Genomic DNA, 72,089 nt, shown 5'->3' with positions numbered 1-72,089 from the left:
AAATATTACTTATTAAAGAAGGATGGAGTCATGTGTAGAAGTTCACGCAAGTGAGGAAAGTTCTCTGATCGCCATTCACTTGGGAGTGGCCAGAAACGATTCTTTTACACATGGCTCAATCAGCTCATAACTTCCGGTCTTTGACCAAGTATCCTCTGGGTAGCCTAAGAGCATCCGTTTGAAGGCGAGCTAAAGTGAGAAGACGAAACATCCCCTACATAGGGTTGTGCGCTGGGTTTGGGACCCGCCACGTAAAAAGACCCCCTATGAAAGATTACCAACTGCCTCGGATGACAGACCCGCCTTTTGATGACGACCATGGCAAACGAAAGAAGGACTACAATATTGGGGCATGCACCTGGAATGTTCGGGCCCTTAATTGGGAAGGTGCCGCTGCCCAGCTGGTTGATGTCCTCGTGAAAATAAAGGCTGACATCACCGCCGTCCAAGAAATGCGATGGACGGAACAAGGACAGAGACGAGTAGGTCCTTGTGACATTTACTACAGTGGCCAAATAAAGGAGCGCAAGTTTGGTGTTGGACTCGTGGTGGGAAAGAGACTCCGTCGCCGAGTACTATCATTCACTCCGGTGAATGAACGTCTAGCCACAATCCGCATCAAAGCGAGGTTCTTCAACATATCGCTGATTTGCGCCCACGACCCGACGGAAGAGAAGGGCGATGTGACCAAAGATGCCTTCCATGAGCGTTTGGAGCGCGCTTATGAGAACTGAACCCGCCACGATGTCAAAATCGTGATTGGCGACTTTAACGCCAGGGTGGGCAAAGAAGGTATCTTTGGCACTACGGTCGGTAAATTCAGCCTCCACGACGAAACATCCCTAAATGGGTTGAGGCTGATACATCAAGCTACCTGGCTGTCTCCGGACCGAAAATCCACCAATCAGATCGATCATGTTGTGATAGACGGAAGACACGTCTCCAGTGTTCTAGACGTGCCTACCTCGCAACGTTACGATCGACCACAACACGTGCGGGATGGGATAGATACCGAGAATTGAAGAGGGAAGCGAGACACATTTGCAGACAGAAAAAGAAAGAGACTGAAATGAGTGAGTACGAAGAGCTTGATAAGCTGGCCGACAGGGGTAATGCTCGAAAATTCTACGAAAAAATGCGGCCGTTGGAAGGACCAATATCCAATTGGCGCCACGTAGCGAAAAGAAGAAACGACTGGCGCGCTGTTGTTAACTCGGCTATAATCGCGTAAGCGGTGTCTACGCCAATTAAGAAGAAGAAGACTTATTAAAATTGCACTAATACAACCTTATATAATATTTCAGTACACATATGATTTTTATAATACAAACGTGCGAAGTTTTAATTGTAATTCTGGACATGGGGTTTTGCCGGATAGCGAGGCTGCGTTGTAGGTATAAACCATCTTTAAAGTGTCTTGTTTATTTCTAACAAAATTCTAAACTCTTAAAATATATGTTGACTTATGCAAATTATTTCTCTACTTCATTTTTCAGTTTGTACAATTTGGTAACAAAATGTTTTGCTTCACAAGAGCCTGAAATGCATTTTACTACATTCTAGGGTTCTGTTGAGCTTAATTTTTGTGAAATCGCCACATCGAATTCGTATTTCCAGTGCGTGTCATATTGAAATTTATCACGCGTTTATCATTAATGTAACAGGAAATCCATATGAAGTGGCAAATCTGTACGAACTGGATGCCAAAAAATGTAAACAAAAAGATATATGTTTCACTTGGTATTGTACATTTTGCTCGAACTTTTTAGAAATTACTCGCCCTTATCAGTGTGTTTCAGGTTAGCTAAATGTTAAATACCATTCTCTGTCTAAATTTAACAATCTCTGATATATGTATGTATGCATGGTTTTTGTCGCGAATTGGATGGATTGCTTTTCGATTTTCATAGACAAATTGTACTCGGCAGTAGATAATTCAAGCTTTATCTCACATAATCCAAATATAATTTATAAGAGAAGATGGGAAAGATAAGTGAAATCTATCTACAGGGTCCAGCACTCAAAGTGTAACCAACTTCAGACTGTTCGCGCAGCTGTCGCACAGGAATCAGCTGTTCATAAATTTGCTGAATGTCAGTTCGGAGTATTGTTCACAAGTGTACAAAAGCGTTTTGCCAAAAGTGAACGCAAAAAAAGTGATCAGCGATGGAATTCAAACGTAGTAGTGTGATTGCTTTATATTTTTCATGAGCTCAAACACCTTAATTTGAATAAAGTTTTTGTTTAGCGCACCATCACTCGTTACAATGATACTGGTACCATCGCAAAACGCCACCGAGGTGGTCATCAAAAGACTGCAACATCACGTGAGATGGTTCGGAAAGTGAAGAAGCGACTTGTGCGAAATCCATGACGAAGTGCCAATCAAATGGCTAAAGAACTGAAAACATCCGACCGCAGCATCCGACGCATATTGAAAAATGAGCTTAAGGTTAAGCCTTACAAGTTCTAAAAGGCCCATGATCTCACACCGAAGCAGCAACAAGTAAGACTTGAGAGAGCGAAGCAGTTGCTTCGCTTGGCCGAAAACGGTCAAATTCCGTACATTGCGTTTTCTGACGAAATAATTTTCTAATTGAGCAATTCGTAAGCTCTCAAAACGAAAGGGCCGACCGTTCATATGAGAATCTAAGTCATGGGTTGCTCACCAGGAGGCAGCACCCTCTGCAATTGTTTTAATCGAGCCTGGTGTCAAAGTAAATGCGACTTATTATCGGGAAAGTGTTCTGAAGGCTGCCTTGAAGCCGTGGGCAAACAAACATTTCGGTCGCAAACCATGGACATTTCAACAAGACTCAGCACCGTCTCACGAAGCGCGAGTGAACCAAGAATGACTGAAAAACAACGTTGCGAACTTCATTACGACCACACAATGGCTCTCGGATTCACCAGATGCGAATCCAATTGATTATTCTCTCTAGGCCATTTTAGAGAGCAAGGTTCGAAGTAAAAAATACTCCAGTCACCAGATGCTGAAGAAAGCCTTTGTCCGTGAGTGGACCAAAATACCGGCTAGTCACATTCGGGCAGTTTTCGATTCGTTTTTTGACCGTCTTAAGGCCATAGTTAAGGCAAAAGGTGGTCATATCGAGCAAAAGTGAATTGGTCCTGAATTTATGATTATATTCACACATTTTGTACTTTAAAATGAATAAAAATAATTTTTCAAATCGAATTTATGGCTTTTTTATAAGTGCCGGACCCTGTATGATCACGCCTACTAACTGTATCATTTAAAATAATAATTGTCATAAGAAAAATAGCTGCGTTTGTATTCCTTAGCAATATTTTATCAAAAATGTGCTGAAACCATACCATAACCACCAACATTTACACGCACGAGCACGACAAATGTACACATGTATAGTATACATATATTAAAAGTTGGTGCTTCTCTTTTCGCTATCATGTGTATACATACATACATACATAGGAATTTACATAAATGTATCTCTCCTAGGAATGTGTTATACACATTCCGGTGTATACTACATATGTACATACATTATAGATAGGCACATAAATAAGTATATCCACACATATGTGCATGCCTGTACAGATTCGAGTACGAAATTCAACACATTACTTTTGCATGATATCACTGCTTTGATGTTTAGGCAGTTTCTTGTAGCACTTTCTTCATTTTTTTTAATTGTTTTCGGGCCATTTCTACACTACATTGTATATGTATTACTATGTAATGTGACTGTATGGTAACGTTATATCATTTACAATGAAAGTTTTTTTCTCTTTAGTGCTTCCTTAGTTTTAATTAGTGACATGTATTTATGCTTTCAAAAGGATCTTGATATCGAACTTGTTAGAAAATCATCAGACCAAATTACGATCTTACTAATAATAGGTTTTTTTCGATTTTTTACATACATATGTACATTGTTTAGATAGATATGTATACGTATGTATATATAATACAATATAAGACTAAATTTGAACTTTGAGAGAGGTCTGAGTGTTGGCTGCGATGTAGATAAAAAAATGCAGTTGGCTGATTAATTAGTAGGTTTGTGGCTGACAATTGAAAAATGGTTTATACATACATACATATGTTAACTAGTCGATTGGACAGCAGGGGAGTAATTGCAAGAATAGATAAATTTTTAATACTTATACATAGATATCTGTACAAATCTGAGCAGTAAATATGTATGTATGTATATACGTATGTATGTTAATACATATATTTGTACATGCGATGGTTTAAGGTTGCTCATTGTATGTGAGAGTAATGATCTCTAGGACTTAGTGCGGGCATGTATATACAGCCACACTGGTGTCAAGATAATAAACATTGCTTCAACCAAGTGACTGTTGCGCCACGTTTTGTTTTACGCTATCCTTAAACAGTTTTAGCACAACTCACATTATTATAATCATTTGTTTAGGGTAGTCTCTTGTTTCTGCGTTGGAAATATTTTACTACTTTATTTATACTATTGGTCGGAAAATAAATAGCTCTTTCTCTTTAAATTTATATCGGTAAGAAATTTTGGTTTACGGCATATATTTTTATTTATCCTATTGCTCACTGTGGCCATTTGCCTCTATTAGTTAATAAGTCTGTAAACTCTGGCGTTGAAACTGCAACGAGCAATAGACTGACGCATCAGCGAATCCAAATACACATAATTGTATATAATATTATTTGTACCAGTCCAATAACATATAACATATAGATACACATACACACGTAAATTTAGAGTTTTATCAGCTACAACCGGTGAATTAAAATCACTACATATTTTGTATATAATATGATTAAAATAAGAAAAGAAAAGAACACAATTCCAACTTAAATAAAAAGTGTAAATTCAGATAAAGACAATGAAAAAGTTATAATCAAAATAACGAACGCGCGTTCTACTAGCCACGTTATTTCGCTTCACAAAACCTACTGCAGTAACGTTTTTGGTAGTTGGAAGTTAGCCTGCTTTTTGCTTTCATATGATGTTGGCTCCCACGAATCATGTAGAGTTCGTCTCACTTGAGCTAAGTTGTGCGGTAACAGTAACAGAGAGAGAGTTGGCTGCCAAACATAGACCGTAGCAGTAAAGACAGTCATGGCGCTCAACGCAAAGTCTAAATTTCATTCTAGAATATTGAGTAGTAAGTAGACAACGTCAGGAATGAACTTATGTTCAAATCAGTAGCTTTGAAGAACGTTTTTTATACTACAATAGCTAATAGTTTAGAACTTTCTTACTCTGCAACAACTTTGTAAAAGTAATATAGTTGTATATAGGGTTATATAAATGCATACATATATACATTCATATATAAAGTGCCATAATTAAGCACTAAATTGAGATATAGAACTTTAATTTAGCAAAGGAGATCGCAGTAGCAAGAGGCATCTACGGTCTAAAAATTTTGAAAAAATGGGTGTTGACCCCTATTTGGTTTAAGCAACATTACTCAAGGACTGAGGACAATCCCTTAAGCATCTCTACCGACATTGTAAATCGATAAGACTGGAAAATAACCGCATTCACTCCCTATATAACGGTAGTGTTAAAAATTACTGAATGTGCGATAAATCAATAGTTAAATACGGCAGAGACATATTTTACCCCAAAAGATGGTATGAGAGCGCCTAATAGAAGCCGGGTAAAAATTGGACGACGGGCGTGGCACCGTCCACTTTTAGGTGAAATCACATATCTCGGGATCCGGCAGACCGATTTCAACCAAATTTGATGCGTGACATTTCCATGTCACAGTGCATAAAATAGGCCAAATCGGATTAAAACTACGCCCACATCCCATATGTGATTCTCGTTTTTCTAACGAACTTTATTAAGTCGGTCGGTGTGTGAGTTGTATATTTTAAAATAGGTTTTCAAAAATACTTATAAGTATACTCCAAACCAATGAAATCGGCTCACCCCAAATCTGTCCCTTAAACAAGCCATATAATGATTTCCGTTTTTCCACCAGACTTTAAACCGTTCAAAATGTGATATTTTACTGAAACTAAATGGACAAGCTTTCTTAAAAATTGTATGACTTAGCGCTGTTCCGAAGAATGAGCAGCTTTTTGGGGATAAAAGGACGTGTGAAAAATTTTAAATAGATATCTTAAAAACAGAGTTACTAGTTCGCATATATGTGCACCTTATACGGTCCTCGAGGATTCCTACTGTGTGTTACATACTTCGTGGCAAACTTTATATAGCGCGTTCAGGGTATAAACATTCAAAGAAAGTTACATTTCTGTGTGGTTTAGTTTTGATCCGTGTCTGACATTATACTTTTGGGAAGTTACTTTATGATAGAGTCCACAACGCCATATCGTGTTAAACCAAATTCAGATACAGGCCTGCATGAAGAGAGATGCCTTCAAATCAGAACATAAGTTGAGCAGTGGGTGTGGCACTGCTAACTTTTAGGGCTTTGATTATGGGATATGTACCCACTTTGCCGTCGAACGCATTCTTCACATCCAGGGTAACTAGCGCGCAGTACTTTTTTGTGCCCCTCACTGAAGTATCCACGACTTCTCGTAATACGTCAATAGTGGATCTATTTCTTATAAAGCGGTATTATCTTTCTGATAATTCACCAACTTCCTGGATTGTTAACTCCAAACGGTTTTGTATTACATGTTCGTGCATTTTACCCTTTGTTTCGAGCATTCACAGGTGAAGGTTCTTCTGGTGGTTTCTTTGGTTTTGGGAGGAGAGCCAAACCTTTGATAGTTTTCTGAATATAGCTTACGTTTGAACTCAAGTCCGCTGTCTTTTTTTTATTTTCCGCAGAACATCAACAAAGGACACACCGTCTTTCTTCGTAATAATAATGGCATCTGGTTATGTTCCAATTTTTCTTTCCATAGCTTTCTTCTTTACGAGTTCACGCATAACTTGTTTAATATGCCTTTGGCCGGCCATCATGTTTTCCAATTTTAATGTTTTTGCCCAGTTTGTTATGGATGCTAACCGTATCACCATTTTGTAGCTCCTCAGATATGACCTCTTGGTTTACTTAGTTGGCAGTATCACATTGTTTATTTGGTCCAGCAGCGGCGGACTCCTCATTAGACAGCATTCTCATTATTGTGGAAATCTTCGAAAAGGATTATCCTGTGTTCGCCCAGTGCTATTTTTAAAGGCCATACCTTAGCAAAAGAAATTGTTTGGGAACATCCGTCGGTGTGATTTTTATCCCCTGGCTTTACTCACTAATTTAATTATACCTGTAGAATGATTGGAAATGCCACAACCACAAACAGGGAATAGCTGATACTTCTGTTTTCGATGGTTGGCAATGTAAAAACCAAAAGATAAACGAAGACATAAAACAGCTGATAGACCAAAATAAAACGGCGGAACATAAAATTAATTAAGTGCACGCTATTATAAGGGGAAAATTATATTTATTTATGTTTGCAAAATTGAGCGAAAAAAAGAAAACAGTACGGTATATAGGCGTTTTATACAGAAAGGTATACCATAGAAAACATTTCTCGACATTTTCATGCTGATGGCGTTGATAAGTAATAAATAGGCATATTTTTTATAAGTGCAGCCATCGATTTTTAACCGCTTTCCGTTCTTGGTACCGCGTTTTTCTTAGCTATTTTGTTATTTGCAAAATTCGCAAGCATGTAAATTAAATAACAATATGTTTTTGGTTTTATGACCGGGCCCGGACATTACGAAATGGAGACTTTATAAAATTTAATTTCTTTATTCTTTAGTTTAAAACATTTGATATTTGGTTACTCAGCCAAAGGCGCGAGCGTGGGCTATTGCTCGCAGTAAGTGCAATATGCAAAATCAGCACTTTAGCGCCAATAGAATTATTACGCCGGATGCGCGTATTGCTGTTTTGTCCTTACAAAATATTTATTCACTCAAATTACCGCCCTGATTCCTCGAATCGGATTCAGCTGTTTTACTTGTGTGAAATATTAAAATTTTAAGTTTACTGAGCAGATTCCCGGAATCTGATTTGACTTTAATTATTGAAGCTTTATTAATTTATTAAGCTTAGTACGCAGCTCTCAAGAAACGTAAAAACTTCATATAAAAAAACGCTAAAGAAACGGTCAAGATACTTTCCTGCGACAAACTTACTTGTGCTAGTACGCAGCTCTCAAGAAATCTAGTACCAATTTTTGATACTTTTTTTCAGTAAAATGTGAATATGGCAAACCTTGTTTTGCGAAGAAACATCAAATCAACAATTGTTTCTTGAAGGAAATTCGAAGTAAACGTCAAATTCATCCTAAATTAGTTAAAATCATTATTATGAAGTATATTCCATTTTGAAATGTTGTATAAAACCTACCAATCATCAACAACATTTCTTAAATCTCAATGAAAATATTTATGTTACCATATACATACACACATACATATTACGCACAAAGTTTGTTTGCTTTGTTTATTCTCTCTTGCTCTTCTAATGTAGATCATTCACAATGCGCAACCAGCTGCCAAAATTACTTGAGAAATAATGTATTTTTTTTCTTGAGCAATTACTTGAGAGCTGCGTACCAACCTTTATGTGTTAACTCCTCCGCCCTTAAATTCGAGCATCCTCGTTCGATGAAGTTAAGCAAAATTTTGGTAAATCTTTTATCCCGATTTCTGTAGCGTCATGGGTAAGGTTTGTTTCTTTATTTATTTTAAGTTTCTTTTGCTTAAGCTCACTTAGGACAATTACGAATACAGACATTACAATCAATATAGATCGTTTTTTCGGTTGTAGGGAGACTAATTATATAAATTATATTTTTGCTATTGGAAGCAATTTTAATTTCGGCAAACTTTATAGCTTCGTCTACATTTATAAATGGTTTGTTCTCAATTCTTAAAAATTCTTTTGTAATTTGAATTTCTTTGCCTGATAAAATATAGGAATTTATTATATAAGCTATGTTAATTAGTTCATCTTTTATTATTTTTAATTTATATTTAATTTGAAGTATTAAATCATTTACAACTTCTTTTTCTTCCATTAACAATTTGATATTTTATTGGTGTTTTGTATTATTTTATTATTGGTCTACAACTTTGCTTCCCCCGTTTTTTTTGTAAATTTAAGGCTTTTTGTATAAAAACGGTTACAAAAATGTTTTTCAAAATATTGGCTGTCGCTAGCTACTACTTTTGACCATCTTTCTGGCAGCATGCGTATTCATTCATCTTTCGAGCCGATCCAAGTATCAGTCCAATTTCTGACTTCTTCATAAGAACTGAAGTGCTCGTTAGCTAGACCGTGTGCCATCGACCGGAAAAAGTGGTAGTCAGATGGAGCAACGTCTGGAGAATACGGCGAGTGGGGTATGACTTTATCGTGTCTTGCCTCGTACTGTGGCCGTTTTTCTTTTAGTGCTCGGCTCAAACGCATCAATTGCGTTCGGTATCGATCCCCTGTGATGGTTTCACTTGGCTTTAGCAGCTCATAATATATCACCCCCAGCTGGTCCCACTAAATGCAGAGCTTGACCTTGACGCCGTGAATGTTCGGTTTTGCCGTTAACGTGGAGGCATGTCCAGGCTTTCCCCATGACTTTCTTCGCTTAGGATTATCGTAGTGGACCCATTTTTCGCCGCCAGTTACAATGCGATGTAAAAATCCCTTTCGGTTGTGCATTTGAAGCAGCTGTTCACATGCAAAGAAGCGCCGTTCGACACCTCTTGGTTTCAAGTCGTAAGGAACCTAGTCTCCTTGTTTCTGAATCAGCCCCATGACTTTCAGGCGTTTTGATACGGCTTGCTGTGTCACTTGCAACGATTCGGCCAATTCCTCTTGGGTTTGAAACGCATCTTGGTCGAGTAATGCTTCCAATTCAGCATCTTCGAAAATCTTCTCCCTTCCACCACCATGCCGGTCTTCGACTTCATAATCACCATTCTTAAAACTTTGAAACCATTCGCAACATGCTCTTTCACTTAGAACAGCCTCACCGTACGTATCCGAAAGCATTGGATGAACCACAGCCGCACTTTTCTTGGAATTAAAAAAGAAAAGCAAAATTTCCCGCAAATGACGAGAATTCGGCTCAAAAATTCACATTTTCAGTTGAGAATAAATTTTGGATGCAAACAGGTCTCTACAAATATTTTGTTGGGTTAGTGTTGACACAAATGTCCAAGATCGATATAAAAGATTTACTCGGTTTAATCGACCAGTGTTTGATCCTAGAGACATATATTGGAAAGCGACGGAAGCAAAGTTGGAGAATTTTTCGTTTTGTCAGTTTATTTATTACTACTTGCCTGTTGTTAATTTCTAAAACATTTTTCATCTTTTCTATCAAAATATTGTAATCGCTATGGTCAAGATTTCCTGCAACCCATTTCCAAGCTGATCCTATGAAATCTAATGATCTTTTTTTAATGTCTTTATTTATTCTGACTCTATTTAAATAATTTATGTTCTATTGTTACTAGATGGGAGGACGAGTAGTCTAGGATCCGAACATTGACAGTTATTGTTGTCAACATAGATAATGTCACAGTCAAACTAAAAATTTAAACAGAATGAGATAAATTCTATTATAGTTGTTCTTATTAACTTATTTATAGTTTCTATTTTATTTTATTTTTTATTGTTTTTTATTTTTATTATTATATTTTTTTCTAAGTCTTGTTCTTGTTTTTTTGTCTGGCTTTCTCATATTATTTATGTAAACTTTGCGTCCGAAAAAATGTTCTAGTGGTTTTTTCCAGTGTGGAGTGGATTGAAAAATTGTATTCATAAACTGCTCTATCTAGTATTTCTTCAAAATTTCTATCTACATATGTATGTTTTCGGTCTCTAAGCATCTTCGTTGTCAATAATTACAGTTTCTGTTATTCCAAATGTGAAGAGTACTTGTCTGAGCGGTTCCCGTATATCTTTTATTGATCTGGATTTAATTATTTTTGCCTGAGCGTATTTGGAATATTTATCTATGGCTGTTCTTCTTTTTGTTATTTGGCGTAGACACCGCTTACGCGATTATAGCCGAGTTAACAACAGCGTGCCAGTCGTTTCTTCTTTTCGCTACGTGGCGCCAATTGGATATTCCAAGCGAAGCCAGGTCCTTCTCCACTTGGTCCTTCCAACGGAGTGGAGGTCTTCTTCTTCCTCTGCTTCCACCGGGGGGTAAATGTTATGTCGAATACTTTCAGAGCTGGAGTGTTTTCGTCCATTTGGACAACATGACCTGGTCACCGTAGCCGCTGTCATTTAATTCGCTGAAACATATCAATGTCGTCGTATATCTCGTACAGCTCATCGTTCCTTCGAATGCAATATTCGCCGTGGCCAACGCGCAAAGGACCTTAAATCTTTCGCAAAATTTTTCTCTCGAAAACTCGTAACGTCGACTCATCGGCTGCTGTCATAGCCCAAGCCTCTGCGTCATATAACAGGACGGGAATTATGAGCGACTTATAGAGTTCGGTTTTTGTTCGTCGAGAGAGGACTTTACTTCTCAATTGCCTACTCAGTCCGAAGTAGCACCTGTTGGCAAGAGCAATCCTGCGTTGGATTTCCAGGCTGACATTGTTCGTGGTGTTAATACTGGTTCCTAAGTAGACGAAATTATCTACAACTTCAAAGTTATGACTGTCAACACTGACGTGAGAGCCAAGTCGCGAGTGCGACGACTGTTTGTTTGATGACAGGAGATATTTCGTTTTGCCCTCGTTCACTGCCACACCCATTTTCTGTGCTTCCTTATCCAGCCTGGAGAAAGCAGAACTAACGGCGCGGGTGTTGAGGCCGATGATATCAATATCATCGGCATACGCCAGCAGCTGTACACTCTTATAGAAGATGGTACCTTCTCTATTTAGTTCTGCAGCTCGAACTATTTTCTCCAGGAGCAGGTTGAAGAAGTCGCACGATAGGGAGTCGCCTTGTCTGAAACCTCGTTTGGTATCGAACGGCTCGGAGAGGTCCTTCCCGGACGGAGCTTTTGGTGTTACTCAACGTCAGTTTACACAGCCGTATTAGTTTTGCGGGGATACCAAATTCAGACATCGCGGCATAAAGACAGCTCCTTTTTGTGCTGTCGAAAGCAGCTTTGAAATCGACGAAGAGGTGGTGTGTTTCGATTCTTCTTTCACGGGTCTTTTCCAAGATTTGGCGCATGGTGAATTTCCAGGTCTGAAGCCACACTGATAAGGTCCAATCAGTTTGTTGACGGTGGGCTTTAATCTTTCACACAATACGCTCGATAGAACCTTATATGCGATGTTTAGGAGGCTTATCCCACGGTAGTTGGCGCAGATTCTGGGGTCTCCTTTTTTATGGATTGGCACATAGCACACTTAAATTCCAATCGTTGGGCATGCTTTCGTCCGACCATATTTTACAAAGAAGCTGATGCATGCTCCTTATCAGTTCTTCGCCGCCGTATTTGAATAGCTCGGCCGGGCCCCCGCCGCTTTGTTGTTCTTCAGGCGGTTAATTGTTATTCGAACTTCTTCATGGTCAGGTAATGGAACGTCTGCTCCATCGTCATCGATTGAGGAATCGGGTTCGCCTTCTCCTGGCGTTGTGCCTTTACTGCCATTCAGCAAGCTGGAGAAGTGTTCCCTCCATAATTTAAGTATGCTCTGGGCATCAGTGTCTAGATCACCTTTGGGGGTTCTACAAGAATATGCTCCGGTTTTGAAACCTTCTGTAAGCCGCCGCATTTTTTCGTAGAATTTTCGAGCATTACCCCTGTCGGCCAGCTTATCAAGCTCTTCATACTCACGCATTTCGGCCTCTTTCTTCTTCTGTCTGCAAATGCGTCTCGCTTCCCTCTTCCACTCTCGGTATCTATCCCATCCCGCACGTGTAGTGGTCGATCGTAACGTTGCGAGGTAGGCAGCCTGTTTTCTCTCCGCTGCGACACGGCACTCCTCGTCGTACCAGCTGTTCTTTTGCACTTTCCGAAAACCAATGGTTTCGGTTGCAGCTGTACGTAAGGAGTTTGAAATGCCGTCCCACAGTTCCCTTATACCGAGTTGTTGACGAAGGGCTCTCAGAGAGCAGGAGTGCAAGCCGAGTAGAAAATCGTTCGGCTGTCTGTTGTGATTGCAGCTTCTCGACGTCGAACCGTCCTTGTCTTTGTTGGCGTGCATTTTTTGCTGCACAGAGGCGGGTGCGAATCTTAGCTGCAACAAGATAGTGGTCCGAGTCGATGTTAGGACCTCGGAGCGCACGCAAATCCAAAACACTGGAGACGTGTCTTCCGTCAATCACAACATGATCGATCTGGTTGGTAGTTTTTCGATCCGGAGACAGCCAGGTAGCTTGATGAATCTTTTTATGCTGGAATCTAATACTACAGATAACCATATTTCGGGCCCCGGCGAAGTCGATCAGCCTCAACCCATTTGGGGATGTTTCGTCGTGGAGGCTGAATGTACCGACCGTAGTGCCAAAGATACCTTCTTTACCCACCCTGGCGTTGAAGTCGCCAAGCACGAGTTTGACATCGTGGCGGGGGCAGCTCTCATAAGTGCGCTCCAAGCACTCATAAAAGACATCTTTGGTCACATCGTCCTTCTCTTCCGTCGGGGCGTGGGCGCAAATCAGCGATTTGTTGTAGAAATTCGCTTTGATGCGGATTGTGGCTAGACGTTCATTCACGGAGTGAATGATAGTACTCGGCGACGGAGTCTCTCTCCCACCACGATTCCAACACCAAACTTGCGCTCCTTTATATGGCCACTGTAGTAAATGTCACAAGGACCTACTCGTCTCTTTCCTTGTCCCGTCCATCGCATTTCTTGGACGGCGGTGATGTCAGCCTTTATTTTCGCGAGGACATCAACCAGCTGGGCAGCGGCGCCTTCCCAATTAAGGGTCCGGACATTCCAGGTGCATGCCCTCAAATCGTAGTCCTTTATTTTGTTTGCCATGGTCGTCATCAAAAGGGGGGTTTCTCATCCGAGGCTGCTTTTTCTTTTTCATTGGAGTGTTTTTTTACGTAGCGGGTCCCAAACCCAGCGCACAACCCTATGTAGGGGATGTTTTGCCTTCTCACATTAGCTCGCCTTCGAACGGATGTTCTTAGGCTACCCAGAGGATACTTGGTCAAATACCGGAAGTCGTGAGCTGCTTGAGCCATGTGCAAAAAGAATCGTTTCTGGCCACTCCCAAGTGAATGGCGATCAGAGAACTTTCCTCACTTGCGTGAACTTCTACACATGACTCCATCCTTCTTTGGCTGTTAGTCTTTATTATTTCCCTGCTATAAATATGTCGATATGAAGAATTTGTCCTGGATTTTCAGGAATTGGGGTAGGTTTTATCTCGGGTTTATTTGGATGTCTTTCGTACTTTTTTCTGAACATATTCTACATTGCCTGACTATTTTGTTAATTTAAGACTGCATTTGGGGGAACTAGAATTTTTCGATGGTTTGTTTTTATACTCTTGCAACCAGTTGCTACAGAGTATTCTAGTCTTGTTCAACTAACGGTTGCACGTAAACTAATCGAGATAGATATAGGATTATATATATATATATATATACTCGTATATATATATAAATGATCAGGGTGACTAGAAAATTTGAACTGCGGAGAGCTCCCCCCCAAAAGTTTAAAGTTATTCGTTATTTCCATCATAAGTGACAATCCGCGAAGAAAAAACTTTGACTTGCAAGTACAAAGTTATAAAGTACCACAACGAATGCCCTCTAATAAGTTTAATGTGCATATCTTCTAAACCACTTAAGCTACAGCCACAGCATTTGCTGACTACAAATCTTATAGGAACTTCTACCGCCGCTATGAAAATAGATGAAAGCGGGTGAAAATTCCGTTCGCTCCCCATATAACGGTACTGTTCAAAACTACCAAAAGCGCGATAAATCAATAACTAAATGCGCTAGAGAAATAAAAATTTTCCGCCGGGATAGTATGCGAAAGCTTTATTTTAGCCGGTCCTAAAATTGGACGATGGGCGTGGCACCGCCCACTTTTTGGTGAAATCCCATATCTCGGGTCCCGACCAACCGATTTTGATAAAATTTAGTACGTGGCATTTTTTTTATATTCTTTTGTCACGTTGTGAAAGTGAGCGAAATCGGACAGTAACCACGTCTTCTTCCCATATATGTAGCATATATTTAAATTCCATTTGATTCGTTCAGTTTCCAGTATGCAAATCAGGAAGCAATTAATGTAATAGGATTAAACTTTGCACGAATAATGCCCTTAGTGTATGCTTATGAACAAAAATAGTTCAAATCCAACAAAAACTGTTCACGCCCCTAGTACTTATAATTGACTTTTGTTAGAAAATATCGGTCAATATCTGAGATATATACTTTAAATTCAGGGATAGTACTTCTCTGAAAATGGTATGTATGTATGTCAAAAATGGGTTGAATCGAACCAATACCTCCCTTAGTCCACAAATATCTAATATAAAGATAGATAAAACTTCCGGGTGACTTTGTACCGCATATATCGGCCAATATGTAAGTTAACTCAATGAAGATTAGCTAGCGTGTTTTACTCATAACAGTGTATCTTTGTGCCGAAAACTTTACTTACCCCCCATATAACTAATATCAGGATTTTCGATCTGTAACGTGTTAATTGTATGTGGTATAGGGAAAAATAGATAAAATCTGGTCGATACTACCTCAACTGCCACACTACATAATTTAATGGTTTTCGTTTTTCTAACAAGCATTAGAGGGATTCTCTTGCTCTTGCAAGATTACAGATTACAAAAATCCTATACCGAAATATACAAGGGCACGAGAGCACCCATTGCAGAATCTAGTGATATATGAACGGCTGATTCGGTCAATTTATTGTAAATGACTATTGTGCATGGCTGTTGTGAATTGGCGCACCTTCTGCATTCATTTTTTCAAAAAAATGGTAACAAATCTTTTTAATTCAAATAGAAATTATAAAATCTATTTAGAATTTAACTTTCTCAACAATTTAAGGGGGTATTCTACTCTAGAATTTTGAAAAATTTGATTTTTTTTCATATATTTAAAGTTTAGACCCTTAAGAACATATCCTCCAAAGGATTTTTAAAAATTAAAATTATTTTAAGGGCTACAGTTACTTCAGTGACGCAATACCTAGCCCGGTTCGGCCGTATCGAATTTTTTAACCGCGTTTTTCTCGAAACTACTTTTTTCCACATGGTACCGGCATTATCTCAAATTCTATACAACCGATTTACTTGAAATTTTGTGTGAACCTTCTTTGTATAATCCTCTATCGTTCCTATAAGCATCGTGTCAAAATTTTTGTTTTTAATATTTTAAAAAAATTCAGGAATTTAAAAAAAAGGTAAGAAATGATTTTTATTTTCAGGCAGTCGCCATTTAAAAAAAAAAAAATTCGTATTCCTTGAAATAGGGACTATAACAGCATCCTTACTGATTAAGAATTTCTTTTGATATTTTTTTCAGACCACCAGGAGAGTCAGGATCAATGTCACCAGGATGCGGCAATTTTTTTACACCTGTCTCTCCTCCACCCCTAATTATTTTAATTTTTAATATTTTTTTGTAAAATTTTTTTTCTGTATTCTTAAGATATCAATAAAAACACCATAAAAAAATGGATTGTAAAAATATTAATTGCCTTTTTTTTATGACACTTTAAAAATTACCTGAAGTTCATGCTTCTAGAGTAGAATACCCCCTTAACGTCAAAATATGTATTTAAGTAAAATGACAGCTAGCACAGGGTTGCAATTATTTTTTTACTTGTCATTGCACGAAAATAAACATGGGTTTTGGTCTGACATATTTTACAGCCCTTGCAAATATTTTTCTGCGTGTGTTTGTTGTTGTTGTGCCGTTGCATTAAGTGGAAAAATCTGCAACTCGTGCATAGTGCAAGGGTTTTGCAAGAGCAAGAGAATCCCCCTATTATGTGTCTGTCAGCATATAAGTTATATATAGTGCTCAACTTTTGATTGGGTGAATCTAATTTTGAAGGTATTAAAGTGTATAGGATACAATTTTTGGATTTGACCCATTATGTCTTCAGAAGTAAGTATTCCATTAGTTACAGAAGGGTTTAATTAGCGTTTTAACAGGTTATATAGGTCGTCAGTAGTATAATATGATTTAGTGATTATATGGCTATGGTATGTAGGAAACGGTATTTTGAATTCGTAAAAATTCTCTTGTCCTGTAAGTAACCACATTTGATTTTTAAACACGTTGATAAACACCTCTGCGTTTCTATTGTTAATGAGTTGAGGTCGGTGCGTCAGGATAAGCAGTCAGCTACTATGTTAGTTCCGCCTGGTTTGTATCTGATTTCGTGTTCATATTCCTTTAAGATGGTCTTCCATCTTTTAAGTTTTTAATTGTCTTTTTTGTTGCTTAATTCGTACGTTAGGGGTTGATGATGGGTAAGTATTTTAATTTTAGCTCTGTCATATAAGTAAGTAGTGACATAATGATTTAAGTGCTAAATAATCGCTAGCGTCTCCTTCTCGTTTGCTGCAAATTCTCTGTTTTGATTAATATTCTTGAAATTAAAGTGATTAGCTTTCCATCCTGTTCAAGTACTGCTCCAATGGCGTATTTCGAAGCATCTGTAGTCAATTCAAATTCTTTCTGAGAGTGGGGATAGGTTAGTGTTACTTTTTTTGAAACTAATGCACTTTTATTTTGTCGAATGCTTTTCTAGCTGCGTCGTCTAGCGTAACGATTTTCTCCTTTGATTCATTTTTCGATATTCTTCCATCTTCTCATCTAAGAACAGTTGTTAGGGGTTTTGTTAATTAGGCGTGGTCTCTTATAAATCGTCTATAGTAACCGGAGGGTCCTAAAAATGATCTTAAATCTTTTAAGGTTTTTGGCTAAGGAAAGTCGACTATTGCTTAAACTTTATTAGGGTTTGTGTTTATTCCGTCTGACGACACTAAAAGTCCTAAAAATTCTGTTTCTTATTTAAAGATTTCACACTTATCCATTTGTACTTTCATATTCGCGTCTTGTAATGTTTTGAAAATTTCAAGAATGTGTTGAGCCTGTGTTTTTTAATATTTGCTGAATTTTCCCAATATGCTTTCTAAGAATGTCGCTCGTTGTAAAGCTCGTTGAAATATTTCTGGGGTTCGTAAAACCCAACGGCTACCGTGTGAATTCGTGTTTGCCATTTTCAACTGAGAAAGCAGTCTGCTCAATGTCAGAATACCGCTTTTCAGATCTATTACTGAAAAAAAATAAATTTTGCCCAGTTTTACCAAACTTCATTTATATCAGGGAGTGGGAAACGATCGGCTATTGTGATTGAGTTAAGCTTCCTGAAATCTATTGCTAACCTGTATTTTTTAGCCGTGGATGCGTCATGTTTTTTTGGAACGATCCAACTGGGGGAATTATATAAGGAACGGAAAAACCTTATGATTCCATCGTCCAGTAATTTTTATGCTCTCGCAACAAAGTTGCTAAGGAGAGTATAATAGTTTTGTTCACATAACGGTTGTTTGTAAGTCCTAAAACTAAAAGAGTCAGATATAGGGTTATATATAACAAAGTGATCAGGGTGACGAGTAGAGTTGAAATCCGGATGTCTGTCTGTCCGTCCGTCTGTTCGTCCGTGCAAGCTGTAACTTGAGTAAAAATTGAGATATCATGATGAAACTTGGTACACGTATTTCTTGGCTCTATAAGAAGGTTAAGTTCGAAGATGGTCAAAATCGGCCCACTGCCACGCCCACAAAACGGCGAAAACCGAAAACCTATAAAGTGTCATAACTAAGCCATAAATAAAGCTATTAAAGTGAAATTTGGCACAAAGGATCGCATTAGGAAGAAACATATTTGGACGTAATTTTTTTCGAAAAGTGGGCGTGGCCCCGCCCCTACTAAGTTTTTTGTACATATCTCGAAAACTACTATAGCTATGTCAACCAAACTCTATAGAGTTGTTTCTTTCAGGTATTTCAATATACAGTTCAAAAATGGAGGAAATCGGATAATAACCACGCCCACCTCCCATACAAAGATTCATTATGAACTTTCTGAAGTAACTTGGCCAGATTATATTGTGGAAATATTGAATTGTGTTTCCCATTTTAATGAAACTATTTTAAATTTATTTGAAAAATATGTTCCGAAATGTGTTGCTACTCAAAGAAAGTTCTAATTTATGATTTTCAAGAGAGTTATGTCAATTAAAAAATAGAAAATCTCGTGCCTTTAAACTTAAAAAAAAACTGGTTAAGTTGTTGACTTACCAAAATATTCTAAATTGCGTCGACAAATTGCTGAACTTAGAAAAATATGTTATGATAATTATATAAACAAAGTAAAAAATAATATTACACGTAATCCAAACTTGTTCTATCCAACGCAGGATAACTCTTGCCAACAGGTGCTACTTCGGACTGAGTAGGCAATTGAGAAGCAAAGTCCTCTCTCGACGAACAAAAACCAAACTCTATAAGTCACTCATAATTACCGTCCTGGTGCAGAGGTCTGGACGATGACAACAACTGATGAGTTGATGTTGCGAGCTTTGCGCGTTGGCCACGGTGAATATCGCATTCGATGGAACGATGAGCTGTATGAGATATATGACGACATTGACATAGTTCAGCGAATTAAAAGGCAGAAGTTGTGTGATTGTCACTAAACATAGTAGACTTATATTTCATCGCGGACGGAAAATTAGAAATCTTGCTTTGGAGTTGACGAAACCATAGAACAAGTTTGGATTACGTATAATATTATTTTTTACTTTGTTTATATAATTATCATAACATATTTTGTTAAAATCAGCAAATTGTCGACGCAATTTAGAATATTTTGTTATGGACTTTTATTCTGTAGCAATCGAATGGACTCCGACTTGGTTGCTTCATACCCAATAATCGTGGCAGGTCACCATTGAGTCCTCTTATGAATGTGCCAAGTGCTTTTATTCTGTTGGATTCGGTAAGTAATCGGACGGACTCCTGGCTTACATCCATGCAACCTATTTTGTTTAATATTGTGAGTGAGTTTGATAAAACCCTTGGATTGACTGTCGACCCTGAATTAGTCCAGTCATTTGGTACTCTAGAGTTCCTAAATCTATTTTGTCAGCGTAATGTATCGTCAAAGACATTGAAATCGCTTTCCAATTGAGAGGGGTGTTGTCGGATTCTAAAGCTATGTCCGCATTACCAACTATCTTGCTCCTTATGACGTTTGAGACTCCAAAATATTTAGGGGTACCCTTAGTGCGCTCGTAAATTTGCAATATTCTTTCGACACTCTTTTCCCACGAACTAAACTCAGATGGTTTGCCCGAAAATTTCCTTCGAGATCTTACTACATCCGGGATTTTGTCAATTTCTAATAAACTATTTCAGTGTATTTCATCAATAACTTACACTATATGAGTGTCCATACGCGGCGTGAATATCCTCGTTGATTCCCCCCCCCCCTTTCCTTTTGTACTCGGACTCCTTCCTCGGATACTCCCACGCTGTCTGTCTGGTGTGCGGCTTGTGATTTATTTTACTTAATTTGTGAGTTTCTCGTCTCGATTGGGTTGGATTGTTTTAAATGATTGCTGCTTTCAGTTTATTTGACTAGCAATTACGCTCTCACGTTAGTGTAGTTTTGGAAGAATCTGGATTCAACTTTATATAAGAACACAATAAACGAGATCTACAAGCTTTTTTCTATGTTTGGTTCAACATACAACTGTGACGCTGCCTTTTCCAATCCTTAAATAATCCAAAATATATATAGAAACCACCTAACGGACAAACATATATGCGATTTAATGAGAATCAAAAATTATGAATATGAAATTGACATTATTAAAATAATTGAATAAACTAAAATAAACATATTTTTTTATTATGAAAACTTTTTTCGGTGTAGCTGCTTTGTTTACTTTTTGTTTCGCTACTTGCTTCGCTTCTTGTTCTTCTTAACTAGCATTTGTATAATTTTGTGCGTGTGGTAGTTTGGTCGAGACTGCTTTAATGTGTTCGCGTATTTTGATCTGCTCGGGTTTTTTTTGCTATTTATACGGTCACTTTAATGTGTTCACATATTTTGATTTGCTGGCGCCAATATTTATAAATATTTATGGTTCAAATTACCGCGCTGATTCCTAGAATCGCATTCAGCTGTTTTATTTATGTAAAATATTAAAATGTTAAATTTTTTGAGCAGAATCTGATTTGACTTTAATTATTGAAACTTTATTGATTTATTATGTGTTAACTTGTATAATACAACACATTAGGCTTACTTGAATTGTAACAAGGACGTGGAAGATCGCAGAGTTTAGGATAATAGATTTTTCTGCTGCCCTCTACTTCTTTTTTTACCATAGGAATACGAAGATATTTGTGATTTTGATTTTCTGATTTCGTTAGTATTTCAATTTACTTGCTCTACAGTATCATATTTTGCACGAAACCTAAAATGTTGTATTGGAATTATATTATTTTCATGGACGAAAGGATAAATTTTTGATTGGTGAGAATACAGCTATGTTAAGGCTTCACCGGGTTTATATATCATGATTTCCGACTTTTTCCACGAACTCGGTAGTATCTGATTTCGAGAACTGATTGTGTTCTGATCTGATCTGTGATAAGCTACAGCTCTTCTGTCACCGTTTTATGCAATTCCTTAGGGGGAGGATACAATCATATTTGAGTTGAGCAATGCATCCAGATTTACTTTCAATATAAAACTATTTAGAATTTCATCAGCCTATGAAATTAAACGATAGGGGTGGGCTTTAGTATACCATCTCACGATTTCAGGGTTAAAAGTGGCACTGTTGGATAGATGAGATTCCCGAAAACTTATAGTTTTCGAGACATTTGAAGTTGAAAACTTCATGTATTTAAAGTACGCATTATTTCGATTCAAAGTGTATTTTACATTTATATTGTTCATTTTTATATACATACTCTTGCATTTCACTAGTTCGTTTATACAAATTTATTTCACATTATAAAGTGCAAAAAGAGCATTTATTCAATATTTAACTTTTCATTGCTATTTAAAAAACGGCTGTATACTGTGCAGCGTCAGCTTATCGACATCTTTTGTAAATAACTGAAAGAAATAAAGAAAAACAGATATGTATGTGTATATGTATATGGTTATTATATACATTCTTAATCTGGGGAATCTCTTCTGCCAAACAATCCCACTTTTAACCCTGAAATTATGGGATGGTACACTAAAGTTCCCCAACGACAGTGTTGAAATTAGTAGGTTCTTATTTTGTACATAATTTACAATAATAGTTCAGGATGGAAAGAGCGCGAGCGGAATCGATTTTTGACTTTGGAATTGACTTCTAGTTTTTCGATTCTGGAAGTCAATTAATCAACCCCCATAGTCGACTTTTGTGACTTAAGTTGACATTTTATAAATTAAGCAACTCCTACACGAAATTCGTTAGATATATCAATATTTTATTAAATATTTTTTTAGTTTTTAACATATTATAAAAAGTACTTTATGATTTCATTGCATACATTTTGGTATTGGATAATAAATTTGCTTTTTTTTAATTAAAAAACAAATAATTTAAAAATAAATAACTACGAAAACCACATTTCTTCGCCGATTGATCTTAAAAATATTAGCTCATTAATGTGCTGAGGTGATAAGCGACTCCTCAACTGATTTGCGATAAGTCCTGCATGTGAAAATAATCGCTCACAGGGTACAGACGTTGCAACTATTGGCAAGTACTTTTTAGCTACATTCCATAGATACGGATATTCATATTTCATACTTTCCCACACAGTGAACGGATTAGGATTTTGTTTCCGATTGACAGCCGGGCGTGTCACATATTGTCGTAATTGTATTGGTAATCCTCCAGCCTCATCAGAATCTGCAAGATTGAAACTACAACTCACAGTGTTATCAAAATAAGACCATAAATCATCATTGTCATCGTTCGTTTTCTGAGATTCCGGACCTTGAATAGCTAATATCTCATCTTGAGGGTTAATATTTGCCACCGTTGCTGCCAATGCTAATTTTCGTTCTGTCTTGACTAGATCAGCTACACAAAAATTTATATTAAGATTAAACTAAACCATAGAAATAATCAAATAATGTTTGCATAATCAACCTACATTAGTTACCGCTCGTGCAGAATTCCGAATACTTTGAAAACCAAACTTTTTATAACGAGGATCAACCAATGGTGCACAAGCGTACAGTTTTACAGATTCAATATTGCCGTATTTTGTTTCGATGTCTTGAACCATTCTCTTTTTTAAATGTCGCCCAATTAAAGTTTCTGGCGTTAACTCTTCAATCTTCTGTAAAATATAAAATCAATTCATTCAATAAAAATTCAAAACAAGGTAATATTGCAATAGCTTTGCTAGTTTAATAATGGGAACTTACTTTTCTAAGACTTGAAATCAAAGGAATGCACTTGCTCAATGTTACACATTTCTCAAAACAAACTTCTTGAGTTATTTGCAAGAGAGGTTTTAAGATGTCACGAACTTCTACTAACGCATCGATTTCCTCACCTGTGATCATGTTAGGTGGCTTCACTTTCGAAGATTTGTCCATCTTCACTTGTAAAAGCACTTTACTGACATGATCAGCAAGCACAATGAAACGGTCAACCATTTCAAAACAGGAGTTCCATCTCGTTCGCACTTCCTGAATTAATTTCAGACGAGAATTTTCAGGCTTGTCCTTCTGTAATTTCAGAAGCTCTGTAGTCGCTCTTTCACTTTGTCGAAAGAATGTGACAATTTGTTTAACTTTTGACAATAGCTCACGCAATGACGATTGCTCAGTATGATCTGTAATTAAGTCTTCAAGATTGTCAATAGCATCATTTTCATCAGCGAGTCGGAAACTTGATTTTGAGATTCAGATGCAGGTGGAGTAATATTAGCTTCGATAAGGCGCTGATCAATATTATTTATTACATGTCCAAAAACATGAAATGTGTTTCCCATCGCCGAACTCACTTTTAATAGCTCCTTTGATGTTTGCGCCCCCATCTGAAACGAATGCTGCTATTTTACTATCATCAAGACCCCAGTCATTGCATATATTTCTTAATTTCAAGCTCAAATTTTCTATTGTTTTCCTCTCTTCCATGAGATAAGCGCCCAGCTCAACAGTCTTCATCTCAGTTTCTGTGAAGAAAGGTTAATATGTCAGTAAAGTTAGATATTTGAAGTTAAAGCTGACTGTAATGATTTTTGAAAATAAAATCAGTAACTGACCTTTCAGATAGTGAACTGTTAAGCCAAGATAGCTTTTCATTGTGTGTTGTCTGTCGCAGTTCAAGTTTTATTTTATTCGACAAATCTTGATATTTACGACTTATAGCATTAGTTATAGTTGGCTCACAGGGTATGTGATACAACGGTTGCAGTGTTTTAATAAATTTTCTGAATCCTGGTCTTTTTGTGGTACACAGAGGCTTATTATCAACAGCGATCATTCGTAAAAGAGCTGTGGTAGCTTGATCATATCTACGTCCACCAGCTAGGAAACAATGAAAATGCATGATAGAAGAAATTAATAAGATTAACGTTGTTTCCTAATTTAAGTCACTACTACCTGAAAAAGAATTAGCATTGTTTATACAACGATCCATAGGACCTTGGACCTGAGATTGTACTGTGGTATTTTCTTGAACAGATGACTTAGTTTGAGGTACCAAAGCAACCGATGGAACAGATGATTCGACAGCGACTAAAGTCTAAAAACAAACATGATTAAGTTAGTATCAATATAAAAAATTAAATTGACTGTGGAGAGGAATAGTTTATGCACAAACTTTAAAAAGTTCCTCAAAAGCACTTACTTTTTTAGGCTGAACTTCGAAATCATTGTGACTGTCATTCAATCTTTTCTGAGTTTGTTTTTCATTACTTGACGGAGGAGCAATCTTGTGAGCACATTGTAAGTGCTTCATCATTGTTGATGTGCTTTTATTAAACAAAAACTGTTTATGACATAAATCACACTTAACTTTACTGCCATTGTTAACTTTTGTGCAATAGGCCCATATCAAACTGGGAGCCATGATAAAGAATTGTTCAATACTATGTACCGTATATTAAAAAGTTAATTACATCAATTACAGGCGGCAATATAAACATTATATTGTTATAGTCCAATCAGAAAGAGGCTATTTATAAGGAACACTTCGATTGGTACTTTGTATTGTGCTTTTAAAAGTAATCTTATAGTGATTATCTTAATTCGTCAACTGTCAAAGTCATCGAGTAAAAGTTGATTTTAATCGATTCAAGACAGGCTTTCAGTTATTCATTTACACATTTCTGTTGATTTTTTTTTTTATCAGTAACACCGGCGCATTTTTGATAAAAAACATGAAAAACCTTATTAAACAATCACGGTCAGATATTATGGCACCACTGTTGTAAATTCGAATGGGCTCTATTGAGTCATGCACTGATCGTTTTAGAGTTATCGATACTCTTGATATTCGAGTCTAAACTATAATCGACAACACCCCGGAGTTGGACCGACCAAGGTTATTTTTTTGAATCAGTGCAGAAAAAAATTCGACACAAAAGAACTATGAACACCTCGGTGTTAGACCGACCAGGGTTATTTTTTTTAAATACTCATATTAAGTACGAATATCGAGAGTTTCAAGTAACGGGTGAAATTTTTTTTCTGTAAAGTACTTCTCACTTGTATCAATTCTCGTTCAGTCTCGAATATCGAGAGAAAGAAACCAGACCATATGAAGTAACTATCTTATACATATGTGCATAAACACATAAGGTTGAGTGATGGAGTCATGTGTAGAAGTTCACATAAGTGCGGAAAGTTCTCTGATTGCCATTCACTTTGGAGCGGTCAGAAACATTACTTTACATATGGCTCAAACATCTCACGACATCCGGTCTTTTACCAAGTATCCTCTGGGTAGCCAAAAATCATCCGTTCGAAGACACCGGACATTCCGAAGACATCACGGCCACGTAAAAAACACTACTAATGAAAAGTAAAAAGCAGCCTCGGAAGAGAAACCCGTTTTTGATGACGACCATGGCAAACGCACTAAGAATAACGATTTGAGGACATTCACGTGGAATGTCCGGTGTCTTATTTGCGAAGGTGCCGCTGCCCAGCTGCTTGATGTCGTCGTGAAAATAAAGGCTGACATCACCGCCGTCCAAGAAATGCGATGGACGGGCCAATCGTCGCGCATGCTTTCGTCCGATCATATTCTAAAAGAAGCTAATGAATGATCCTTATCAGTTCTTTGCCGACGTGTTTCAATAGCTCGGCCGACAATCCATTGTCGCCTCTTTGTTGTTCTTCAGACGGGTAAGTGCTATTCGAACTTATTCATGGTCGGGCGATGGAACGTTTGCTCGATCGTCATCCATTGAGGAATCGGGTTCGCCATCTAATGGGGTTATGCCTTCACTGCCATTGAGCAGCGTAGAGAAGTACAATCCTGTATATCCTCCTTAATTTTACGTTGCTCTGAGCATCAGTTTTTAGTTCACCTCTGTGGGTTCTACGAGAGTATGCCTCGGTCTTGAAACCTTCTGTAAGCCGCCGCATTTTTTCGTAGAATTTTCGAGCATTACCCCTGTCGGCCAGCTTATGAAGCTCTTCATACTCACGCATTTCGGCCTCTTTCTTTTTCTGTCTGTAAATGCGTCTCGCTTCCTTCTTCAGCTCTCGGTATCTATCCAATCTCGAACGTGGTCGATTGTAACGTTGCGAGGTAGGCAGTCTTCTTTCTCTCCGCTGCGACACGGTACTCCTCATCGTACCAACTATTCTTTTGTATTTTCCAAAAACCAATGGTTTCGTTTGCAGCTTTGAGGAAGGAGCTTGAAATGTCGTCCCATATTTCGCTTATACCGAGTCGCTGGTGAGTGCTCTCAGGAACAAAGAGCGCAGGTCGAGTAGAAAATCGTTTGGATGTCTCTAATGATTGCAACTTTTCGAGGATGAACCTTCCTTTTTTTGCTGCACTGTTGCGGGTGCATATCTTGACTACAACAAGTAGTGATCCAAGTCAATGTTAGGACCTCGGAGTGTACGCACATCTAAAACTCGTGTCTTACGTCTATGACAACATGATCGATCTGGTTTGTGGCTTTCAGATCCGGAGACAGCCAGGTAGCTTGATGTATTTTCTTGTGCTGGAATGTAGTACTACAGATAACCATATTTCGGAGTCTCTCTCCCATCACGAATCCCACACCGAATTTGCGCTCTTTTCTATGGCCACTGTAGTAAATGCCACAAGGACCAACTCTCCTCAGTCCTTGTCCCGTCCATCACATTTCTTGGACGGCAGTGATGTCAGCCTTTATTCTCACAAGGACATCAACCAGCGGGGCAGCGGCACCTTCCCAATTAAGGGACCGGACTTTCCAGGTGCATGCCCTCAATGTGCCCTATTTCGTTTGCCATGGTCGTCATCAAAATGGGGGTCTCTCATCCGAGGCAGGTTGTTATTTTTCATTGGAGGGGTTTTTTACGTGGCGGGTTTCAAACCCAGCGAACAACCCGTTGTAGAGGATGTTTCGCCTTCTCACCTTAGCTCACCTTCAAACGGATGTTCTTAGGCTACTCAGAGGATACTTCTTGGTTAAAGGCCGGAAGACGTGAGCTACTAGAGCCATACATATGTAAAAGAATCGTTTCTGGCCACTCCCAAATGAATGGCGATTAGTGAGCTTTTCTCACTTACGTAAACTTCTACACATGGATCCATTCCCCACTATAGCTTGGCTTACATATTGGTAAATTTTTCTACGCTGAGGATTTGTGCAATGCAATGGGTTTTGTCTCATTTTTTAAATTGGTTTCTCTTGCATATAATAGTATCATCTACTTCAACGTTATCGTTTTGGGATATGAAAAAATTGGTGAGTTCTAAGTAAACTCGTTTAAGGTGTTTTACACTTGAACGTATGGTAATATTATTGTAAATATTATCTTCGGTTTTTGGTAGTGAAATTACATATAAAAGAAGTGAGTTTTTAATGGCCATAAAGGGTTTTGCTCATTTGTAATATTTCAGTTTGAGAGAGAATATTTGCTAAATCTTCCTTATTTAGAATTTGAGAATGAACGATCCCTTGTTTTTCAAATTGGGTTGCCATTATAATTTTTGCAATTTCGTCTTTTACTAACCTATTACATAATGTTTGTACGAATAGTTCTTTATTTTTCTTACTTATTTCATCTACAATCGAATTATAACTTTCTCTTTCTTTTGTTATTTGTCTTGCAAAGGTATGGGTTTGTGGTATACTGTACGTTTTTGTTTTCGGTCAGTTCATGTGCTGTGGAAAGTATTCGGTACCAGTCAGTGACTTCGGGATTTCCTGCTAACCATTTCCAAGCAGGTCCTATCCAGTTGATTGATATCTTTTGAATGTTTGCGTTTTTTGTTCGCAGTTGACTTAAAAAGCTATCTATCTCGGAAAGTTTTTTTTTTTTTTATTTTATTTATTGTATCTGGTTTTTCTTAAAGCCTAACAATAAGTACTAAAATCTTAAATCTATTTAAAAACCAGACAGACTCAAGTAAGTTATTGAGGTGTTTTGGTGATACGTCGCTCTTTCATAAGCAGGCATATCTCTTCTTTTAAGTCGTGTTTAATCGCAGGAATGTACCAAGGCATTAGACAAAGGGTTTGGGTGATCTCGGAGTTTAGATATATATTTAATTCTGCTGCCTTCTACTTCTTTTTTTACCATAGGAATACCAAGGTCTTTATGGATATTTTCGTTACGCATGTACCATGGTGAACACGTGATTGTTCTAAGCATTTTTGATTGGAACCTTTGTATTAGATCAATTTTAGTTGCACAGGTCGTACCCCACAGTTGAATGCCATACATCCAAATCAGCTTTATGACCGCATTATATTAAAGCACTTTGTTGTCTAGGCTAAGTTTGGAGTTTTTATAAAAGCCAGTTTAAATTTGCAGCTCTAATCTTCATACATGGTATTTTACTAGAGATATCTATCTAGGTGAATACCAAGATATGTTACTTCGTTCGCTTGGGGTACTAAAATATTGTTTATTTTTACTGCGGTCACATCCTTGGTCTTAGCGAAAATGTAATATGCTTACACTTCTGTTCAATCACATTTATACGCCAGTTCGCTAGCCACTCTTTGACAGAACTTAAATGCTTCGCTAATATTCGTGATGCTAAAATGTGGCATTTGTTTCGGCTCACTATAGCTGTGTCATCCGCAAAAGTTGAAGTTAATACATTATTAGCTGTTGGAAGATCTGCTGTATATATGATGTATAGTGTTGGGCCTAAAACACTGCCCTGGGGTACACCAGCCCTTATCTGTCGTTCATCAGATATGAAATCTCCCACTTTTACCATAAATTTTCTATTTTTTAAGTAAGACTCCAAGGTTTTATATAATTCTAAAGGTAGAATTTTTTTAATCTTATATAAAAGACCTTCGTGCCACACCTTATCAAACGCCTGGGATACATCTAGAAATATTGCTGAACAGTACTCCCTGTGCTCAAATGCTTTCCTTATCTCGTTAGTAATTCTATTTACTTGCTCTATTGTGCCACGTTTCGCACGAAATCTGAATTGATGCATTGGTATTGTGTTATTTACGTGGAGGAAAGGAGACATCTTTGATAGTAATACTTTTTCAAATACTTTTGAAAGACAGGGTAGAAGACTGATTGGTCTGTATGAAGACGGCTGTGTTAAGTCTTTCCCAGGTTTATCTATCAGGATAATCTGCGACTTTTTCTATGAAATTGGATAGTATCCGAAACTACAGCAATAATTGGTAACTCAACTAGCATTTTTTGGGAAATTTTATCATGTCCCGGCGACTTTTTTGGATTAAGTTCTTTGATGATACCAATAATTTCAGAAGGTGAAGTCATAAGAGACTCGAGCACCTCTTTAGCTGTGTGATGTAAGATTGACAGCTTAAAGTTGTTCTTTGGCAAATTGGGTTGAAATACCTTTTCTAGGTGATTTGCAAAGCAATTAGCCTTTTCCTCGTCACTTCGGGCCCAATTTCCACCCAAGTCTCGTATAGGCATGTTGGAGTCAGTTGGTGGCTTCATGGACTTTTGGGCTTTCCAAAGGGAATTTTGCTGGTTTGAGGTTGGACACAGCTTCTTTATATACATTTCGGTGTTGAATTCTTCCTCACTTTTAAGCGCTTTTTTCAATTTACGTACAGCAGATTTTAATTGAAGCTGAGTGGAAGGGAAACGATTTATCTGTCATTCACGTCTTGCACGCCTCTTTTCATTTACAAGCATTTCTATTTCTCTATTAGAGATTTTCCTGAAACCAAGCGGCTTATAGCTTTTGTTTGGTGTTGCTAAGACAGCTGCGCTGGTTATTACATCATTGACTTCTCTTATACTTTCGTCAATATCTCTTCCTGTATTTATTTTGTACTCAATATTAATGTGGCTACTGACGTATTTTTTATATTTTAGCCAATTTATATTATACGAAGTTAGACCCACTTTTGGATTAACGAATATGGGTTGTTCACATAACTTTAATAGTACAGGAGGGTGATCAGAAGATAGATCAGTACATGTATCAGATGTTAGGCGCGATTTATCTATATTTTTGATTACAGCAAAATCAATTAAATCTGGTATTTTCTTACGATCACTAGGCTAATATGTCGGCATACCAAGAGATATTATTTCAAGGTTATTGTGCCTATTTATAACAGTTTGATGCAGCTGTCGTCCTTTCGGATTAATAAGACGTGAGCCCCAGTACGTGTGTTTTGCGTTGTAATCTCCACCTGCTAGAAATCTTTGACCTAGTGTTCCAAAAAAGTCGTTAAATTCGATTTCTGTGATTTTAAAACGAGGTGGACAGAATATAGCCGTAAGGTTTAAGTCACAACCCCGATTTTTTAGTGATATTGTTGTAGCTTGTAACTGTGGTGAAGCATGAGATTTTAGAGCATAGTGGTTTAAACGTTTTAAAGTTGATGTGAAAATAAAATACTTGATTTACTATACTCTTATACTCGTGGTATATACTACTGTATTCAAATTGAAAGGTGACTTTTTAATTTATACTTCGCGTGTTTTTCTAATCGGTTTTTTCTGTAAGTTGGTAGTACTTAGTTAGTGACATCTATGCTAAATTTCACGTCAAAATATTCATTAGTATTTGAGATACGCGTCGTTTTGTTAGGCTATAAAAGTAAATTCTTCGATTTATACTATGTCAATGAAATATCGTGCCGCAACCACCGCATTCGCCTGATTTACCTTCGTGTAACTTCTGGCTATTCACATAACCACTCCGAGAACACCGTTTTTACTCAATTTAGGATCTAAATCTAAGAAGGCTCTGATGACCATCACGACGGAGGATTTTTCCAAGTGCTATGATGACTGGAAAATTCGTTGGCATAAGTGTATTGCAGCGGAAGGGGATAACTTTGAAGGAGATGAAATTGAAAAAATACACTTTTCAATTAGTTCACAGTAGTAGTAGGTATGTCTGACGTCGTTGGAAAGCGGGCTGTCGTACTTGTAGGTGTCTACCGTTACAGTTGTCCAGTATAGTTAGAGTCTAAAGAATAGATGTCAGCCAGTTTTTGATTTATGAATCTTTCAATTATTTTTAGTAGTTATTGTGACGGTATTGTCTTTAGCGACAGTTTCTTTCTTAAAAACATCGACTCGGAGCACTACCTTGTTACAGCCAAGATTCGCTCCCGCCTCTGTGCAGCAAAAAACGCATATCAACAAACACAAGGAAGGTTCGACGTCGAAAAGTTGCAATCACAACAGAGAGCCGAGCGATTCTCTATTCGACTTGCACTCCTGCTCTCTGAAAGCACTCGTCAACAGCTCAGTATAAAGGAACTGTGGTACGGAATTTCAAACTCCTTATGTATAGCTGCAACCTTAACCATTGCTTTTCGGAAAATGCAAAAGAACAGCTGGTACGATGAGGAGTGTCGTGACGCAGCGGAGAGAAAACAGACTGCCTCGAAAATTCGACCAACAAATGCGGCAGCTTACAGAAGGTTTCAAGACCGGAGCATACTCCTGTAGAACCCCCAAAGGTGATCTAGTCCCCGATGCCCAGAGCATACTTAAATTATGGAGGGAACACTTCTCCAGCCTGCTGAATGGCAGTAAACGTACAACGCCAGGAGAAGGCGGACCCGATTCCCCAATCGATGATGATGGAGCAGATGTTCCATTGCCCGACCATGAAGAAGTTCTAATAGCAATTACCCACCTGATGAACAATAAAGCGGCGGGGGCCGATGGTTTGCCTGCCGAGCTATTCAAACACGGCAGCGAAGAAATGATAAGGAGCATGCCGGACGAAAGCATGCCCAACGATTGGAATTTAAGTATGCTCTGCCCAATGCACAAAAAGGGAGACCCCACAGTCTGCGCCAACTAACGTGAGATATGCCTTCTCAACATCTTGTATAAGGTCCTATCGACCGTATTGTGAGAAAGATGAAAGCCCACCGTCAACAAACTGATTGGACCTTATCAGTGTGGCTTTAGACCTGGCAAATCAACAACCGACCAGATGTACACCATGCGCCAAATTTAGGAAAAGCTAGTGAAAGTAGAATCGACACACACCACCTCTTCGTAGATTTCAAAGCTGCTTTCGAAAGCACGAAAAGGAGCTGCCTTTATGCCGCGATGTCTGAATTTGGTATCCCCGCAGAACGTATACGGTGTAACGCACGACGTGACCAAGTCAGCGTAGCCGCTGTCTCTTGATTCACTGAGCTATGTATGTCAATGTCATATATGTAGCTTGCACAGCTTATCGTTCCATCGAATGCGATATTCGCCGTGGCCGACGCGCAAAAGACCATAAATCTTTCGCAGAACCTTTCTCTCGAAAGCTCATAACATCGACTCATAATTTTCTTAATGTAGTATACATGCTGTAATAATGAAATGTATTTCTCTTGGATTTTAATTCCATTGATTATGTTTGGGCTTAGAACGCTTTTCAAGATTTTACTTAGGCTTTCCTTATTGTAAACTTCCCATCTAATGCAGAGTCGGTGGAACTTTGGATGAGGTTCTTCATGTATAAATTCTCCCTTTCCTTCTGTAAATATAATTTGGTGTTTGAATACGATTAATGCAGCTTCACTTTGAGTTATTCTCTTCTGCGTTATGTTGTGAATTTTCATCTGTGGATGTTAGCGTATTAACTTCTATTGGCAGCCATGATAACGCATCGTTGACTACGTTTGTTTTCCCGGTTTATAAAAGAGTTTACAATTATATTCTTGCTTATATCTTATATTATTATTCATATCCTTGCTTTCGACCTTTTTAACTTGGCATTCTTATTACTGTTGCTTAATGCAAACGTCAATGGATGGTGATCAGTAAGGATTTTTATTTCTTTAGCTCCATACAAGTAAGTATTTAATATGTCGAGGGTTCCTACTATTTCTTTCCCTATTGTGGAGTAATTCTCCTCGTCTTTGTTGAAGGATCTAGATATGTAAGTTATGGGTCTGTCTTGACCGATTATCCCTTGTGAAAGACTGCTCCAATTGAGGTATTGGAAGCCTTTGTCGTCAGAATAAAAAGTTTATTGAAGTCTGGGAATACCAGAATTTCAGAAGACGTAAGCAAATATTTTATATCATTAAATGATTTTAAGCCTTCCTCTGCTAGTGTAATCTATATCCGTTTGGATTGACTTGCTTTTATTTAAGCATTTTCACCTCTAGTTAAATTGGTAATTGACTTGACAACTTTGCAAATTCTTTTATAAATCTCCTATAATATGATGCTAAACCCAGGAAAGCTTTTAATTCCTTAGTTAGCAGGTGCAGGAATTTGTGTATTAGCGGATATTTTTTCAGGATCTGGCAAAATACCTTCTCCCGTAACGATATGACCTAAAAAGTTTAATTCTGTTCTGTAGGTTACCTTCTCCCGTAACGATATGACCTAAAAAGTTTAATTCTGTTCTAAAAAATTTAGATTTTTCCAGATTGACTTTTATATTTGGTTTATTCAAGAGAGTGAACAGCTCTTCAGTGTTTTGTAAAAGTTCTTCTTTAGATTTCCTTATTATTATAATGTCGTCGATAAGCGTTTTGAAGACATCATTGATCATTCTCTGAAAAATGGAAGGGGCATTTTTAAGACCGTAAACCTAGTAAATTCATATTTACCATTGGCTGTAGAAAAGGTTGTTTTTTCTATGTCCCTTTCCTTCATCCTGATTTGGTGGAATCCGGATGTTAGGTCTATTGTAGTAAAATACTTACAGTCGCCTAAGCAAGCGAGTGATGTTTATATCAGGTATTGAATAGGAATCAGGTATTGTTATTGCATTGAGTCGTTTAAAATCTACAATTACTCTGTACTTTTTTCTCCTGATGAACCTGGTTTTATAGGAACAATCCACAATGGGGAGTTGTGTAGAGATTCTGATATTTGTTTTTCTACTTCGCCCCGTAAGTTGGTTGGGTAAGGATATGATTTTGTATATATCGGTTCTTCACTTGTTGTTTTAATTTCTACTAATACACTTGTGTCGATTGTTCCACTGTCGGAGACTGGTCCGAAAAGTTCCGAATATTTATTTATCATTTCCTCAAGTTTATGTCCATAGGGGGTTTCTTGAGTATTATTTACTTGTTTAGAGATATTTTGTTTTAGTGGCAGTACCACATCCTTAAGGGTTATTATGTCATTTTTCCTATTTATGGTCCCAATTTCTTGAGGATATCATCACCAAGGATGCCATCAAAGTATTTTAAATTAGGTAACATTAAGGAATCAAAATTATTTGGTATACCTATACTTCCAAAAACTGGTCCACATAGTTTATGGGTTATATTTACTTCAGCTGCGGCTGAGTGAAACTTAAAAGGATACTCAATTTTTTTTGAATTTTTTGAAAGTTCTTCGGAGACAAAGTTTTTATTAGCTCTCGTATCTACAAGGAACTTGACAATATCGCCGTTTTTAAAGTTAGTTTTAAATAGGGTAGGCTAGACAGACGTCTGTCATTTTCTCGTCCTCTGTTTGGACATTAAATAGTTTTTGGGTTTTTCTAGGGATATTTTAAGAATAATTGGATGGCCTTTCCAAGGCTTATTATTCGGTCGATTCATATAGTTTGTTCTTCTTGTTCAAAATTTAACAATAGGCGTGTCACCGATCACCTTGATATTTGTGAAATCATATATGTATTTTCGGACCTACTTTATTAAACCACGCGAAATTTTTTGCGTGTGAACTTACGAAGAATACTACAGGGTCTCAGTGTACATTCTTCTGTTGGGCGAAGATTTGAAAACGCGCTTTTCTAGAGAAGTATTGGATAAATATCAACTGAATTTACTGCTTCCAGAAAAGGTATGTGATTGGAAAACCAAAGAAATGGAAAATCTTATTGACAGCATGATAGATACAAGTGGATTCAAAGGCCTTTTGAATTACGACAACGTCGTGCGACGTTTGAAGCTTAAGGTGAACTTATCACTGGCGGTGCCATTGGAGACAGAAGCAAAAGTCAACAAGTTACCGACTACGGCATTGGATACGTTGAAAAACTGCGATGTAGGACAGTAATTCATAGTTTTACTCGCATATTCTGCAATCTTCCTCTGACGTATGCGAACTCTGAATTCTCTTTTCGACATTTCGCCGCACGAAAACGTGGCTGAGGACGAACATTCTTCAATAGATTGATAGGCCGAGTGTTGCTGCACACGCGTTAAAGTCACTGCAGAAGAAGCTCTCGAAAGATTCTCAAAACTTGACCCACACCGTTTTATATTGTCAATTTTTTCTATTCAATACACGAACTGACTACAGTATTAAACATTGCAATGAAGCATGTAACCCGGATGTCCACGATTTATAATGTGTTTTTTCAATTTCCATCGAATGCGATATTTGCCGTGGCCAACGCTCAAAGGAGCATAAGTCTTTCGCAGAACTTTTCTCTCCAAAACTCGCAACGTCGACTCATCAGATGTTGTCATTGCCCATGCCTCTGCACCATATAGCAGGACGGGAATAATGAGCGACTTATAGAGTTTTGTTTTTGTTCGTCGAGATAGGACTTTTTTTCTCAATTGCCTACTTAGCCCGAAGTAGCACCTGTTGGCAAAAGATATCCAGACGTCGTTGTTGGTGTTGATGCTGGTTCCAAGATAGAAGAAATTATCTACAACCACAAGTTATGACTGTCAACAGTGACGTGAGTGCCTAGTCACGAGTGCGACGACTATTTGTTTGATAACAGAAGATATTTCGTCTTGCTCTCGTTCACCACCAGACCCATGTGCTTTGCTGCCTTATCCATTCTGAAGAAAACAGAACTAACGGCGCTGTTGTTAAGGCCAATAATATCAATATGATCAGCATACGCTTATCAGCTATATCAGCTTCAAAATCGACGAAGAGGTGTTGCATATATATTCTCATCTCACGGGTATATTCCAAGATTTGGCAGGTCTAACGCCACACTGATAAATTTCAATCACTTTGTTGACGGTGGGCTTTAATCTTTCACACAATACGCTCGATATAACCTTATACGCGATGTTGAGGAGGCTTATCCCACGGTAGTTGGCGCAGATTGTAGGGTATCCCCTTTGGTGGTTTGGGCAAAGCACACCAATCCAATTCCAATCGTTGGGCATGCCTTCATCCAACCATATTTTACAAAGAAGCTGGTGCATGCTCCTTATCAGTTCTTCGCCGCTGTGTTTGAATAGCTCGGCCGGTAATCCACTGGCCCCCGCTGCTTCGTTGTTTTTCAGACGGGTGATTGCTATTAGAACTTCTTCATGATCGGGAAATGGAACGTTTGTTCCATCGTCATCGGGTTCGCCTTCTCCTGGCGTTTTACTAACAGTGCCATTCAGCAGGCTGGAGAAGCGTTCCCTCCATAATTTTAGTATGCTCGGGGCATCGGTTACCAGATCACCTCTATGGGTTCTACAAGAGTATGCTCCGGTCTTGAAACCTTCTGTCAGTAACCAAATCTTTTCGAAAATTTTTCGAACATTACCCCTACCGGCCAGCTTGTCAAGCTCTTCATTCTCAAGCATTTCAGTCTCTCTTTTCAACTTTCGGTATCTATCCATGTAGGCAGTCTATTTTCTCTCCGCTGCGACACTCCTCGTCGCACCAGCTGTTCTTTTGCTTTTCCCGAAAACCAATGATTTCAATTGCAGCCGTTCGTAAGGAGCTTGAAATGCCGTCCAACAGTTCCCTTATACCGAGTTGTTGACGAGTGATCTCAGAGAGCAGGAGTGCAAGCCGAGTAGAAAATTGTTCGGCTGTCTGTTGTGATTGCAACGTTGAACCTTCCTTGTGTTTGTTGACGTGCGTTTTTGCTGCACAGAGGCTGCAACGAGATAGTGGTCTGAGCCGATGTTAGGACCTCAGATCGTACGCAAGTCCAAAATACTGGAGTGGTGTCTTCCGTCTATCACAACATAATGATCTGGTTGGTGGCTTTTTGATCCGGAGACAGCCAGGTATTGTCTTGTGCTGGAATCTAGTACTACAGATAACCATATTTCGGGCAGCGGCGAAGTCGATCAGCCTCAACCCAATTGGGGATGGATGTATCCTCGCTGAGGCTGAATTTATCGACTGTTGCGCCAAATAAACCTTCTTTTCCCACCCTGCCGTTAAAGTCGCCAAGCACGATTTTGACATCATGGCGGGGGCAGCTCTCATAGGTGCGCTCCAAGCGCTTATGGTTAGGGCAGAAATCAGCGATATGTTGAAGAACCTCGCTTTTATGCGGATTATGGCTAGACGTTTATCCACCGGAGTGAATGAATGTATTTGGTGACGTAGTCTCTCTCCCATCACGAATCCCACACCAAACTTGCGCTCCTTTATATGGCCACTGTAATAAATGCCACAAGGACTTCCTCGCCGCAATCCTTGTCCCGTCCATCGCATTTCTTGGACGGCGGTGATGTCAGCCTCTATTTTCACGAAGACATCAATCAGCTGGGCACCAGCACTTTCCCAATTAAGGAACCGGACATTTCAGGTGCATGCCCTCAAATCCTAATCTATCCAGCTTGCCATGGTCGTAATCAAAAGGGGATCTCTCATCCGAGTCCGGTTGTTATTTTTCATTGGGGGTGTTTTTTACTTGGCGGGTCCCAAACCCAGCGAACAACCCTATGTAGGGAATGTTTCGCCTTCTCTATTTAACTCATAGTCATGAGCTGCTTGAGCCATATGTTAGAGAATCGTTTCTGGCTACTCCCAAGTGAATGACGATCAGAGAACTTTCCTCACTTGCGTGAACTTCTACACATGAATCCATCCTCCGATTTCAATTTAGTAGGATTTGATATTAGAATGTCGATTTGCAATTTTCCCACCATAATATTAAACTGTATAAAAATACATTAAATATTCTTATTTTCATGTGTCTAGTAAATATTTATTTCATCCAAAAAACCATTTATGTATCCGCCCCTGTTAATAACAACAAATATTATTGTTAAATATTATATCATTACACTATTTCATTATCTCAAATTTTAACATCTAATTTCATTTGTTACAAACTTGAATATAAAATTAATAAAATAAAAAAATTTAAAAAAATATTTGTTTTTTTTTTTATTTACAGTAGGTAACATACAACGGCGCTTAGGTCTCAAGTTAACTCTTACTGGCTCCACCTGCCAATAAGAATGATTATTGAAACACAACTTTATAGTATTAAAACAGAAATTATTTTATTAAAAATAAAACTAAAATAACGATCCATATATAAAAACTAATGTGAAGGATGAATCTGATGCTGTTTAATAATTTTGTTAATATCAGGTTCCAATTTACTCAAGAACAGTCGCAAGTCGCCACGTTCGGTAACAAGCAAACGATTTCTATTTTTAGTAAGCAGTGTTGTCACAGCACTAAATCCACGTTCACACAAATATGACGATGGGAATGCTATCAAGAATCGTTGAACGATTGACCACAATCCAGGATACAATTGCGAGATCGGTTTTTGTAGCCAAAATTCTTGGTAACCATTTTTGAACCTGACTTTATTTCCTCGTTTGTTGTCAATTGTACAAGTTCTTCTTCCAGCTGAGGTGACATTGCTGTGTTGACATTTGAAAACGAATCCAACACCCAGTCTGGTATTTCCAAGTTCAAAATGTCCTGGTATCCTTCGGTGAAGTCAATGTGGAGGTTTTCCAATTGGTAGCAGTAGGCAAACAATTCGTCGTTACTGCATGATACTGATAAATTCGGAAAATTGTGAAACTCACGTCTGCCCAGATTCTTTTTATGTAGAAGCAGTTTGGCTGCGAAAGCAGCAACGACGTTTTTTGTTTTAATTAAATTTAGTTTATCGCCTTGCAGTTGGAGATTCATGTCGTTGAACAATTTATACAGGTCTGTCATGTAAGCTATATCATTCTTTAATGTTATGAGCTTGTCTTGAAATTCTGTATCTTTAGTTTCCAAGAACTCTATAACAGAGTCAAACAAGTTGTAGAATCGAGTCAGACAATTGCCTCTTGATAGCCAATGAACTTCAGTATGAAACAACAAACGATTGAAATCCTCGTCATTAGTAACACAAAGCTGATGAAATAATCTATCATTCAAAGAGCTGTTGCGGATTTTATTGACTGCTTTGATGACATATTGCAGTAATTGAAATAGTTTTTCACTTAAGTTTCTAGCAACTAAATGTTGTCTATGAATAACGCAATGTACACCAAGGACATCTGGAGTTTTATTTTTTAAGTGCGCTATTAAGCCTTTATGGCACCCTATCATAGCCGGAGCGCCATCCGTAGCAATTGATTCAGATTCAGATTCATATTTATTTTAAGCATATAAATATACAGAAAATAGCAAAATTAGCAGTACTAGCTCGAGGCCATCAGCTGGTCTTTACAATTTAATATGATAGTAATAATTGGATGTTATGTCTAAATAACGGATATACATAAATATTATCATTAATATATAAATTGTACAGTTTATATTAAATTAAATGTGCTATGTTACATGTTATAAGAAAGTTAGATATAGTACTTCTATTCGACGATGTTGTATTAGTTAGCAGTTTCGATGGGAGAGCTGTGCCAAACATCCTTCGCCTTGTATTGGTAAATTGGGGGCATGCATTTAGTATGTCTTACTGATGTCCTAGAGGACCTACAAAAGCAGCAGGATCCGTTTCCATTATTTAACAGGTAATCGTGCGTGATCTGCGTATGACCTAGACGAAGCCTAGTGAATAACAAAATGTCTGAATGTTTGGAGTTCGTGGGATACATAGGCTTTGCTCTGGTAGGATTAATTGCCGCATAATGATGAACGTATTCATTCGATTTCAACAGGGACTTGTTATGTACGTACTGCTTTATTAGACGTTTTAAGTCAGCTTTTTCAAGAGCGTCAAAGCACAGAACCGGTTCTACATGAATACTTTTCGCCACAGAGTCGGCGAGTTCATTGCCCTGAATTCCACAGTGACCAGGTATCCACATCAATTTCATTTTATTTGCGTGCTTGGTGAGCAGATCACGAACGTAAGTTACTAAGACACTGTTATTGGTAAAATTTTTGACGGCATCGATGGCAGATTGACTGTCTGTACAAATGCAGAATTTACCCGAAGATTTCACTGGTGAATATAGAGCAGTGATTGTGCAGCAAACCTTTTTTCAAAACCAGTAAATCCTCCAATATAACTGCGAAGGACGTTGAGTAGTTAGTTTTTGAGCCATCCGTAAATATAATTTGAACGATTTTAAGTGTAACTCTAGTTTGGTCTCGAGGAAAACTTGCTGGTAGATAGGGGCGCAAGTATTTTGCTTTTGATAATCCTGAATGCAATTAATAAATGACGAGTCCGAAAGATTCCAAGGTGGGTATGTACTGTGAGCTTGCCGAGTGGGTTTAACCGGTATATACATTTCTCTAGACAGAGAACCTCGCCATGTAGTGCCGAGAGCCTCTTTGGGAAGCGTTTCCTATTTATAGCATTGAGTACATTTTTATACAGGTTGGAGTTGTTGCAGGATGAAACTTTGTATATAAGTCCAGCGGTCATATATTCCACCCGTTCGGTGAGGTCAGGAAGTCCGGATTCAGCCAAAATGTTACAAACTGGAGTAGTGGAGAAGGCTGCGTGATATGGAGCACAAAGAAGATTCAAGTTGCTTTTGGCACAGCTTCTATAAATTGGTAAAGCGTAATCAATTACCGACAAAAATAACGATTTAACAATATTAGAAAGAGTAGAAGTATGTACAAAGGACTTTTTGAGGAAAAGTATTTTACAATGCTAAGGTGGTTTAATAGTTTTTTTCTAATATAATTGCAATGGAACTTAAAAGTATATTTACTATCAAAGAAAACCCCCAATATCTTCAATTCATTAACATTATTTATAGGTACATTTTAATAAGATAGTCTTACATCTGAAAAGCGCTTCTTTGGACAAATATGCAGGACATTTCATTTCTCATATGATATAATCGCTCCTGATTCAAGCGACCATACAGAAATATCATCAATGATTTTACTGGAAATGGTTCTCACCGATACTAAATTATCAAGTTTAGTAAATATCAGAACATCATCTGCGTAAATATTGTGATTTACATATATTGTGCTTATGTATTATTTTGCTAATTTCTTCAAACGCGATAACAAATAACACCACCGAGAGAGGCGAACCTCGCGGAATCCCATTTTCTAAGTTGTATATGTCGGAAAAGGCGCCGTTTATCTTGACCATAAATCTTCGGTTAATTAAAAAACTTTTAGCAAAATTGTAGATTTTAGAGCCAACTGCCCATTTCCTTAATTGTCTTAGAACAATGTGTGCCCCGATACGATCGAAGGCCTTTTCGAAGTCTAGGGAAAGTGCGGTAATATGTTTCTTACTAGACGGGGCACATGAAAAGAAATGGTCGAAAGATAATAGAGCGTCGATTGTGCTATGGCCATTTTTAAAGGCAGCCTGAATAGGGTTTAGCAATTTATGTTTAGAAGTAAACCACATTAGACGGTTAGCAACTGTTTTCTCGATAACTTTGCTGTTGCAAGGCAATAAGGAAACCGGGCGGAAGCTGGGCAGCTGATCTGCTGGTTTGTTAGGCTTTCGAATAGGGATTGTACACCCACATTTCCAACTTTGAGGAATTCTGCTAGAAGAGAAAATGGCGTTGTATAGGTTTAATAGCCTAGTTTTAGTAGAATCAGATATATTTTTAATCATTACATAGCTAATCCTGTCGTAGCCAGGAGCGGAGCCTTTGGCCTTGTTCCAAAATTTATTGACCTCTTGGATGGTGATATGTTTGTCAATCTCTTTAGCTAAGCGAATAATATTTTGTGGGGGGCGATATATATCGTTTAAAATTCTGGATTTTTGGACAACAAAGTCGTGAGGGAAATTTTTATTATCGGAATAACTAGACCAGTGATTTGCAAATGAGTTAGCAATTTCTTTTGCACAAGAAATGAGATTATTGTTTATTATAAGATGTGGAGCCGTAAAATTATTGTAAGAGACCGACAGCTTTTTTATACTTTTCCATATTTCTTTATGAGAAGATGATGGATTGATGTTACTAGTGATGTTTATAAAGCATTCTTTTTTCGCTCTTTTTGCAGAAAGTTTAAATTTGGCGTTTGCTGCCTTATATACCATGAGGTTTTGGTTAGACAGGTTGCGTTTAAAATCATACCATGCATTTTGTTTTATTGTACGCAGCTCGGCAAGCTCCTTGCTCCACCAGGGGACATATTTTTTATGCAAATACGGATGAGTTTGTGGAATAGATGAAGTGGCTGCACTAAGTATAATCTTTTTAATAGATTTGGCTTCCTAATTAATATTGTTACTAACGGGATGGATTTGATTTTGCTCGTCACACAGCAATTTGTATTTTTCCCAATCTGCTTTATCAGTTTTAAATCTTGGTATGTGAACAGTCTTAGTTTTTATTTTACCATTTAGGTGGAAAACTATCGGGTAGTGGTCACTGCCACAGAGATTATCTAAAATTCTCCAAGAAAGGAATGGGAAAATGCTGGTGGGAGATATCGTGATATCAACATGCGTGAATGACTGATGTGAGGAAAAGTGTGTCGGAGATTTGTCGTTTAAGACAGTTAAGTCTTGGGAAGAAATTAGTTCACAATTGCTTTACCCCTCTTGTTTTCTTTGGAGGATCCCCAAAGTGGGCTCCAAGCATTGACATCTCCACAGATAATAATTGGTTTAGGCATTAAAGTTAGAATAGATTTAAACTCCCGTATATCGAAATCCTTACCAGGTGGAAAAAATACGCATACCACCATGTAGTCGTTGTCTAAGAGGCCTCCTAGCTAAATAAAATTACAAACAACCCCCCAGGCCTTTACACAACGCCCCCATTTTCTTTCTGGGTCTCTTACCGCCCCCCCTTGACACCTGCAGCGCCCACAAGGGGGCGTTATCGCCCACTTTGGGAAACACTGTGCTAGGTGATCGCAGCAGCTACCGATCGCTTCATCCCGTCTGGAAGAATCGACGAACTCCGCCCTAATTTCCCAGCCGAAGCAGTTATTTTAGTAAATGAGCCCAACAACTTACACCATGCCGATCCCTGTGATTCCCGAATAAGGGATCTCAATTTGGAGATTCGGCAAATCAACATAAGCGGGGAAAATGGATAGAGCAATTAAAGTCATGCAACTTCTCCACCGGTGTGAGTAAGCTTTGGACTACTCTCAAGGCTTTGTCTAATCCGAAGGGATGTGATAACACAGTTGAAATCCAATTTGCAGGCCAGACCTATTTGGACCCGAAGAAGTGTACGAGCTAATTTAGCAGCAATTTACACTGCACCTTTCGGTAGGCAAAGTTAAGCAAAGTTTAAAGTTAAGTGTTACCCGAAGGGTGCGCAAAAGGCCAAAAGACTGCGCACCACTTATCATCAACAAGGCAATAGTTAAAGTCCATTGGCCCTGCTGGAATTAACATGCTGTTGCTAAAGCACATAGGCTCGACGTAAGTGAGCTACCTCACCAAGATCCTAAACCTATCGATGTGCCAAATGATGTGTTACCCGTCGGCTGCGTAAAATGCCAAAAGACTGCGCACCACTTTCACCGATGAGGAGGTTCAGAGTGTCATCAACAAGCCGTATCGTCCAACGGGCCTACCTCACCAAGGTTCACAACCCGTCGCTGACCAATTTTCAAATACCCGAGGTGTGGAAAACCGGAAGAGTGGTCCCTCTACCGAAACCTAGGAAATCCGCCAGCAAAGGGAAGTCCTATCGTCCGACAGCTCTCCTCTCCCCAGCAGTTAAGACACATAGGCCTTACTACTCCCGATCTTCACACACCTTCATAAACCACCAGCATGGCTTCCTTTGTCATCGTGTATCACAAAACGCTACTTGAGGACATCGAAAAGTCTACGCTCCCTCTAGGACTGAAGAGGTGGTTTCTGAACTACCTGAGAATAGTTTAAAAGGGAGTTCTGCAGCGATAATGACGTCGGGCAATTTAATCGATGGAATGCGCTCAAACGGCTATCTTTTCGCCCTTTCTCGCTTCCTCGCTGTACGGAACGTAACAAAATCCACAGCAACCATGTTCACAAACTGGACGAGGGAGTACAATGTGTGCCTTAATACTGTAGTCTAGCGTTAAGATTCCGACTGTCAATAACGCTAAGATGAAGTAGTGAAGCACAGACGAGGAAGCTACAAATATGTTAGAACACTGCACTCCGGATAACGACAGGATGCCTCTTGATGTCTCCCATCGAACACCTGGACAGTGAGGCCCATATGCTCCCAGTTAAGGAGCAAAATGAACTCCTCTCCAAGCAGTTTCTGCTGGGTGATTTCGCAGAAATCATCACTGCAGTCAACAAGGAGCATCAAGAGGTCCTTCTTTAACTACGTCGTTCGGACCCAACAAACTTCAGACATGCACTGACCGCGATTCACAGTGGAGCCATAAACACCTTCACCGACTGCCTCTCAGTGAATGGCGTACTTAGAGTTAAGCCACCACCCATTGCAGTCGAATAGCTTAAAAGAGGGAGTAAGGTTTTGTTGGTAAAAAAATTATTTTTTTTGCGAGTTTATTTCTTAAATATGGATTAAGTAGAAAATACAGGCTAATTTTTTTCGTCACTTATTTAGTTTATAAATTATGGACGTGTTTTTCTCAAAACTACTTCACCGGTTTCTTTCAAACTTTGTACACAAAAATGTAACATATAAAATAACTCCTCCCATCGTTTAATAAATGTTCTTTTTATACCCTGAACAGGGTTTGTAACACCCAGAAGGAAGCGGCGGAGACCATTTAAAGTATATATATACATATGTATACTATAAATTATCAGTATGTTGAGCTGAGTCGATTTAGCAATGCCCGCCTGTCTGTATACATATGTATATACGAACTAGTCCCTAAGTTTTTAAGATATCTTTTTGAAATTTTGCAAACGTCATTTTCTCTTCAAGAAGCTGCTCATTTGTCGGAAATGAAGATATCGGACCACTATAACATATAGCTGCCATACAAACTGAACGATCAGAATCAAGTTCTTGTATGGAAAACTTCCTCATTTGACGATGTATCGTAACGAAATTTGGTATGATTTTTTATCCATAGAAATAATATAATATCGGAAGAAAGTGTTCAGATCGGTTAACTATAACATATAGCTGCCATACAAACCGAATGATCGGAATCAAGGGCTTGTTTGGAAAACTTTCGTATTTGACGCGGTATCTTCACAAAATTTGACATGGATTACTGCTTAAGGTAACAATATAATCTCCGAAAAGTTGTTCAGATCGGATTACTATAGCATATAGCTTCCATACAAACTGGACACATAGTTACTAAAAGAAATGCACCTGTGAAGGGTATATTAGCTTCGGTGCAGCCGAAGTTAACATTTTTCTTGTTTTAAGTTATGTTTTGTTTTATTAAAAAAGGTTACATCTTTATATGTATAACAAACTTAAGTATCATAAGGTTCTTAAGCGGAATTCTTTTAAGTGTCAATTCCTCTTAGGAACTCAAAAAAATTTGCATATTTCGTTGTGGCACTTAACAGGTTTCGACTGTATTATTATTGTTACTGTTGCTCTTGTCGTTGCTTAAATAATACCTGCAGGGAATTTGTCCCGATTTAGTGATTTGGGTATTTACTGTTGAATAAATATTTATAAAAAGATTGGTCGACAATTTAATTTAATTTAAAAAAAAAAAAATTATCAGCATGACGGCTCAGTCGATGTCGCCATGACAAAATGTCAGTACACCAGTTTTGAGATATTGATTTGAAATTTTGCATACGTCTTTTCTCTCCGAATCCGTGCTTATCTGTCCAAACCGCCGATATCGGACCACTATAGCATATAACTGCCAAAAAAAAGTTTTTATTTGACAAGATATCTTCACGAAATTTTGCAAGAAGTATTGAATTATTCTAGGGGGCGGTACAACATCCGAAAAATTTTTTTGTATTGTATCACTAAATCTTAAAGCTGCGAAACAAATTGAACAATTTAGGTCAAATTCTTGTATATCAAACTTTAACAAGATATCTTCACAAAATGTACCAAGGATTATTGTCCGATAGAATTTTTCACATCGAATCATTATAAGTAGCATATAGCTGCCATACGAACTGAGCGATCGAGTTCAATATAAAGATCTTTGTATACCCTTTTATGCTATAAGAAAGATTCCTGTGAAAGTTATTATAGTTTTTCGCAGCCGAAGGTAACGTTTTTTTTCTTGTTTTATCTAGTATTAGCTGCCCTTGTTGATTTGACGGACTCATTTGACCGGTTCGCATTTCCATGAAGGGACTATGTGGAATATGTAGGCCTGTTTGTATGTGTGTGTAGTGTTTGTGCTGTTGTATTTGGAGTAACAATTTTCTGTACATACCATTGAAGTTATTATTGCTGCTTCTGTTGCTGTTTTATTATTTCTATTATTATATGTAGCTGGTGTTTCTGCTATTGCTGTATATTTGGTTACGGTAGCTGTGCTTAATTCATATTTATATGTATGTATATTTTTGCTCAATGTAAGGGTATGACTTGTAATCCCTTCTTCTACTTATACTTCCTGCTTGTTGTCATTAGGCGATATATTTTGTGCAGAATAACCATTGACTTTAGCTGTGACTATGGTTTGTATGTCGCTTTTAGGGGTTAGGTATACGTTGTGTCGGCTGCTCTTTGTATTACTTTTACACTGTAGCAGTGTTGCCGACGTCGCTGTGGCTGATTGCAATGTTGTGTTCTGTTGTGTTGCTAACCTGTGTAGTAAATGGTTGATCTTTGGATTGTTAATAACAACATTTACCAGTAAAATTTCGAAAATGAACGAAAATGGAAGGAAAAGTTTTGACAAACCTGTTTAATTGTGGACAACAAATAATTTATCCATACATACATTTTATATAATACAAATAACAATGATATTTATTAAATACAGTTTTGCAATTAAAATAAAGTCATTAAGAAATAAGTGATAGTTTGCATACTCAAAGCTGTTCGGATTGCATATGCGCAAGTACCCGCACGCAAGTAAAGTTTTCATATTTTCTAATGCTGTCGATGAATACTTGCACATGTTCACAAATTAATTTAAAGAGTATTAAATATTAAACATTTTGCCACACTTACTACATAGATAAATAATAGCAGTACATGTGATGGCTTTTAAGAACACAGGGCATTTTTTGCGTAATAAATCGGTTGTTACTTTTAAATAAATAAATATATGCACGTTTTTTTTATATTTTTAATATAAAAACTGCTCTATCGAGCTTCATTGGATGCACTCATATTGATTTAATGTGAAAAGCTGATAGGCGCATGCTTGATAAATGGTATCTATTGAAATATCAAATAATACACACCTATTTCTTTAGGGATGTAACATTACATGTATACACATACATACACACTTGTCCATTAAGTTGCAGTTCGTATACATACAGTAGTTGGAATGCACTCGAAAAGAAATGAAAAGCACATACATATGAACAGCCATACGACAACAAATAAGGAAAGCCCTCATTCCACAACTGCCCGTTAGATACTGTGAAAACGTGAAAAGTCTGAAATAATACGAAATGCCCGCAAAATCTTTTAAAAAAGAAGCTGCGGCTCAAGTACATCCATTATATCAGTATAAAATTAAGTTAACTACGAAAGAAAAATTAATAATACAACTTTTTTATTGACGGGAAAACTGTGAACCTATTTTATTAATTTCTTTTCATTTTATTTATACAAAAATTTGAAAAGTGCATTGATGTGGCTATAATTAATATAATTTCTAAATTACTCTACTAAATATGTTGTTAATGGCGGCTAATGACCAATTTTACGGCGAAGTACAAGATGGTGTTATCAATGAAATATTATTACCGAGCTAAGCTTAGTTAGCTTAATTAGTTTCTGATGTAAGTATACGAATTGCCTATCTTAAATAATTATATATATTTTTAATATCAATATCTAAGTTTTATCAAATAAATATATTCTTCTTCTTTACTGGCGTGGACACTGCGTACGAGGTTATAGTCGAGTTAACAACAACACGACAGTCGTTTCTTCCAATGTGGCGCCAATTGGAGACTCCAAGAGAATCCAGGTCGTTTTCCCCCTGGTATTTCCTACGAAGTGGAGGTCTCTTCCTCTGCTTCTCCCCGAGGTTACTGCATGGAATACTTTCAAAACTGCAATGTATTCGTCTATTCGGACGACATGACCTAGCGTAGCCTCTGTCTTTTAGTTCGCTGAACTATGGCAATGTCGTCGGTATTCGCCGTGGCCCATGCGCAAAGGATCGTAAATCTTCCCCAGAACCTTTCTCCCGAAAACTTGTAACGTCGACTCATCAGATGTTGTCATCATCCATGCCTTTGCACCATATAGCAGGACAGGAATAATAAGTGACTTATAGAGTTTGGTTTTCGTTCGTCTACGACTTCGAAGTTATTACTGTCAACATTGACTTACATAAACTAGCTGCATAAATTTTTATAACCTGAAAAAATTTTAATCTGCTTATAGCATTTAATCGTTCTCCTTTGTCTGTTACAGGTCAATTGAAAAGACCCCGGCCTATCATAGCTAGGCAAATTTTTTGAAAAATTTGTTTATTTTAGTTCTCTTCAATTTATAGAACTTTTCCAATAGAAGTAGTTTATAGTAAGATTTGTCCATTTTCATTTCTTCATTCGATGAAAATGTCTACCTAGCGAGCATTATTTTCAAATCAAAAGCAACTCTAAACTCAGTTCATGGATTTTTGACATCGTTTTCATTGACTTGTGTCGCGGTGCACTGACTTAGTGAACCGGCACTTTATTTCTATTAATGCGGCCGTTTTTCGGTGATTTCGTGCTTCAAACGGTCCAATAATACTATGTAATAGTCGCTGTTGATAGTCCTTCCGGACGCCATTACCTTGTCAGCCGGCTGTTGCGTTCTTTCGCACTTTGAGCGGGTAGTATAACAAGATAATACATTTTTTTGACGAACCACATTTTCCAATATGGACATTTTTTATGTATTACTCAAAGTTAGGCTTTATTGCCATGATCAAACACTCCTTGGTTATTGCTTATTTTGCATGGATTCTTGAAGCAATTCGTTCCATATTCGCCTGACTTCCACTTTTTTGATTTCCATGAGTATTATAGTCTCATAAAATAACAAATAACAGGCAAAGTAGAAACCAAAATAGCCTAGATAAGGGGTTAGGTGTAGCCGAAAATATGAAAACACTACAATTTCAAATAATTTTTTCTTTTTGCCAGTAAATTATTTTATTTTATAAAAGTTGAAATATAGCTTCATTAAACAAAATTTTGACTTGATATATATATTTTTTTTAAGTAATGACTGTTTGTATTTATCCAGTTCTACGGTTGCTACCACTAATCCTTGGAAATTCATCTTAAATCAATTGGACATAAAACAAATGTTTTATAAATAAACAAATCATTGCCGGATTGAAACTTTTTTTTAATTAACAAAACAGTGGTTTTAGGTTTTCGAGAAAAGAACTCATAGTTACTTGTTTGTAAAGAATGATAATTAAAAAAGTTCTTCGATATAATGCCTTATGTGTTTCTTTACATTTTTATATTCTTGTAGCTGTACAATCTTCATTGAAGTCTAACGAGCAGCTTTCGACTATAGCGGTAAGCAAATAGAAAAAACGTTGTTTAGAGAAAATTCTACTATCTGTCGGATTTATTTAAAATATGCAGAGAACATTTCTATGATATATATTATTGAACGCAACGATAAAAAAAACATCGTTTTTTTCTACCTCTAGTTGCTTTACACAAATTTTGAATGCTCACTCATATATGAGGATATATAACTCTGTGCAAACATTTTTAAATACTTAACGGTGTTTATTATTTAACCTGACTGAGTCTATCAAAACTTCAATTTCAATTAAATAATTTTAATTCTTTTTCATTATTATGACAAACTTTCTGTGCATAACTACATTTTTGAGCCATATATTTCAAGTAACATTTTTGGAGTTATAAGCATTTTGCATTTGCGCTAGACTATGTAGTTTAGATCATTAGTTTTCATGGTAAAAAAATTAAATTTTTTTTTGCGAATTTATTTCTTAACTATAGATTGAGTAATTTTATTCGGACCTTTTGTACATTATTGGCCATACTTCTGACGACAATCTAGGGTAATTTTTAGATGCAAAAATGTAATGTCGGCAACACCCTGTGTGATGCTGGCAAGCAGAAACTAACTTCACATCTCGAGAAGTAGCGACAGTTGGCAAAATAAAGTTGGCGATTACAGTTGGCGAAGAAGATCAAACGCAGCTGATAATCTATTTTTCTATTTAATTAAATACCAATTAATTTTAAATTTTATAAATTATAAGCAACATTTTATATCTAATAAACATAATAATCACTTTTTACATGGGGGTTCAACCTTAAAACGTCTCAACGTTCAACTGCTCAAGCTAAAGCTCAACCTTTGAACGCATAAGTTGTAAGAATGATGCCCATAAGCAGGTCGAGCAAAAAGAGGAAGGAAGTAGCAGAAAAAAATTTATTGGAAGCTTAAAAAGTTGATCCAGGGTTAGTAAAAGTTGATAGAGAGAACACGTTTTCTTTTAAGTTGATCGAAATGGAGAAAACAGCGGAAAAAGTCGAAATCCAGAACTCGAACGTGTGTGGTAATGGTATAAATTCAAGTGATCTGGTAGAGTTATTAAAAATGCTGAACTCAGGCAAAAACGTGTCAGTCGACCAATTCGAAAAAATTGTTCCAGAATATGATGGCGTGACAATTCCAATTGAAAAGTGGTTGGAAAACTTCAACGAGAATGTTGACGCATATGAGCTTTCCGAAAAGCAAAAATATGTAGATGCGAGGAATAAAATGAGGAGAACGGCAAAACTATTCCTAGAAACAGTGAGTGTTTCAAACTTCGATTCATTGTGCGAAGCGCTCAAAGAAGAATCCGATATAAAGTTCAACAGTGCTGACATACATCAGAAGTTAATGCAAAGGCGAAAGAAGTACGACAAGAACTTTTACGAATATATTCTGCAAATGAGGAAGCTGGCAGCACTTGGGTCGATAGAAGAAGGAGTAGTTATTCGCTACATTGTGGACGGAATAAAGGCGCGTGATGATCTGAAATATCCATTGTATAGTTCTAAAATATTTAAAGAACTAAAAGAGTGTTTCGGGATTATACAGCAAATGAGTTACAAGCAGAACAGCAGCGGCGCAGTACAAAAAGAAACTACACGAAGCTTGCGCAAAATGTTAAAGACGATGAGGGCGAAAATCGCGCAGAAAGTAGACATTGTTTCAATTGGAGGTCATCTACGCACATACGCGCAGAATGGAAGTCAGAAACAAAATGTTTTAAATGCAACGGCAGTGGTCACATCGCAAAAATTATGATTATCAGAAGAGAACGGTTCACATGCTAACGAGTGATAAACAAAGTAAGCTAATGCGAATTAGCAACAAGTACATTTCATATTTAATATACACAGGTGCAAATGTGTCACTTAAGCAACAATTTGTTTATGAAAAAAATTTTGGCAATCACAGCCTACAAAAAAGTTTTGCGAAATTGTATGGTTTGGGAAATATTGCGATTGCGGCGAAAGGTTCGTTATCGTTAGAAGTTGAAGTTGATAATATAAGAACTGAGCATGCATTTCTTGTCGTAGCTGATCATAATATAAACAACGAAGTTATTGTCGGATATGATTTCATTCAGCGTTTCCAATTAGAGGTTAATGTTAAGGGATATTTTTTCTCCGATAAGACAAATATACAAGAAGAGGTCGAATTAAAATGCGTATACAATATTATTGAATAGGTGCCAGAAATTGATGTACCGCCTCAATATAGAAATGATGTTAATCAATTAATTAATGAATACAATCCTGTTAATCCGATTGAACATCCTATTCAGCTGAAATTAATACCAAAAGACGACTTTATTAATTTCAATTAAAGTCCGACCAGATTATCTGCAGCAGAGCGTGGCGTTGTCAAGAGTCAAATGGACGAGTGGTTAAAACTTGGTACAGTTCATGAATCCAACGCAAACATAGCCAGTAAAGTTGTTCTTGCAAAGAAAAAAGATGGAAGTTATCGTGTTTGCATAGACTATTGTAAACTAACTGCTGTATTAAAAGATCGTTTCCCTGTTCCAATCATCGACGAAGTGATAGAGAAGAAGCAATCAGCGAAATTTTTTACGGCTATGGACCTAAAAACGGGTTCTTTCATGTGCCGATTGAAAAAAGTAGTCAGAAATATACAGCATTTGTAACCAGAGAAGGTTTGTTTTAATTTGCTAAGGCACCGTTTGGATTTTGTAGCTCACCAGCAGTGTTCATGCGTTACGTAAACTATATTTTTCAGCAGATGATAAACGACGGTATCATGGAGTTATACATATGTAGACGATATTGTTGTTTTCGGACAGAAGGTGCAAAGTTTCAGTGTGTAAATAAAATGGTACAAATGCAAGTTTCTAAAAGAGAAATTCGTTTTTTGGGTCATGAAATACATAATGGTAGTGTATGGCCTGGAAGAGATAAAATCAAAGCTGTTAAAAATTTTGTTGTATTTAAAAATATCAGAGGCGTCCAAGCTTTCTTAGGTTTGGCGGGATATTTTAGGAAGTTTATTCACAATTATGCCGTCATAGCTAGGTCATTAACACAGTTACTGAAGAAAGAGCTTGTTTCGAAAATTTTTAAGCAGAATGGTAAAACTCAACTTCATGTAGATGCATCGAAGTATGGGTTTGGTGCAACATTGGTACAAGAGCGTGAAGGGAAGTGGCATCCCATATTTTATGGGAGTCGGAAGACCTCAACTCAAGAAGAAAGGTTACATAGTTACTTTCTCGAAGTCAAAGCTGCGTATTTAGCAACGAAGAGGTTGCGTCACTATTTAATGGGAATTCAATTTGATTTAGTTACCAATTGTTCGGCGTTTAAGCAGACTGCCACGAAAAACGATGTACCCCGAGAAGTGGTTCAATGGCTTATGTATCTACAAGATTTTCACTATAATATTGAACATCGATCAGGAGAGAGAATGAAACACGTTGACAGCTTAAGTCGTTATCCGGTTATGGTTGTTACATCGCAGATACAAGTACAAATTCAAAAAGCGCAACAAAATGATGAGCACCTAAAATCGATAACAGCAATTCTCGACGATAAATCATACGCAGATTACGTCATGAAAAACGGAGTGTTATATAAGCAATGGAAGGTCAAGAGCTATTGGTAGTACCGAGAAATATGGAGAAAGAAATTATACGAAACGTACACAATTTTGGTCATATGAACTCGCAGAAGACGATGCATGCGATCCAATAAGACATTTTCATAGCACATTTAGAACAGAAGGTGAAGCAGGACATATCAAACTGCGTTGAGTGCATAGTACACAATCGCAAAGCAGGAAGGCAGGAAGAATTTTTGCATTGCATAGATAAGGTAGATAAGGCAACTATCCTAGTCGATTATTTGGGTATCTTAGATTCTACGACGAAGGACTATAAGCATATTTTCGCTATAGTTAATAGTTTTTCTAAATTCGTTTGGCTATTTCCGACCAACGCAACAGACACTCAAGAGGTAATAAAGCATTTGAGTACATGGGTCACCATTTTTGGAAACCCGCATCGTATTATCAGCCATAAAGGCGCAGCATTTTTATCGAGTTTATGTAACGAATTTTGTAACGAAAATAAAATTGAGCATATAAAAATAGCAACAGACGTTCCTAGAGGCAATGGACAAATCGAACGAGTCAATAGAGTAATTATTTCTATGATGTCGAAGTTGTCGGCTAATAATCCAGCCAAGTGGTACCATTATACAGCTGTGGTACGAAAAGCTATTAACGCGCACGCTCACCCGCCAACAAAATTTACACCTTACGAAATTATGTTTGGAGTAAAGCTGAAAAGCGAAATGTCTAGTGACATTATAAAACTAATCCAAGAAGAATTTTTGGAGGTATTCCAAGAAGATCGTCGCACAATGAGAGTACAGAATACCAAAAAGCAGATTTAGTCTCAATAAAAGTAGTTCAAATTTCAAATAAAAAGTTATCAAAAAAATGTAATAGAGATATGCTGTCGAAAAAGCAGCAGATTTTATGGGATCCAAGGTTACATCCACTAGTGCTGATAATATGAAGCCTTGGGCACATTTTGAGGTTGATGAAGATTTGTCATCAGAGACTGGTGACCGAATGTAATGTTGGCAACTCCCTGCGTGATGCTGGCAAGCAGCAACCAACTTCACATCTCGAGAAGTAGCGACAGTTGGCAAAATGCAGTTGGCGATTACAGTTGGCAAAATATAGTTGGCGAATACAGTTGTCGAATACAGTTGGCGAAGAAGATCAAACGCAGCTAATAATCTATTCTTCTATTTAATTAAATACCAATTCATTTTCACTTTAATAAACTATAAACAACATTTTATATCTAATAAACATAATTCACTTTTTACAAAACTATTGAAGCATAAGACGGTCACAGAGCTTCTCCCAGAACGTCTTGAGAAAAAAACACTTTACGGTGTTCACCATAACTCAGCTGGAAATTATCCGAAAATAAAAAACCAAGAAAAATAGTCAAATTATAATCAAATCTTCCCCCTTCGTTCTCTGATAATTTTTTTTCAATTAAAAATTTTTAATGGCCATTTAAAGTGAAAACTGCTTTTTTCCACTAAAAAAAATCCGCCATTTTATGTGTGGAAATCACCCTTAATGTAAAAAAGAAAATTACTAAACGATGTGGCGGGGTATTTTATTTGTCAAAACTGTGTACAAAGTTTGAAATGAATCGGTCAGGCAGTTTTGAAATGACAGTGAACACGGACTTTGAAAAAGTAGTTTTGAGAAAAACGCGTCTAAAATTTATAAACTAAAAAAGTGGACAAAAAAATTACCCTATATTGTCAAAAGTATGCTCAATAATGTACAAAAGATCCGAATAAAATTACTCAATCCATATTTAAGAAATAAATTCGCAAAAAAAGTAATTTTTTACCATGAAAAAAATACTCCACATTGTCAAAATTGAGCATACAATAATGTACAAAAGGTCCGCAAAAATTGCTCACACCATATTTAAGAAATAAATTCGCAAAAAAAAAAGATTTTTTTTACCATGAAAACCCTACCCCCATCTTAATTTATCGTTGTTTTCGACAATTGCATGGTGCATTTAAAAAACGTATCTTTCTTTCAAGCGCGATGTAGGGGAACCCTTATAGAACGGAAGATAAGGATTATATTTTAAATTTACACAGCATCGCACCAAACATTTCTATCCGATGCTCAACAATCCTATGCCAGAGAAATAAAAAATAAATTTGAGGAAATTTGTTAGTGTACAATTCTTTGAACAAGATTCGAACATCTGAGAATATATGTATATATGTACTATATATGTACGTTTATACGTATTACACAAATACAAACAAAAGCATATCGTTACCTAAAATGTAAAATAACGTAACGGGACTTCTTATAAGTTTGATGGGGAAAGAAAAGCGATAGCAAATAGAAACAAGATTTGAATTTTTTATATTATTTCCCGATAACTAGTTTCGTCCACTATCCAAACTATCGAAAAATTACAAAAATATATTAATTTACAATAAAGCTATTTGAAATGTATTGAGTTTTTATTGTATTTTGTTTCTTTCAGATATGTTTTAGTAAAAACATAAATATTTCGCATTAACCAATGCACAATCACAGATTTAGAATTCATTCTTCTGGTTATTAAAGGAAGCTTAGTAAAAAACTCAAATGAATATAAAACGTACATATGTATATGTACATTAATGAAAACGTGATTATGCGTTTAGTTCGTCGATAGCAGTTGATCAGGGTTTAATTCATCCTAAACGATCAAGTTAAATATTTGTTGATACTCCGCCATTGCGCTTTTTTGGCGATGTTGCAAATTGGTAAATCGTTTATTTGCATGTTTAGTGGTAATTTGAGACAGAAATTGTATTTTGTTAAGAACGTTTTTCCTACGTCCACAAATTATCATACGCTATCGTTTTTATGCACTCAATTGTGATAGCAGTTGATCAGGGTTTAATTCATCCTAAACGATCAAGTTAAATATTTGTTGATACTCCGCCATTGCGCTTTTTTGGTGATGTTGCAAATTGGTAAATCGTTTATTTGCATGTTTAGTGGTAATTTGAGACAGAAATTGTATTTTGTTAAGAACGTTTTTCCTACGTCCACAAATTATCATACGCTATCTTTTTTATGCACTCAATTGTGACACATTTGACAGTTTCGCTAAATATTTCTGTATCATCCTCTTCGTAATTCGTGGTTAAATGCATCGCGCATTGAGCGATTTAGTGCTGTCTTGCCCAAACATGACACTTCTACATATATTTATCATCAATAAACACATATCTTCTATTATTATTAGTAACGGGGTTTTCAATAAGAAGGATTCAGCGTCTGTACTACTGCAAGCGTGCCCGTGTTGGCCCTGCAAAGAAAATCGAGTTACATACATAATAGCATTGAATGTACTTTCACAGGAATACAAAAATTCATTGATATCGCAAACCGTTCTTGTTAAAAAAAAAACTTTTGTAGCGTTCTTATTGATATACCCACACTTAAAGTTGAGGCCACTGACTCCGAATTTCGGTAGTAAATTTTAATCGTTTGGCTCTTTGTTGTATCTTACCATGATAAAATGTCAAACCTTACTTAAGAGAAATGTCAAAAGAGCGTGAAAAATATAGCGTCGTTTCTGTCCCTATCGGTCTACTTTTGTAGTGCCCTCTTGAAAAACTACATATATATCTCATTGTAAAGTTTTGCATGAATTTGTAGTGTAGGGTTCAAAATTTGACAATGCACATGATGTAACACATCTTCCGACATGCAATGCCTTAGTTCATCCATAAATCTTCCGAATTCAAAGGGAAATATGTTGATATTAGATTTGCAAACAATGTTTGAGTTCGATGCGGCGATGAAGATAAAACGGAATCCGTGGGCGTGATATCCCAATATAAATCGTTCTCGAATAACTATTGTAGTTGACACCAAATAAAAATATTAGTCCACCCATTGACATCTAGATTTTTCTTTTCTTCAAAACATTTTTCTTAACATTCCAAACATTATTCTAATATATACCGGTTGTGTTATGTCGCAAGGTGCTTCTTCTTATAATACCAAAAAACCACAATTTCAAAAAAAAATTTTGTTTAATGAATTTTTTGTCTACATTTTTACTGATTTTGTGGTTTTAGCAACAATTCGTATTCAGTTATCTCATTATCAGCGTGCCCAATCAGTTCAACCGGTCTCGAGTTTTAGAACTAAAGAACAACCTATATATCATATACCAGGTTGTTCAATAAGTTTTGTGGTTCGATAAGAGAGGACATTGCTACTAGCCCAATTTTTTTTTTGGTTTTGTTGGTACACTACGAACGTATGTGAAGTTCCATTTCAATCTGTCAATTCATTCTTTGTTTACAAGTCATTTAGTGTCGCTGTGTCACAGTATTTTTTTACAATGGAAAAAATTTAATATCGTGCAGTGATAAAATTCTTATTTTCGGAAGGTGTAGCACCAAAAGAAATTCACGAACGAATGTTAAAAGTGTATAATGATTGTTCACCTACAATTAAAACAGTAGAAAAATGGGTCACTGAATTTAAGCGTGGTCGTACAAGCCTTGAAGACGATACACGTGAAGAACGTCCAAAAAGCGCATCAACACCAGAAATCATATCCAAAATACAGGATATGGATATGGTACGAAATAAGTCCCACTTTTAAAAACGAAATAAGTCCCACCAAAAATTGCTTAAAAAAAAATAAATAACTCCCACGAAATAAGTCCCACTTTTGAAAACGAATTAAGTCCCACCAAAATGAAATGATTTAAAAATTTAGTTGAAATGAAATAGATCCCACTCAAAATGAAATAACTTCCCCGTGAATAATATATTTCTTAAATGAAATAAGTCCCACTTTCATAAACGAAATAAGTTCCACTTTTTCACTGTTTAATGCGATTTCAAATAAGAAGTATTTGGCTCTTCGAAAAAACACACGTCGAATAATATGAATAATCAAAGCAGAGGAATAATAAAGAAAAAACGTATGCAAGCTTGCAGAAGGCTTCTTAATGGAATGGATATTAGGAATTTTGATGGTGTTCCAGAATTTATTATTAATTCTTTTTTCGGTCAAGGAACGTATAGAGAACGTCTACTAGTAACAACGTTTGGATTCGTAAATGGATTAAGTCCAGATCAATTGTTCTTATTATTAAGATGGAAACCGTTTCGGAAGGACCATCAGATTAAAATTATGGACCTTTATAAATGGCTTGAAGATCGAGTGCATGGTAGACGGTATTATAGTTTTAACGTGGCATTGGGATTAGTTGTATTTTGTAATGGTGATATTAGAAAACATGGAACACGAATTCCAATTTCCTACCAAAAATATAATAAAACACATACATACGTAATTACGTCGTAATTTTTTAATGTTGTTTTTCCAGTAGTTAAGTTCGGTACCGATTTGTACACATTTCTTTAAAGTTTTTTTTATTATAGTAAGTATAAAGTAATTAATAACAAATAAAGGAGAGCCATGAGAGATAAGGACAAAAAGTTATGGTTGTCCCTTTTACGAAATGTCCAATATATAACTTTTTGCATAAGAAAAAAATGAGAAATCAAGCCATAATGACCTTATACTCGTATTTTATGGCTCTATCCCTCCATAAAAAAATCATTTATTTATCAGGTAAATATTTGAAGGGTTTCATGAACTTCTGCACGACAGAATGGACATACTAGTTTACTGGTTTGATCAATTTTGTGAGTTTGCATTGTAAGACAGCATTCACTGCAAATTTTCAAGTGCTTACAAGGAAAAATAAGATATTTGGCTGCTTTATATATATTATATACACATATTATTATCAATTGTATTCTGGTTAGTTTCAATATGGTTTAACGACTCGTCTTCAAAGTCCTCTTCCAAATATGATAATTCTTCAAAAAGATCTTCATCAGCCTCCATTTGTACAATTAAATTATTTTTTGATAACACCAGTTGGTCAAGGAATTTAGAAGGAGTTATATTACCTTATAAGAGATCATTCTTGAATTTCGAAATCATATCTGCTTTCAAAACACAGGGCTTTTTAATACGCTTTTTTCCCACACTACCATTGGTATTCATCAATAGTTCAAATTTTCTTACTTTTTCAAATTCTTGCATCTGTAAAAATGCTACAAATTTGAAAAAAGTAGCCTTCTGTGGAATGATTTTTCCTATGACGCTATTGTAAGCTTCTATTGCAGACGTAGTGCGGATTTCAGAATCGAAAACTGAAAAGTTATGTGGACCGATCTGTAATAATGAAATCATAACACCTTTTTGTAAATATTCTATAACAGGGAATATTGTACCTTTTGCATCCATTGATTCTCAAAATATTTTGTAAATAATTTGAATCTATCTAAAGCGTTCAATTTTCCTAAATCTTCGGTTAGTAGTTGGAAGACGCTTCTTTATTTTGCCGAATATATTGAGCGAGCCTTTTGTCCTTCATGGTTATGAATCGACGCAATGCCTGGCAATAATGGAAGCAGCAACCAAATATTTTTGAATCAGGGAAACTTTTTTCAATTGCGCTTCTCAATCCTGTTTTATAATCTGTTATAAAAGTTGCTTGTGACAGATCAATAATGATCCTTTGTATATAACTTAATAAATGCTGATATGCTTTTAGGGACTTTTTGTCATCAGTACGAAAAGAAAGGGGAATACCTAAAATAGAAAAAAATATATATATAGATATGTATACATAATATAAATCTATATATAGTTATGAATGGAATAAAATACCGAACCAAATTATTTAAAAATTTTAGTTCTTTGTACAGAGCCTCTTGATTATCGTGATTGTGCGCTTTATAATTTTTTGCTTTAGTGCACTCGCTGCCAAATAACATTATTCGTGATGGACAATCCTTTACATAACAAACCATAACAAACATAAAAATGTTTTTCTAATTTAGTGCACTTTTTAATATATAATTGTTTCTTCAAAAAAATATAAAGAAGCTTGCTGTTATTCCTCTTCCCTGCAATTATTTCGTATGTCGTCACACTCATGTTCACTATTGAAATTCACAAACTTAACTAATCAATATAATGATAAGGTCTTGTAAACTTGCACACTTAACAACAAATTTGAAACAATACCATTCATTTCGTAAAGAGCAAGAAGTAACGGAACTTTTCGAAAGCATATTCTACAATACAATAATTTTTTTTTAAAAAGCAACAAAAAGAACACTATGAAATTCAATGAGAAACAACGTGAAGAGCAACAAATAACGGCAAAAATTATTAAGAATTCACTTAAAATGCAAAATTATGAAAATGAAATAAGTCTCACTTAAAACGAACTCCCACTTTACAAAACGAATTTATTCCCACTCAAAACGAAATAAGTCCCACTTAAAATAAAAACGCGTAACGAAATAAGTCCCACCAATTGACGAAATAAGTCCTACTTTTAAAAACGAAATAACTCCCACTTTCGAAATAGCAATTTTTGGTGGGACTTATTTCGTTTTTAAAAGTGGGACTTATTTCGTGGGAGTTATTTCATAGACCCGATCCTGAATCAAAACAAGAGGCTAAGAGTGGTGTCGAACCTGGTTGTTCGGCTTCGAAACGAGTTCGTGTCCCGAAATCGGTAAAGTAGTTTATGGCATCAGTTTTTGGGGATGCGAGAGAAATTTTCTTTGTGGATTACTTGCAAACTGATAAAACAATTAATTTAGAATATTATTGCAGGAAAAATTCGTGAAAAAAGACCCGGTTTTCATCAGGACAATGCACCGTGTCACAATAGCATTTTGACAATGGCTAAAATTCATAAATTAAAGTTCGAATTGTTGGAGCATACACCGTATTCACCTGATTTGTTTCCAGAACTCAAAATATATATGCATGACAAGCGCTTTTAATCAGTCAATCTGGATTCTCACTTCAGGTATGGGATTCACAGATTGGAGGATCGTTGGAGCAAGTGTACTAACGTTCAGGGAGATTTTACTGAATAATAAAGTGTATTTTGAATCATAAAATTGTGTTTTTCGTATCAAACGACAAAACTTATAGAACAACGTGGAATATTTCCTTATATTTATTTTTACAATACCGAAAAAATCAATAAACACCTCTGTTTTATTCGTATTTTACACAACAATAAATATAACTTCGCTTGCGCCGAAGCTAGAACACCTTTCACAAATAAAAAAGTTTCGTTCGTATGGCAGCTATACGCTATATACCTCACATTTATCTCGATTAGTTTTAGATGTTATAAAGAACCATTAAGTGAACAAAACTGTTATACTCTATAGCGACATGTTGTTGACTAATGGATTTTATCGATATTTTTACTATGTCCCATAATCTCCAGTGGTTAGAGAAACATTTTTGTGTTCATTCATGAAATCTTCAATATAATTGATGAGCAGAAAACAATTATAAACAAGTCAGGTAGGGCTAATTTCGGGTGAAACCGAACAATTTATACTCTTGAAACTTGCAAAAATCAAAGCCATGGAAATACTTTAAGGTGTAAACCCAATGATATAGAGTAAAGTCAGCGGCATATTCGAAAATCCTGATATAAGTTATGTTGCGGCTAGGCCAAGTTTTCTCTCAAATTTATCTATTATGACCTTGCTGGCAACTCTGCTTTGTAAAGGAGTGAGTAATTGTGCGTGCTAAAAAAAATAAATAATCTTGGTGAAAAAAGGCAGAGAATTAACAAAATCTGCTCATCAATCCGGAGAATCCAAAGCGCGGTCAGGGATAAAAGGATGCTCAACTTATTCCAGTGGGAGAGCGCCTCAAAATTAGCTATTTTTATACTCTCGCAACAAAGTTGCTAAGGAGAGTATTATAGTTTTGTTCACATAACGGTTGTTTGTAAGTCCTAAAACTAAAAGAGTCAGATATAGGGTTATATATACCAAAGTGATCAGGGTGACGAGTAGAGTTGAAATCCGGATGTCTGTCTGTCCGTCTGTCCGCCCGTCCGTGCAAGCTGTAACTTGAGTAAAAATTGAGATATCATGATGAAACTTGATACACGTATTTCTTGGCTCCATAAGAAGGTTAAGTTCGTAGATGGGCAAAATCGGCCTACTGCCACGCCCACAAAATGGCGAAAACCGAAAACCTATAAAGTGTCATAACTAAGCCATAAATAAAGATATTAAAGTGAAATTTGACACAAAGGATTGCATTAGGGAGGGGCATATTTGGACGCATTTTTTTTGGAAAAGTGGGCGTGGCCCCGCCCCCTACTAAGTTTTTTGTACATATTTCGGAAACTAACATAGCTATGTCAACCAAGCTCTATAGAGTCGTTTCCTTCAGGCATTTCCATATACACTTCAAAAATGGAAGAAATCGGATAATAACCACGCCCACCTCCCATACAAAGGTTATGTTGAAAATCACTAAAAGTGCGTTAACCGATTAAAAAAAAACGGCAGAAACACTAAATTTTACGGAAGAAATGGCAGAAGGAAGCTGCACCCAGGCTTTTTTTTAAATAGAAAATGGGCGTGGCGTCGCCCATTTATGGACCAAAAACCATATCTCAGGAACTACTCAACCGATTTCAGTGAAATTCGGTATATAATATTTTCTTAACACCCTGATAACATGTAAAAAATATGGGTGAAATCGGCTCACAACCACGCCTTCTTCCAATATAAGGCTATTTTGAATTCCATCTGATGCCTTCTCTGTATAATATATACATACATTAGGAACCAATGATGATAGCGGAATAAAACTGTACACAAATACGGTATTTGAAAAATATGTAAATGACGGATAACGAAATCTCTATTATCACTTTATCATGCGAGAGTATAAAATGTTCGGTGACACCCGAACTTAGATCTTCCTTACTTGTTATATATAAAAATGAATCGCAAAATGTGTTGCTAAGCGCATAACTTAACAACACCTGGACCAATTTTGCCATTTTTTTTTTTAAATGTTCGTTGAGGTTCATGGATAGTTTTTACGGCAAAAAAATTCGAATATTTGCCGGAAAACCCCTAAAAGCAGCCCTTTTTTTCCCATACAAACGAATGAATGATTGTTTGTTAGTAACGCTAAGAGAACGTCTGCATCAATCTTGTTGAAATTTTCAGAGGTTGTTCGTTGTGGATGTACTTTTCATGAGGAAAAGTCGGAAAATTGGATCATTCCAAAAAGTTACTTTTTTCCATACACATTTTTTCAATTTTTGTTTGTTTTGTTTTTCAATATTTTGATATGTAAATTATTTGAATCGTTCAATTTCGGTCGCTTGCTTTTTTATTCCGGCTATTCAAAAGAAAAATTATTGAAAATTATTCAGTGAAAACTGTACGTGAGTTTCACACAAAGTGATCAATTGCGAAGAGGTCGCCCTAATATCGGTCGGCATTCTTTTTGCCTCCAACGTATGGCAGCCCAAGGCAAGGCAAGGTAAGAAGTACTCCCAGGATGCGGTGACATACGTGCGGAATTATGGATCGCGGTCAATCAGCAAGCGATCGTCACGATGTCACAGCTTGACTTTTCAAGCCACAGTTACAATGTTTGATGGACTTTTTCTTGAAGCAACGTATGTGTGGTGCTGTTAGATGCTAGATGTACTCTGTTGAGTGGCGAAAGAGAGGTTTGCCGCACGCACAAATTCCTTTTTGGATAGTGGTTACACCAGATCAAATTGATGAAATCATTTCTGCTGAAATTCCTGATGCAGAGAAAGATCCAGAATTATACAAAGTGATGAAAACCAATATGGTTCATGGACCTTGTGGACACCAAAATCCCACCTCGGTTTGTATGCCTGACAATAAATGCACCAAACACTATTCACGTGCTTTTCTTCCGGAAACACAAACTAGAAATGATGGATATCCACTCTATCGGCGTCGCTCACCAGACGACAATGGCAGAACATTCAGCATTCGATTTAGAATAGTGAATATCGAAGTTGACAACACACGGTTCGTACTATATTCACCATTATTATCTAATTCACATTCAATAGTTTGGTGTAATCGATAAAATACGTTTGTAATTACGTCACCAAAGGAAGCAACATGGCGGTTATTGGTCTTGAACGATAAAGTCGATACGTGAACTGCAATAAAGCGCTTTGAAGGATATTTACTATTGCAATTCATGAACGTTTTCCGACTGTTATGCGTCTCGCAGTTTATTTGGAGAATGGCCGAAGAGTGTATTTCAACCGAGAGAATACAATACAGCCAGTGGAAAAACCGCCAGCAACAAAATTAACATTTACGAGTTTTTTCTCAACTTTCGTCAGTGATCCGTTTGCGAGAACATTGCTCTATTCGGAAATACTTTGACATATATGGAATGCATCGTCGAAGAAATAGTTACGCAGAAAGCAAGGCCAACCAGTAAATGGACATCCAGGTGTGTTATCAACTAATGCATTAGGACGAATTTACACAGTCCAGCCGAAAAACGACGATTGTTTCTACCTTCGGTTGCTATTGATTAATGTACGCGGTTCAACTTCATTTGAGTCATTGCGTATTGTGAATGGTACGGTGTGTACAAGTTTTGGAGAAGTAAGCCAGCAATTACAAATGCTGGCACATGTTAATCACTGAAATGTAAATGAAGTTCGTACACTTTTCGCGGTAATCATTTCGACATATCAGCCTTCAAATCCGCGTCAATTATGCGATGCGAACACAAAGGACATTGCCGAAGACATTTTACATCGTCTTCGCTAATAATTGGAAATGGTGGGGTGAGCTAGTAGTACTATATATGTATACTCGTATACATTTATAAATTCTATTTTCTAATTTTGGTTAAAGAATGAAGTTTAATGCTGTTTTCAAAAGATTTGATTATATCTTCTTGATATAAATAAATGTGCTATATATTTTTAAGCGTTTTAGTTAACTTATTCATGGACAAATTGGAAATTATATTTGATAATGGGTGGACCAAAACACAAAAATTTTTCATTGTAAGATAAATCAAGAGATAATTATAATACCCATATTTTCTATACTTTAAGTATAAATTTGTTTAATCACAAGCAACATACACGTTTTATATGTCAGAATTTAGCTATACGCCGGCGATCATGAATCTTACCCGTTCCCAAATGGAATGTTTGTCTAGGAATGTGAGTATGGTTTAGTTGCTCTAAGCGATTTAGTCAGTTTTTCTGCAACTCTGTACATAAAAAAAATACCATATTATTTTTGAATTCTAAACTAAGTTTTTACATTAAAAGGCTTCTTAAAGACATTCTTTTTTGAATTTGCAATATCTTTATTGTATAAATATGTACAGTAAATATACTTCTTTCATAAAAAGTAGTTTAAATTAACTTACACAACATTATTTCGCCATTCTTAATAGCAATACTGTTAAGATATATGAATATTGTCGGGATTTTGATGGGTCGGCATCTTGAGCTTCGGTATTTAAGAGTCTCCATACGTTTAGGTAATTTATGCAGCTTGCAGAATAAATAATTAAATAAAAACCAAGAAATTGTCTGGCAAAAATATATATATTTGGCTGTGAATAAGCATATTCTGGGCCCCACTATTCGGCATGGTTGCTTATTTCCACTTAAAACTTAATTACTCATGTATTTGCTCATAATGTCCTCTTATTTATGAACATATATTAAAGTAAAACGATTTTATTTTGAAAATATATTAAAGTTTTATATATAACGAATATTTTTGGTACAAATTTTCCATAAATTTTATGAAAATAACACAATGCAACCATTTTCCGGGTAAAAGCCGGCCATCTTGGATGCCAATAGAAACTCAACACCGGTCTCCCCTTGACGTTTCTGCATGGGCACCTCTCAGCTGTGCCTTAGTTTACATAGAATCAGATGATTCGTTCTCTACTCCTCTTTTACGATCGTCAAAAACTCCAGAACTCGATCAGCTAACAAACTTCATGAGATTTTGACGTTTAGCAATTGCTCTCTCACTTCCAATGAGAGATGAATTGGGCATCTCTTTATCTCTGGCGCGGTATTCAGGTGTATTGGAGTGCAGAAGCAGCGACTTACAATTACTGACTAATTTGGATTGGAAGGTTTGTTATTCGGCGATATCACTTTTTATTGGACATAGAGGAGAAAAACGTCAGTTGTTTTGGAGACTTTTTTGGCGCCACAAAAAATTACTTATATTATTTTACCCTAAAAGTATACTAAAAATTTAGATCAATAATTATTCACATGGCATAGGGTTGCCAAGTACTGTTTATTTTGAATTTATATTTTTAATTGTATGTATGAATATAATTATAAGAAAATTTTAAAAGCAATGCCAATTATCAAGACACCACCTCCAGGAGAGGGTAAATTTAGTTGGTTGTTAGTTTTATACAAAAAAGGTAGAGGAAATGGAACAAATGTGTAAAAAACTCTCACCTGAAGTAAATACACCCAACTCTTTTGTTACACGGTAGATACGTTCCTCAGAAATCCGTGTAAAAAACCGTGTAAAAAAACAGGCGATTCCTATAGTTAAATGGGGTATTCGTTCCATGTCATCTGAAAACAGTGTAAGATGAAATAAAGAGCTATCTATATTTACTTCGAAAAACCGTGTAAAAAAAGTTGAAAACTATAAAATTTCAGATATGCATACAAATTGTATGTTGTTATTGAACATTAAAACTTAATATACATAATTGATACAGATGAAAAATTGGTAGAGCATGTAAAAAACAAAATAAATCTGTTAATTCAGAACAAAGAAAAGAAAAACAAGAATAAAAATAAGGGAAAAATTTTTACATAGCTACATAATTATTCGTCGCTACTTGATAACAAGCGCAATTGTTTGCGACGAACTGGACTAAAGTAGATATCCATTACAGCAATGTAAATATCATGCGAACAAAATGTGTAGGTAAGAGTTTTCGAATAAGGGGATTTTCCAGTTACTACTATGTATGTTCATTTCAACAATGGTGCTAAGTGTGGTAAAAACAAACATATCTTCAAGACAGTGATTTTGAAACCGTAGTAGATTAAATTAGAGATAGATTTTTTACAAACAAAATTTTTTTCTCAACCGTGTAACTTCAAATCCGTGTAAAAGGGAGTTGGGTGTACTTTAAAAGCCGAAAATATAAAGCTTAACCCTGGTCGAGACCAACGGTCTGATACCCTTAGTCGAGACCAATGGTGCTTGGCTAGGCCAAGTGGTGTTTACATACATTTGTATGGAAATACGTGTTCAGGGGTGTTGTGGAATCTGATATTTGTCGGAATCAGAATTGAAACCGATCAAAAAACGTAGTAGGTGTCATGAATTCAGATATTATTGGTTTAATGTTCGAAACAGAATTTGTACCGGTTTTGGGTGTCATCGAAACCAATTTTATCGGTTTTGCTATCAGAAATAAAACAAGAAGATAATCGCCAACAGATTTGAATATTCAGTTTATATTTCTGTGTGTTGTTAGACGGTTGACAAAATGTAAGTTAAGAAATTTATTTATTTTATTGTTACGAAGTAATTAACTTTATTTTTTTAGGGGAAAACATAAGAACAGAACGCAAAATACGTTTATAATTGAATTTATGGAAAAAAATCCTGATATCTTAACAGGATTTACGAAACGTAATAAGCCGACGATAGATTCGTTATGGCAGGCATTAACTGAATCCCTTAATGCTGCAGGTCCTCCACACAAAGACGTAAACGGGTGGAAAAAGGTAAGTAATTTTCAGTGAAAATTAAACTGCAATTAAATTAAACTTATTTCTATAGGTTATAACTGAGTGGAAAAGCGAAATCAAAAGAAAATTAGCTCACAACAAAATTGAGAGTCGAGCAACAGGAGGTGGCCCATTTTCAAAATATCAGCTCACTCCAAACGAAGAAACCATTGTGCGTCTTTGTGGCATTTCGCAAACTATAGAAGGCATATTAGGCGTTTCTCTTGGTACCCAACCCGTTAATGAGAATTTAAATATACCAATTGCAGGGGTGAATGTAGATTTGTCTTCCTCATCGCCAGAGGAACAAAATATAAACTTGAGTTATAATGCATCCAATAGACAAAAAGATACCGACGATATACCCTCCACGTCACAAAGGCAACACGAAATAAATGCTAGTGTACCTAGAAGGCAAAAATTAGAAAGTACAGCAGATCGCTTAAAAAGATTTTTGGATGAGGAAGATAACAAAAATGGAGATATATTGAAAAAATTTGATCAAATAATAGAACTGCAATCTAAAAATGCTAGCAGCTTGAGACGTATATACCAAGCAATAGGGAGTAATAATAAAACTGTTGGAAGAGCTATTACTGAATTGAAAGATGAGTTTGTAAGTATAAGTACTCAATTACTTAAAGCTATTGTGAAAAAAAATGAGAGTAAAAAAGAACAACTAAATCTCGAAGTTCTCAAGTTTGAACACAAAAGACAATATAACGAAAAAAAAGATTAATTATTAAGTATATTATTTAATTAAAGATCCTGATTGTGAAATATACTTAAAGTACCTGAATTTATAAGGCTGATTTTAGTTTAGTCATGAAGACTGTTATATTTAAAATTAAGAAATAAATCCATTGAGTTACAAAGTATTTGCTATTTCGTCTCTTATTCTCCGGCCTTCGCCCTGCATTGAACCATTATCAGAGTGGAAAAAATTGTCATCGTCAGTCTCATTTGCAAGAATTACTACTTCCTGATTATATTCAATGTTGTAACGTCTGCAGATGTTGTGTAAGGCACAACAGACGTTTACAATTTTAACCACTTTTTCAGGGCGGTAATGTAATGTGGACATTAAACATCGGAAACGGCTCTTTAAAACTCCGATTGTCCTTTCCACAATATTCCGTGCAGCCGTATGTGCTATGTTAAACTTATACTCCATTGAGTTAAACTGTGGATCTCTATAAGGTGTTAACAAAAATGGTTCAATTCCGTAGCCGCAATCGCCCAGCAACCTCAATGAACTCTGCCCATTCTCATACTGTGTACGGAAGTATTGTTTAGCGTGACTCATACCCCAGATGAATGCATCATGACTTGAACCGGGATACCGCGCATCAACTGCACGTATTTGCATATCGTTGTCACAAATCTTTTGAAAAAATAAATACATATACATATACAAGTAGGTTTACAAATATGTTTGAATATTAATTTATTGTTTATACTTACTATCATCGCATTTATGCTAAAATATCCCTTTCTGTTAAAATATAAATGCTCATTATCAGGTGGTTTTATTATTTTTATATGTGTTCCATCTATACAACCGACTATTCCGGGCATTTTGTACTTTCCAAAAAAGTGATTTCTTGAAATCAATTTTTCGCTATCATCCATAGAAAGTTTTACCCACTGACCGCAAATGTAATTCTCTAAGAGGCACATCACTTTTGTTAAAATCTGCTACACCGTGCTTCTTGCCAAACTGATACAAGAATCACGGCCTACTCCCCGTTGGTAAGCCCCTTCTGTTAAAAAACGCAGTGTTGCTGCCAATTGAATTATCGGTGGAATAGTCGTGGGCTGCAAATGTGGTTCTATTATATTTAAACCATAATAAATGCGTCTTTATTCAGCCGATAATGTGATATGAATCTGTAAAGTAAGCGCGTAAAGTAACACACAAGTAAATACAAGATAAATTCTACTTACGATTCTCCTGGAGCATCAAGTGGGTTACTAAGATCCCTTAATATTTTACGTTTAATTCTTTCATTTCTTTCTTCCTCTAATAAAAGGAAAGCTAATATTGCCGAACTCATTTCAAATTTTATTCAAATTGCATTCACAATATTTGTCACATAAGTAAACAGCTGATTCGAATATTAGTTTTGCATATGTTCGAAAAGACGAAAATCCAATCAGATTCTGTGACACCATTTTAAATCAGAATTGGTTTGCAATTCTGACAGCTAAGCAATTCTGTCTTGGATTTCACAACACCCCTGGTTGTATTCAATCAAATAAATTGCACCGGTTAGGTAATTTAAAGAGCTTTCAAGGCCCACCGGGGGCGTGGCAATAGGCGAAAATGGGTTTTCACCATGTCCCCTCTTTTGTTTCACTACAGTTGGGGTGGTATGGGGCCGGGGGAGATCAAAACCATTTTGCGAATTAGTTCACCCCTGGGGCTTTCAGGAAAGCTCTCAACCTCCTCTCTATCCCTACCAGGGGCATGGCAATAGCGTTCACAAAAAATGTAACATTTTGAGAAAAATTACATTTTTCTTAACCTTTAAAACGCTCTAGCGGCTAAAGTATTTGACCTAGATAAACATACAAACCAATTTGGAAATGTAACGAACATGAAAACAGATAAATCAACCGTGCGAAGTGATAGAAACATGCCAAAGTTCATATATTTTCATACAAAATATTTCGATACGATATCCTTGAATTTTTTTCTGAATTCTATAGACAATAAAATTCTAGGAAGCTACCTGGAAGCGCAAGTCGTTTGCTACTCTCTAAATATATTTAAATAACATTTAAAAACAAAATATACCTGGCCAGACCCGAGGGTCTCGATGAGGGTTAAGTCCACTGATGTAAAGAAAATTCCGAATTTGGAAAATAAGGTTGAATTCTCAACGGATGAGGAAGAACTAGCTAGACGGAATGGATTCTTCTAAATAAAAAGACCAGCTAAAGAACGAAAAGCGGAGCATTCTCCTGATCTTCATGAAAGAGCAGGTAACGTCGTATTGAAACCGCTTACCCAAAAACATAGTTCGCGGGCTCCACCAATTATGGTGTCCGGAAAGAAAAAAACAATTTTACCATTAAACTTTTAAATAATGGAATATATAAGGAAATACTTTCTCCATAGAGGACTATAGATGCATATCAAAAGCACTTTCGTGTAGAAATATATTATTAATGACTTAAAAGATAAAGAATGCACTGAGTGCTGTCAATCGTCTTCAATGGAAAACTAAAACTCCCCTCGACATGTTTTTGGTAACATTCGATCCCATGCAGAACATAAAAAAGATTCACGAAACCAAAACTATATTAAACTCAATTGTTTTTATTGAAAATTAAAAACTATGAAACTTACCGTACAATTCATCCGCCTGTAGCGGAAGCGCAATATTAATTAAAAATATGATTAAACATTTTGGGGAAGAAAAAATTTCAACTGATAAGTTTCAAGCTACAACAGTGATTATTTACTGAGTTAAAAGTCTACTCTCACTTACCTCTGTGTACAGTCCTCCAAGGCATCAAATCCAATTTGAAGAGTACCAACAACTTATAAACAGACATAGGTATAGATTCATAATGGGTGGAGAAAAGACCAGTTGAATTCTGAAATTTTACACTTTA

At 36.6% G+C, this 72,089-nt stretch overlaps 3 protein-coding genes, 2 long non-coding RNA genes and 1 pseudogene across 9 annotated transcripts in view; 2 read left to right on the top strand and 4 right to left on the bottom strand.

Annotated features, from left to right (window-relative positions):
- LOC120779483 (epidermal growth factor receptor kinase substrate 8-like protein 2) overlaps positions 1 to 4,928 on the bottom strand; it is a 24,029-nt gene extending 19,101 nt beyond the window's left edge. For 2 of the 3 annotated variants that reach the window (XM_040111764.1, XM_040111766.1), the window contains exons 1-2: positions 4,726 to 4,928; positions 4,403 to 4,620 (exon numbers count right to left, since the gene is read on the bottom strand). The gene's annotated coding sequence lies outside the window, so the exon portion shown is untranslated. The remainder of the gene's footprint in view (positions 1 to 4,402; positions 4,621 to 4,725) is intronic. The other variant, XM_040111765.1, reaches the window with a different exon arrangement.
- A 17,536-nt stretch (positions 4,929 to 22,464) lies between these two features.
- On the bottom strand, positions 22,465 to 25,977 carry LOC120779619. Of its 2 annotated transcripts, XM_040111968.1 has the most exons (7): positions 24,801 to 25,977; positions 24,554 to 24,695; positions 24,214 to 24,478; positions 23,369 to 24,123; positions 23,092 to 23,280; positions 22,743 to 23,018; positions 22,465 to 22,685 (listed from the first exon to the last, which is right to left on the bottom strand). In XM_040111968.1, the coding sequence occupies exons 1-4, from the start codon at positions 25,020 to 25,022 to the stop codon at positions 24,117 to 24,119; spliced, it is 636 nt and encodes a 211-aa protein (XP_039967902.1). In that variant the 5' UTR covers positions 25,023 to 25,977; the 3' UTR covers positions 22,465 to 22,685; positions 22,743 to 23,018; positions 23,092 to 23,280; positions 23,369 to 24,116. The 2 variants fall into 2 exon arrangements, with proteins under 2 accessions (XP_039967902.1, XP_039967901.1); XM_040111967.1 differs by having other exon boundaries at positions 22,465 to 23,018.
- Positions 25,978 to 39,823: 13,846 nt separating this feature from the next.
- Positions 39,824 to 40,689, bottom strand: LOC120779620 (annotated as a pseudogene).
- A 220-nt stretch (positions 40,690 to 40,909) lies between these two features.
- LOC120779622 lies at positions 40,910 to 47,806 on the bottom strand. Of its 2 annotated transcripts, XR_005705687.1 has the most exons (3): positions 47,701 to 47,806; positions 46,955 to 47,330; positions 40,910 to 41,205 (listed from the first exon to the last, which is right to left on the bottom strand). It is a non-coding gene; the product is annotated as an uncharacterized LOC120779622 (long non-coding RNA). The 2 variants fall into 2 exon arrangements; XR_005705686.1 differs by lacking the exon at positions 47,701 to 47,806 and having other exon boundaries at positions 46,955 to 47,691.
- Positions 47,807 to 48,284: 478 nt separating this feature from the next.
- Positions 48,285 to 61,516, top strand: LOC120779621. Its single transcript, XR_005705685.1, has 3 exons — positions 48,285 to 48,485; positions 50,188 to 50,234; positions 61,481 to 61,516. It is a non-coding gene; the product is annotated as an uncharacterized LOC120779621 (long non-coding RNA).
- Positions 61,517 to 68,117: 6,601 nt separating this feature from the next.
- LOC120779618 lies at positions 68,118 to 69,250 on the top strand. The gene is made up of 2 exons (XM_040111966.1): positions 68,118 to 68,462; positions 68,518 to 69,250. Exons 1-2 carry the CDS (start codon positions 68,328 to 68,330, stop codon positions 69,202 to 69,204), a joined length of 822 nt encoding a protein of 273 aa, XP_039967900.1. The 5' UTR covers positions 68,118 to 68,327; the 3' UTR covers positions 69,205 to 69,250.
- The last annotated feature ends 2,839 nt before the right edge of the window (positions 69,251 to 72,089 follow it).

Source organism: Bactrocera tryoni, unplaced genomic scaffold (genome assembly GCF_016617805.1).
Source record: "Bactrocera tryoni isolate S06 unplaced genomic scaffold, CSIRO_BtryS06_freeze2 scaffold_11, whole genome shotgun sequence".
NCBI classification, from domain to species: domain Eukaryota; kingdom Metazoa; phylum Arthropoda; class Insecta; order Diptera; family Tephritidae; genus Bactrocera; species Bactrocera tryoni.
This window is presented reverse-complemented; position numbering and strand designations above follow the sequence as displayed.

What these genes read in the sequence shown, in the direction of transcription:
- LOC120779619 (XM_040111967.1), bottom strand. Translation starts at nt 25,022, where the DNA reads ATGGCTCCCAGTTTGATATGGGCCTATTGCACAAAAGTTAACAATGGC. An exon ending in TCGAAGTTCAGCCTAAAAAA is followed by an intron (nt 24,696 to 24,800) that starts GTAAGTGCTTTT and finishes GTTTGTTTTTAG; the next exon opens with ACTTTAGTCGCTGTCGAATC. An exon ending in CAATGCTAATTCTTTTTCAG is followed by an intron (nt 24,479 to 24,553) that starts GTAGTAGTGACT and finishes ATTGTTTCCTAG; the next exon opens with CTGGTGGACGTAGATATGAT.
- LOC120779618 (XM_040111966.1), top strand. Translation starts at nt 68,328, where the DNA reads ATGGAAAAAAATCCTGATATCTTAACAGGATTTACGAAACGTAATAAG. An exon ending in ACGTAAACGGGTGGAAAAAG is followed by an intron (nt 68,463 to 68,517) that starts GTAAGTAATTTT and finishes TTATTTCTATAG; the next exon opens with GTTATAACTGAGTGGAAAAG.